This window comes from Engystomops pustulosus, chromosome 7 (assembly GCF_040894005.1).
Source record: "Engystomops pustulosus chromosome 7, aEngPut4.maternal, whole genome shotgun sequence".
Taxonomy (NCBI): domain Eukaryota; kingdom Metazoa; phylum Chordata; class Amphibia; order Anura; family Leptodactylidae; genus Engystomops; species Engystomops pustulosus.
Genome location: NC_092417.1, coordinates 24141029 through 24201976, shown reverse-complemented (window position 1 = coordinate 24201976; position 60948 = coordinate 24141029). Strand labels below are relative to the sequence as shown.

The 60948-nt window shown below is 43.5% G+C and overlaps 4 protein-coding genes across 5 annotated transcripts; all 4 read left to right on the top strand.

Annotated features, from left to right (window-relative positions):
• The first annotated feature begins 942 nt into the window (after positions 1-942).
• On the top strand, positions 943-54595 carry LOC140069439 (female protein-like). 2 transcript variants are annotated; one of them, XM_072115140.1, is made up of 4 exons: positions 943-1136; positions 3145-3200; positions 47348-47403; positions 53983-54595. In XM_072115140.1, exons 2-4 carry the CDS (start codon positions 3184-3186, stop codon positions 54573-54575), a joined length of 666 nt encoding a protein of 221 aa, XP_071971241.1. In that variant the 5' UTR covers positions 943-1136; positions 3145-3183; the 3' UTR covers positions 54576-54595. The 2 variants fall into 2 exon arrangements, with proteins under 2 accessions (XP_071971241.1, XP_071971240.1); XM_072115139.1 differs by lacking the exons at positions 47348-47403; positions 53983-54595 and adding an exon at positions 6540-7608 and having other exon boundaries at positions 1056-1136.
• Positions 10444-17933, top strand: LOC140069436 (C-reactive protein-like). The gene is made up of 3 exons (XM_072115137.1): positions 10444-10476; positions 14601-14656; positions 16847-17933. Exons 2-3 carry the CDS (start codon positions 14602-14604, stop codon positions 17461-17463), a joined length of 672 nt encoding a protein of 223 aa, XP_071971238.1. The 5' UTR covers positions 10444-10476; position 14601; the 3' UTR covers positions 17464-17933.
• LOC140068704 (C-reactive protein-like) lies at positions 22052-27500 on the top strand. The gene is made up of 3 exons (XM_072114098.1): positions 22052-22084; positions 24136-24191; positions 26414-27500. Exons 2-3 carry the CDS (start codon positions 24137-24139, stop codon positions 27028-27030), a joined length of 672 nt encoding a protein of 223 aa, XP_071970199.1. The 5' UTR covers positions 22052-22084; position 24136; the 3' UTR covers positions 27031-27500.
• On the top strand, positions 31619-37058 carry LOC140069438 (C-reactive protein-like). Its single transcript, XM_072115138.1, has 3 exons — positions 31619-31651; positions 33703-33758; positions 35972-37058. Exons 2-3 carry the CDS (start codon positions 33704-33706, stop codon positions 36586-36588), a joined length of 672 nt encoding a protein of 223 aa, XP_071971239.1. The 5' UTR covers positions 31619-31651; position 33703; the 3' UTR covers positions 36589-37058.
• Positions 54596-60948: the final 6353 nt, after the last annotated feature.

The following is a 60948-nucleotide window of genomic DNA, read 5'->3' as shown; positions in this document are numbered from 1 at the left end:
AGAAATTTCTTGCTATAGTGTCCATGTAGGTTTCTGTCTTATGTGTCTTAGGCTGCAGGGAAGTTTTTGTGTGTTAAAGCCAGGACTGGCTTTTTGTGGAAGCTGGAATAAAGGGGCCCTGGGGCTGGACCGGGAATAGAGAGGGCAGGTTTCCCAATCCCTGCTCCATCTTGGGCTTTTGGATGCATAAACAGGTCTAGACCGTGGGCTGCATGTGAGAGCTGAGACCACAAAGTCTGGGACTGCAAACACAACTGTGAGTTTCGCCTCCCCAGTGCCTGGTAGGGAGGCACCAGCTCTACTCAGGATTGACTGCTGTTTAGTTAGAGCTCGGACAAGCAGGTTTTGTCTTTGTGCCGAAGAAAGACTGTGTTTTTTTTAAATAAAGCCCAGCCCAGTCCTGTTTTTGGAAACTTTTTTTTATGTCTATGTCCTTGCCTTGATCTGTTAAGCCCCATTCACCTCCCTCTACCAACACTAATCCTCCACATTGTATAAAGAAGGACATTTCTGGAGCAACCTCTAGACACTGGCATGGAAACAGTGACCTTCCATGAATACGCCCATTAATGTAGTTACTTTGTGGGGTCAATTCCTTTGTAAAGAGACTCTTATGTAGATTTTCAGAGCCATTTTGCCATATTGTTAATCACAGGCCCCACCCATTTATATATAAGCCATACCCTTTCACTATAAGCCCCTCCCTGTGATATAAAAATATGAAAAAAAATAAAAATTACAACTGCTTACTCAGGAACAATTTAGACATTTCAAATTAAACACTTTCTGATTCTGATTGGTTTCCGCCCAGATAAAACCATTGCTGTGATTATGATATACCACTACTAATGTTTTTCTTAACCTTGACCAGTCATCTCCTGAATTACCACAATATATATCATTGGAAGATTCCACCGCTGGATATCCAGGTCAGGCGACTTGATGAGCTCTCCAGGAAATGACTAGAAATTCTGTAGATTTAAAAATAGGTCGACATCGGAAAACATCCGGAGGGGCGTGGTCTAAGGAGCCGGAGGGTTGGGTGTCTCAAGAATAAATATACAAGGTATAAGTACAGTTTAGAAATTACACACCAGAGGAGGAACTGCGGACTAATCCATCAGGGCTGAATCCAAGTAAGTGATTACATTTCCTATAGTCCCCAATGACTCCATGTACTGTATGCTTGATGAACTCTATGGGGTCGGGGTCTTGGGAGCACAGATTGAGTAGATTCTAGTACTTTCTATTAAGATGTGTTAAAATAGAAAAAAGTAAAGTGTACAAATTTCGGTTGTCCTTGGAAGCACCATTCTTGAAGGCCTATTAGGAGTTCCTTATACAAGTTCCCAGTCCCTCCTCCCCCAATCCAGTCCTACAATTACGCTGCATTCACACTGCCGTATGGGGAACGTATATATGGCCGACGTATATACTGCATATATACATCCTCCATGGCCGGCATGGCACCGTACCGTTCTGTACCACGTGAGAACATAGGACATGTTCTATCTTTTCCCGGAATGTGGCGCCGTGCGCTGTATAGTTCTATGGAGAGGGGCGGCGGTGAGCAACATGCTACAGTACAGAAGGCACACGTCAGTGCTGACTGAGAAGAGGTCCGAAAAATGCCCCCAACTCTCCTTTAAGATCACTACCATCCCCCATCCTAAGCCCCCAGGAGTGTGCTCATGAGAGTGATGCTGGTGACTATGGGGGTTTGGAGTATGAGTGATGGTGGTGACTATGGGGATTTGGAGTATGAGTGATGGTGGTGACTATGGGGGTTTGGAGTATGAGTGATGCTGGTGACTATGGGGATTTGGAGTATGAGTGATGCTGGTGACTATGGGGATTTGGAGTATGAGTGATGCTGGTGACTATGGGGATTTGGAGTATGAGTGATGGTGGTGACTATGGGGATTTGGAGTATGAGTGATGCTGGTGACTATGGGGAATTGGAGTATGAGTGATGGTGGTGACTATGGGGGTTTGGAGTATGAGTGATGCTGGTGACTATGGGGATTTGGAGTATGAGTGATGGTGGTGACTATGGGGATTTGGAGTATGAGTGATGGGGGTGACTATGGGGGTTTGGAGTATGAGTGATGCTGGTGACTATGGGGGTTTGGAGTATGAGTGATGCTGGTGACTATGGGGATTTGGAGTATGAGTGATGCTGGTGACTATGGGGATTTGGAGTATGAGTGATGCTGGTGACTATGGGGATTTGGAGTATGAGTGATGCTGGTGACTATGGGGGTTTGGAGTATGAGTGATGCTGGTGACTATGGGGATTTGGAGTATGAGTGATGCTGGTGACTATGGGGGTTTGGAGTATGAGTGATGCTGGTGACTATGGGGAATTGGAGGATGAGTGATGGTGGTGACTATGGGGATTTGGAGTATAAGTGATGCTGGTGAGTATGGGGATTTGGATTAGGAGTGATGCTGGTGACTATGGGGATTTGGAGTATGAGTGATGCTGGTGACTATGGGGGTTTGGAGTATGAGTGATGGTGGTGACTATGGGGATTTGGAGTATGAGTGATGGTGGTGACTATGGGGATTTGGAGTATGAGTGATGGGGGTGACTATGGGGGTTTGGAGTATGAGTGATGCTGGTGACTATGGGGGTTTGGAGTATGAGTGATGCTGGTGACTATGGGGATTTGGAGTATGAGTGATGCTGGTGACTATGGGGGTTTGGAGTATGAGTGATGGTGGTGACTATGGGGGTTTGGAGTATGAGTGATGCTGGTGACTATGGGGGTTTGGAGTATGAGTGATGCTGGTGACTATGGGGATTTGGAGTATGAGTGATGCTGGTGACTATGGGGAATTGGAGTATGAGTGATGCTGGTGACTATGGGGAATTGGACTATGAGTGATGCTGGTGACTATGGGGAATTGGAGTATGAGTGATGGTGGTGACTATGGGGAATTGGAGTATGAGTGATGCTGGTGACTATGGGGAATTGGAGTATGAGTGATGCTGGTGACTATGGGGAATTGGAGTATGAGTGATGCTGGTGACTATGGGGGTTTGGAGTATGAGTGATGCTGGTGACTATGGGGGTTTGGAGTATGAGTGATGCTGGTGATGTATAGAAATCTCTATTGTCTTATCTTTGTTCTGTACAGGATGAAGATCCCGGCTCTGCTCCTTATGGTCATCACTGGATGTTGTGCCAAAGAGAGTAAGTGTCTCACTACACTGTAATATCTATCTATATATCTGTCTATCTTTCTATCTATCTATCTATCTATCTATCTATCTATCTATCTATCTATCTATCTATCTTCTATCTATCTATCTCATATCTATCTATCTATCTATCTATCTATCTATCTCATATCTATCTATCTATCTATCTATCTATCTATCTATCTCCTATCTATCTATCTATCTATCTATCTATCTATCTATCTATCTCATATCTATCTATCTATCTATCTATCTTCTATCTATCTATCTATCTATCTATCTATCTATCTATCTATCTATCTATCATCTGTCTATCTATCTATCTATCTATCTATCTATCTGTCTCATATCTATCTTCTATCTATCTATCTCATATCTATCTATCTATCTGTCTATCTATCTATCTATCTATCTCATATCTATCTATCTATCTATCTATCTATCTATCTATCTGTCTCATATCTATCTATCTATATATCTATCTCATATCTATCTATCTATCTATATATCTATCTATCTGTCTATCTATCTATCTATCTATCTCATATCTATCTATCTATCTATCTATCTATCTATCTCATATCTATCTATCTATCTATCTATCATCTATCTATCTATCTCATATCTATCTATCTATCTATCTATCCATCTGTCTATCTATTTATCTGATATATAGGCAGGGGAATAACTAGGAAAGGCAAAGCCATATAGCAGGCTTCAGAATGCCCCCCCACCACCACCTTAAGTAAAATATACATATTTGTATGCTTACACATGAGTTACAAACACACACAGTATATACACTATAAAAAGGAGTATAAAAACCCCTGACCGGAGCTCCCAATGATTCCAATACGGCTGTTGTTCAAAATTCCTTCAAAGATCTTCAATTATATTCTACTGATGAGGAAAGTTTGGCAACAAGATGTCGGTCACTATTCAGAACGCCCTTAAGGTGCAGTTTTCTCCTTAAACTCACTCAACCGTGTGGTAGCAAAAACTAAAAGAGAAAGTAGGCACCAAATCGCATAGTACGTTCTTAAAATCTTCAGCCCCGGAAGAAGCTGAGAACGGCGAAACCCAGGGTCGGGCGAGTGAGTGGAGCTGGCGTCCCGTTTTGTATACTGTTTTATGCGCATTTTAAACATACTCTTGTGAGTATAACTTTTAGGAATAAAATCCAAGGCTTTAAGAACGTACTATGCGATTTGGTGCCTACTTTCTCTTTTAGTTTTTGCTACCACACGGTTGAGTGAGTTTAAGGAGAAAACTGCACCTTAAGGATGTTCTGAATAGTGACCGACATCTTGTTGCCAAACTTTCCTCATCGGTAGAATATAATTGAAGATCTTTGAAGGAATTTTGAACAACAGCCGTATTGGAATCATTGGGAGCTCCGGTCAGGGGTTTTTATACTCCTTTTTTTATTGTTTAAAGTGGGACTTGTTGGATCGGTCTCGGACTGTGGTGTTAGCTCCTGTGGTATGGAAGTGTGCTGCACTGTGTTTTTATAATTTTTACAGTATATACACGCCATGTATACATACATACAGCATATACACACATACATCACATACACAGACATACAGCATATACACCAAATACACATCACATACACACACATACATGCAATATCATATACAAACATACAGCATATACACCAAATACATATCACATACACACACATACATGCAATATCATATACAAACATACAGCATATACACACCCAATCCCTCAGATGCTGGGGCCCCCTGACACTGTGGGCTCCTTAGCAGTTGTTATGGCTGCTGCCCCTTTAGTTATGTCCGTGTACATGGGTTTCTATTAGTCTACCTATTGTCTATCTATCTATCTATCCATCTCATATCTATCTATCTATCTATCTATCTATCTATCTATCTATCTATTTCCTATCTATCTATCTATCTATCTATCTATCTATCTATCTATCTATCTATCTCATAGCTATCTATCTATCTATCTATCTATCTATCTATCTATCTATCTCATATCTATCTCATATCTATCTCATATCTATCTATCTATCTCATATCTATCTCCTATCTATCTATCTATCTATCTATCTATCTATCTATCTATCTCATATCTATCTATCTATCTATTTCCTATCTATCTATCTATCTATCTATCTATAAAAAATTACAACAAATAATGTGTGTATAGCCAAAAAGTATACAACAACATGTTATTATTAGATTTAGACACAACATGCAATCATTAAAAACCATAAAAAGGTGCAAAAAAGCACCACAAATCATGTGGACTCCATACCCTATCAGTGTGTCCACATATTGCCTGACATACACAACGATATATATATATACGGGACACACCTCCTGTATATAGATAACAATCGTAATGCTGTAAGACACTTCCACCTAAATCCAAAGATGCAAATATCGCAGTCAAAAATCATGAAACCATCAGGGGATAGGTGAGGAGGCAGGAGGGAACCCCAGTGTATGAGGCTGTGGCATCCCACGCGTTTCGTCACCTATAGTGGACTTCATCAGGATTTTTTTTTAATCTGTCTCCTATCTATACATCTATTGTGCAGTAGGAATATGTTACCCACAGCTGAGCACTAGTCCGTTAGCTCTTTTATCAGGAATGCAGTTTTTCACTCCCTAATGAACATTTGTTGCATCCATTTATCATCACACAAGTCTTATTCTGTGAGTGCGGTGGTCATGTAGGGTTTGGGTATGTTCACACTGAGGTTTTTACATGCAGAAAAAAAAAAGTCGCTGGGGCTCATTTACTAAGGGTCCACGGACCATGATTCCATGATTTGTGCCGAATTGCCCTGGGGTTTATGGCGCACACGATCGGATTGTGGCGCATCGGCTTTGGCATGCACACGACAGAAATCCGGGGGGGGGGGGGGGGGGGGGGGCGTTGCCGTCGGACAACCCAACGGATTCGGAAAAACAGCGGAATTTAAAAAAGGATTTGTGTTGCAAGATTACGCACTCACATGCACCAGGAAGAAGCAGGTGACCTCCGGCGGACCTTGGCGCAGCAGCAACACCTGCAGGAAGTGAATCCTCATCGGACAACGCCCCACGGGATTGCGACTGGACCGGGTAAGTAAATCTGCCCGACTGAATTTGCCTTCACCATCGACTTGACACATGAAGCGCTTCTCCCTTTCCCTTTCCTTCCTTCTGTTATAATAATAATAGAAACCCCCACAGATATAATGTTCCCATGGTGCCCCATGTACAGGATTCCAACGTGGTTCCAACTTAGAGAAGTATTACCCCCATTTGTGCCCCAACACATCCATTCTTCTTTCATTGTCGTGTAGATCTGCAAGGTGCATCTTTCCTGTTTTCGAAAAACAGGGGCACATCAAAAGTGGTATTGAAGCCCACCATCACCAAACCGCTGGGGAATATGACCGTCTGTTTGGAGACCTACACGGACTATGTCCATAAAGACTCCCTCTTCAAACTGGTTAAAGATTCCAGGCCCCAGTTCCACCTTTACCAAACCCAAGGTTATTACTCCATTGATATCGACAAAGATCATGTCTACTACAAGAACAGCGATGAGACCATGACGTGGAAACACATCTGTGTGTCCTGGAAATCCAGCACCGGGGTCATCCATTTCATGGTCAATGGGATTCTCTACCCAAGGAGGGTCTTAAAACCAGGTTTCCTCATAGACTCAGATGTTTCTGCAGTCCTTGGGCAGAACATTGCCTCTGCTGTTACTGGTTTCTCTGTAGGAGAACCTTCTTTTATGGGGGAAATTAAAAAAGTTAACATGGATGATGGGGCACTTCCCCCCGAGGAGATGGAATCAATGTACATTAGTAAATGGAAAAGAATGAGAGCAAACGTCCTTAACTGGGAGTCTGTGGACTATGAGGTGTATGGAGATGTCTTCTTGTATAAACCATGGATTAATGCATAGTGGATATATCTAAATGGCTGACAAAAATGTTAACTATAGACTCCTGACCCCAACAAGGCAAGTTAAGGTGCTTTTCTTTGGTTTTCTTACATCTCATGGGAACTGTTCACCTCCACGTCAACTCTTTGGAACCTTTCTTAGGCTGGATTCACACAAACGTATGCCCCTGGGGCCGTACATACGTCCCGATATGGTCGTGTGAATTCGGCCTTACTCTTTCCAGCACAGTTTGGATATTTTCTGTAGGCCAGGGGTATAACTACGAGAGGCTAGGACGCATAGGGGGTCATTTACTAAGGGCCTGATCCACGTTTTCCCGACGTGTTATCCAAATATTTCTGATTTGCGCCGATTTTCCCTGAATTGCCCCGGGATTTTGGCACACGCGATCGGATTGTGGCGCATCAGCGCTGGCATGCACGCGACGGAAATCGGGGAAACCGCCGCATTTAAAAAAAAAAGTGTCGCTGGACACGCTCTTACCTTCACCCAGGACCTCAGCGGACTTCAGCGCAGCAGCGACACCTGGTGGACGTCGGAGGAACTGCCTTAGTGAATCGCAAGAAGACCTGAATCCACCGCAGAGAACGCGCTGCTGGATCTCGAATGGACCGGGTAAGTAAATCTGCCCCAATGATTTTCATACATTTTTGTATACTCCTACGCATGTGAGCAACAATCACACACAACATATACACACCATATGTACATACTTGCAACACATAAACATAGTAACATATACACAGGCATACAGCTTATACACATGACATATACACACACATACAGAATATACACACATACCACAGGCACATAGAGACATACAGCATATACACACATACAGCATATACACTCCAGATGTTGAGGCCCCCTGACACTGTGGGCCCCATAGTAGCTGCTATGGCTGCTACCCCTGTAGTTGAGCCTCAGTAGGCCCTAACATTCCGGAGAAGTCAGTATTGTTAGTTTTAACACAAATTGACTAGAATCTCTACTGTCAAGTGGGTTTGGGTTTTCTCTTTTAGCCCAGGACCAACCACCAAGCAGAAAAGACCCTACTAAGAATATTGGGTTTTTAAATATTGACACTGATTGCTTGCCATTGGTCGTGATGGTGGGGGGAGGGGTTTAAGAAATATTCCCAGGTGAAGGAAAGTAAAATGGTAAAAAGTTCCCTTTAAAGGGTCGAAATTTAATAAATGAAGGGGGGAGTGAAGACAAGTGTCCATGTGTAACTGGAGACGGCAGAGGAGAGAGCTGGACATGTCAGATGAAGGGGGTGTTACCCCAAAACGTCACAGGATGGGTTTGACATTACCTTACACCATCTACAGATGAGTGGAGCATGTCTTACCAGGATCACCAAACTGTGCCGGAAACAGTAGAGCGATGTCTCGTATGGGATGCAAAGAGCTGGAGTTGGTGGAGGTGAGAAGTCCCCATGAGATGTCACCACATGTGAGTTGTTGGCAGTTTTCAGCTGTACTAGTAGCTATATATGATCAAGTAACTTATATATCCAACCAGCTGTGGAATACCATTAACTGCTATCACCTATGGACTTGACGGATAATATGCCAAATTATATGTTTAACACCATGTGAACGGTGTCATACTATTACTCAGAGATTTATGCACTTATGTCTTACTTATGTACTTATACTGAAGATACTAAAAAACTATAGAAACTCACAATACATACGTGTGCGCTGAATTCATTTGAAGTCCGTTTAAAGGGTCGCACATTGACCGCTCAGATAAACAGAGTGAACGGGAGCAGGTGAGTATAAGCAGGTTATTTTTTTTAGAGCCATAAACAGGGAGTCCCCGGGTTAGATACAAGATCGGTTCTGTAGGCTTGTTCTTAAGTTGAATTTGTATGTAAGTCAGAACCGTATACTTTATAATTGTAGCCCCAGTCAAAATTTTTTGAGTCTCTGTGACAATTGGATTTTTGAAAATGTTCGGTTGTCATAAGAACCAGGATTATCAATAAATCTACATTACAGACACATTTGGTAATTGTTACAGCTGTTTATTGTAGCCCAGGGTAAAAGTACAGTAAATTAAGAAAATCGAGAAGTCCGTTTGTAACTAGGGGTCGTCTGTAAGTCGGGTGTTCTTAAGTAGGGGACCGCCTGTATAAACATTTTCATTTGTGATACATTCATTTAAACATATGAGTGCTCACTCGATGATTGAGAGCAAGATGTAGAGGCTAGTGATTATGGGGGGCTGTCTCAGGGATTTATGTCCATGTTCGAAGTGGAGGTCCAGACTTTGATAATGCGTCCTGCATGTGGATTGTAGTATTGTAGATGAAGGACTGGGGGATTGTCCTCACCCTGCTGTGCTGTGCGATTTTTGCATTGAGTTGCTCCATAACCCCTCCCCTCTGAAGGACTACTGTAGTCATGACACAGGGATGGAAACTGAATCTCCCAGACTGCCCTCCAGCAATTAATTACTTTGTGTAGTCAAATCCTTCTGACAGATTCCTTCTTTAGTTGGCTTACTTTGTACCAAGACTCTTCCACCCATTTCTGGTAGAATTATGGCTAATTGTTAGTCATAAGCCACTCCCCTGTAAGGTTGAGCCCCATCCTTTTACTATGAAAGGGCCCTGCCCTAATACTATGAGCCCCGCCCTTACACGATAAGCCCTGCCCTTTGACGGCAAACCATAAAAAAGGAAGTAAAACTACCTATAAATGTAATGCAAAATTTATAAAGAGGGGTTTAGGGGCAAACTGAATTCGGGTGCGTTTAATTAAGTAAATCTCCCAATGTCTTTGATAGAAAATTGTGTTTTATGTAAAGGGGTGGCCAATAAAGAAAATATTTTACACCAGAAGAGAGAGGGTTAACATCATTAGCTAAAGATAAAAAAGCAATTCTTGCTTTGGAGGACCTTACACAAAGACAATTTATACATTTAAAAGGGAACAGTGTAATGCCTTTTCTCTCCTGCGGGGGAGCTGTAGAGGAATAGAACACCTCCTGGTGCTGATGGGTGTCTCCCTAGATAACAGCCATGACTGTACACCCTGATCGTTTACTATTAAAGCTTTTCCACAATCTATGTATGGACGACTCTACCAGCGGACGTCCAGGTCAGGCTACGTCACAATTGTTTTCCAGGAAATGTCTAGAAATTGTGTAGTTTTAAAAATGGCTAGGAAATCAAAAAACATCTGAAGGGGTGTGGCCTAAGGGGTCATGGGGTCGGGTGTTGCAAGAATGTATATAAAAGGTATAAGAACAACTCATCTATTACACAAACCTCATTACACACTGGAGGAGGAACTGCAGAGGCCTGAACACAAGTAAGTAAAAACTTTATATATATAAAAGATAGATAAAACATCATGAACTTCATGGGGATTGGGGTCCTGGCAGCCCGGATTCCTGAGGGCTTTTTAAGAGAGAGGGTCCTGTACAAGTTCACAGTTTGCCCCCTTTTCCCCACCCCAAACCCAGTCCTATAGTCACCCTGTTTCCTGTCATGAAATCCAAATAAATGCCTTCCACCCTCCATTATGATCACTACCGTACCCCATCCAGAGCCCCCAGGAGTGTGTACTTATGAGTGATGCTGGTGATTATGGGGGTTTGGAGTATGAGTGATGCTGGTGACTATGGGGGTTTGGAGTATGAGTGATGCTGGTGACTATGGGGGTTTGGAGTATGAGTGATGCTGGTGACTATGGGGGTTTGGAGTATGAGTGATGCTGGTGACTATGGGGGTTTGGAGTATGAGTGATGCTGGTGACTATGGGGGTTTGGAGTATGAGTGATGCTGGTGACTATGGGGGTTTGGAGTATGAGTGATGCTGGTGACTATGGGGGTTTGGAGTATGAGTGATGCTGGTGACTATGGGGGTTTGGAGTATGAGTGATGCTGGTGACTATGGGGGTTTGGAGTATGAGTGATGCTGGTGACTATGGGGGTTTGGAGTATGAGTGATGCTGGTGACTATGGGGGTTTGGAGTATGAGTGATGCTGGTGACTATGGGGGTTTGGAGTATGAGTGATGCTGGTGACTATGGGGGTTTGGAGTATGAGTGATGCTGGTGACTATGGGGGTTTGGAGTATGAGTGATGCTGGTGACTATGGGGGTTTGGAGTATGAGTGATGCTGGTGACTATGGGGGTTTGGAGTATGAGTGATGCTGGTGACTATGGGGGTTTGGAGTATGAGTGATGCTGGTGACTATGGGGATTTGGAGTATGAGTGATGCTGGTGACTATGGGGGTTTGGAGTATGGGTGATGCTGGTGACTATGATGATTTGGAGTATGAGTGATGCTGGTGACTATGGGGGTCTGGAGTATGAGTGATTCTGGTGATTATTGGGGTTTGGAGTATGAGTGATGCTGCTGACTATGAGGATTTGGAGTATGAGTGATGGTGGTGACTACGGGGATTTGGAGTATGAGTGATGCTGGTGACTATGGGGATTTGGAGTCTGAGTGATGCTGGCGACTATGGAGGTTTGGAGTATGAGTGATGCTGGTGACTATGGGGGTTTGGAGTATGAGTGATGCTGGTGACTATGGGGATTTGGAGTATGAGTGATGGTGGTGACTATGGGGATCTGGAGGATGAGTGATGGTGGTGACTATGGGGGCTTGGAGTATGAGTGATGCTGGTGACTATGGGGGTTTGGAGTATGAGTGATGCTGGTGACTATGGGGGTTTGGAGTATGAGTGATGGTGGTGACTATGGGGGTTTGGAGTATGAGTGATGGTGGTGACTATGGGGGCTTGGAGTATGAGTGATGCTGGTGACTATGGGGGTTTGGAGTATGAGTGATGCTGGTGACTATGGGGGTTTGGAGTATGAGTGATGCTGGTAACTATGGGGGTTTGGAGTATGAGTGATGCTGGTGACTATGTGGATTTGGAGAATGAGTGATGCTGGTGACTATGGGGGCTTGGAGTATGAGTGATGCTGGTGACTATGGGGGTTTGGAGGATGAGTGATGCTGGTGCCTATGGGAAATTGGAGTATGAGTGATGCTGGTGACTATGGGGATCTGGAGGATGAGTGATGCTGGTGAGTATGGGGAATTGGAGTATGAGTGATGCTGGTGACTATGGGGATTTGGAGTATGAGTGATGGAGGTGACTATGGGGTTTTGGAGTATGAGTGATGGAGGTGACTATGGGTATTTGGAGTATGAGTGATGGAGATGACTATGGGGATTTGGAGTATGATTGATGCTGGTGACTATGGGGAATTGGAGTATGAGTGATGGTGGTGACTATGGGGATTTGGAGTATGAGTGATGCTGGTGATTATGGGAATTTGGAGTATGAGTGATGCTGGTGACTATGGGGATTTGGAGTATGAGTGATGCTGGTGATTATGGGAATTTGGAGTATGAGTGATGCTGGTGACTATGGGAATTTGGAGTATGAGTGATGCTGGTGACTATGGGAATTTGGAGTATGATTGATGCTGGTGACTATGGGGGCTTGGAGTATGAGTGATGCTGGTGACTATGGGGGCTTGGAGTATGAGTGATGCTGGTGACTATGGGGATTTGGAGTATGAGTGATGCTGGTGACTATGGGGGTCTGGAGTATGAGTGATGCTGGTGACTATGGGGGCTTGGAGTATGAGTGATGCTGGTGAGTATGGGGGCTTGGAGTATGAGTGATGCTGGTGACTATGGGGGCTTGGAGTAAGAGTGATGCTGGTGACTATGGGGGCTTGGAGTATGAGTGATGCTGGCGACTATGGGGGTTTGGAGTATGAGTGATGCTGGTGACTATGGGGGTTTGGAGTAGGAGTGATGGTGGTGACTATGGGGGTTTGGAGTATGAGTGATGGTGGTGACTATGGGGATTTGGAGTAGGAGTGATGGTGGTGACTATGGGGGTTTGGAGTATGAGTGATGGTGGTGACTATGGGGGTTTGGAGTATGAGTGATGGTGGTGACTATGGGGATTTGGAGTATGAGTGATGGTGGTGACTATGGGGAATTGGAGTATGAGTGATGGTGGTGACTATGGGGAATTGGAGTATGAGTGATGGTGGTGACTATGGGGAATTGGAGTATGAGTGATGGTGGTGACTATGGGGAATTGGAGTATGAGTGATGCTGGTGACTATGGGGATTTGGAGTATGAGTGATGGTGGTGACTATGGGGATTTGGATTAGGAGTGATGCTGGTGACTATGGGGATTTGGAGTATGAGTGATGCTGGTGACTATGAGGATTTGGAGTATGAGTGATGCTGGTGACTATGAGGATTTGGAGTATGAGTGATGCTGGTGACTATGGGGATTTGGAATATGAGTGATGCTGGTGACTATGGGGATTTGGAGTATGAGTGATGGGGGTGACTATGGGGGTTTGGAGTATGAGTGATGCTGGTGACTATGGGGATTTGGAGTATGAGTGATGCTGGTGACTATGGGGGTTTGGAGTATGAGTGATGGTGGTGACTATGGGGAATTGGAGTATGAGTGATGCTGGTGACTATGGGGAATTGGAGTATGAGTGATGCTGGTGACTATGGGGAATTGGAGTATGAGTGATGCTGGTGACTATGGGGATTTGGAGTATGAGTGATAGTGTTGACTATGGGGATTTGGAGTATGAGTGATGCTGGTGACTATGGGGGTTTGGAGTATGAGTGATGGTGGTGACTATGGGGAATTGGAGTATGAGTGATGCTGGTGACTATGGGGAATTGGAGTATGAGTGATGCTGGTGACTATGGGGAATTGGAGTATGAGTGATGCTGGTGACTATGGGGATTTGGAGTATGAGTGATGCTGGTGACTATGGGGGTTTGGAGTATGAGTGATGGTGGTGACTATGGGGAATTGGAGTATGAGTGATGGTGGTGACTATGGGGAATTGGAGTATGAGTGATGGTGGTGACTATGGGGAATTGGAGTATGAGTGATGCTGGTGACTATGGGGATTTGGAGTATGAGTGATGGTGGTGACTATGGGGATTTGGAGTATGAGTGATGCTGGTGACTATGGGGGTTTGGAGTATGAGTGATGGTGGTGACTATGGGGAATTGGAGTATGAGTGATGGTGGTGACTATGGGGATTTGGAGTATGAGTGATGCTGGTGACTATGGGGAATTGGAGTATGAGTGATGCTGGTGACTATGGGGGCTTGGAGTATGAGTGATGGTGGTGACTATGGGGAATTGGAGTATGAGTGATGGTGGTGACTATGGGGAATTGGAGTATGAGTGATGGTGGTGACTATGGTGAATTGGAGTATGAGTGATGCTGGTGACTATGGGGAATTGGAGAATGAGTGATGCTGGTGAGTATGGGGATTTGGAGTATGAGTGATGGTGGTGACTATGGGGATTTGGAGTATGAGTGATGGTAGTGACTATGGGGGTTTGGAGTATGAGTGATGCTGGTGATGTATAGAAATCTATATTGTCTTATCTTTGTTCTGTACAGGATGAAGATCCCGGCTCTGCTCCTTATGGTCATCACTGGATGTTGTGCCAAAGAGAGTGAGTTACTGACTACACTGCAATATCTATCTATATATCTATCTATCTATCTATCTATCTATCTATCTATCTATCTATCTATCTATCTATCTATCTCATATCTATCTATCTATCTATCTCATATCTATCTATCTATCTATCTATCTATCTATCTACCTCATATCTATCTATCTATCTATCTATCTATCTATCTATCTCATATCTATCTATCTCATATCTATCTATCTATCTATCTATCTATCTATCTATCTATCGATCTATCTATCTATCTATCTATCTCATATCTATCTATCTATCTATCTATCTATCTATCTATCTATCTATCTATCTCATATCTATCTATCTATCTATCTATCTATCTCATATCTATCTATCTATCTATCTATTATTTATCTATCTATCTATCTATTCGTCTGTCTATCTATTTATCTGATACATAGGCAGGGACATAACTAGGAAAGGCAAAGCCATATAGCAGGCTTCAGAATGCCCCCCCCCCACCTTAAGTAAAATATACATATTTGTATGCTTACACATGAGTTACAAACACACACAGTATATACACGCCATGTATACATACATACAGCATATACACACATACATTACATACACAGACATACAGCATATACACCAAATACACATCACATACATGCAATATCATATACAAACATACAGCATATACACACCCAATACCTCAGATGCTGGGGCCCCCTGACACTGTGGGCCCCTTAGCAGTTGTTATGGCTGCTGCCCCTTTAGTTATGTCCTTGTACATGGGTTTCTATTAGTCTACCTATTGTCTATCTATCTATCTATCTATCTATCTATGTATCTATCTATCTATCTATCTATCTATCTATCTATCTATCTCCTATCTATCTATCTATCTATCTATCTATCTATCTATCTGTCTATCTATTTCCTATCTATCTATCTATCTATCTATCTATCTATCTATCTATCTATCTCATATCTATCTATCTATCTATCTATCTATCTATCTATCTATCTATCTATCTATAATAAATTACAACAAATAATGTGTGTATAGCCAAAAAGTATACGACAACATGTTATTATTAGATTTAGACACAACATGCAATCATTAAAAACCATAAAAAGGTGCAAAAAAGCACCACAAATCATGTGGACTCCATACCCTATCAGTGTGTCCACATATTGCCTGACATACACAACAATATATATATATACGGGACACACCTCCTGTATATAGATAACAATCGTAATGCTGTAAGACACTTCCACCTAAATCCAAAGATGCAAATATCGCAGTCAAAAATCATGAAACCATCAGGGGATAGGTGAGGACGCAGGAGGGAACCCCAGTGTAAGAGGCTGTGGCATCCCACGCGTTTCGTCACCTATAGTGGACTTCATCAGGATTTTTTTTTAATCTGTCTCCTATCTATACATCTATTGTGCAGTAGGAATATGTTACCCACAGCTGAGCACTAGTCCGTTAGCTCTTTTATCAGGAATGCAGTTTTTCACTCCCTAATGAACATTTATTGCATCCATTTATCATCACACAAGTCTTATTCTGTGAGTGCGGTGGTCATGTAGGGTTTGGGTATGTTCACACTGAGGTTTTTACATGCAGAAAAAAAAAGTCGCTGGGGCTCATTTACTAAGGGTCCACGGACCATGATTCCATGATTTGTGCCGAATTGCCCCGGGTTTATGGCGCACACGATCGGATTGTGGCGCATCGGCGCCGGCTTGCACACGACAGAAATCGGGGGTGCGTTGCCGTCGGACAACCCAACAGATTCAGAAAAACAGCAGAATTTAAAAAAGGATTTGTGTTGAAAGATTACGCACTCACATGCACCAGGAAGAAGCAGGTGACCTCCGGCGGACCTCGGCGCAGCAGCAACACATGCAGGAAGTCGGGCGCACGATGTTAGTGAATCGCGCCGGACAATGTACCGCGGGTTCGCGACAGGACCGGGTGAGTAAATCTGCCCCACTGAATTTGCCTTCACCATCGACTTGACACATGAAGCGCTTCTCCCTTTCCTTCTTTCTGTTATAATAATAATAGAGACCCCCACAGATATAATGTTCCCATGGTGCCCCATGTACAGGATTCCAACGTGGTTCCAACTTAGAGAAGTATTACCCCCATTTGTGCCCCAACACATCCATTCTTCTTTCATTGTCTTGTAGATCTGCAAGGTGCATCTTTCCTGTTTTCGAAAAACAGTGACACATCAAAAGTGGTATTGAAGCCCACCGTCACCAAACCACTGGGGAATATGACCGTCTGTTTGGAGACCTACACGGACTATGTCCATAAAGACTCCCTCTTCAAACTGGTTAAAGATTCCAAGCCCCAGTTCCACCTTTTCCAAACCCAAGGTTATTACTCCATTGATATCGACAAAGATCAGGTCTACTACAAGAACAGCGATGAGACCATGACGTGGAAACACATCTGTGTGTCCTGGAAATCCAGCACCGGGGTCATCCATTTCATGGTCAATGGGATTCTCTACCCAAGGAGGGTCTTAAAAGCAGGTTTCTTCATAGACTCAGATGTTTCTGCAGTCCTTGGGGAGAACATTGTCTCTGCTGTTCCTGGTTTCTCTGTAGGAGAACCTTCTTTTGTGGGGGAAATTAGAAAGGTTAACATGTGGGATCGGGCACTTCCCCCCGAGGAGATGGAATCAATGTACATTACTAAATGGAAAAGAATGAGAGCAAATATCATTAACTGGGAGTCTGTGGACTATGAGGTGTATGGAGATGTCTTCTTGTATAAACCATGGATTAAACCATTGTAGATATATCTGAATGGCTGACAAAAATGTAAACTATAGACTCCTGACCCCAACAAGGAAAGTTAAGGTGCTTTTCTTTGGTTTTCTTACATCTCATGGGAACTGTTCACCTCCACGTCAACTCTTTGGAACCTTTCTTAGGCTGGATTCACACAAACGTATGCCCCTGGGGCCGTACATACGTCCCGATATGGTCGTGTGAATTCGGCCTTACTCTTTCCAGCACAGTTTGGATATTTTCTGTAGGCCAGGGGTATAACTACGAGAGGCTAGGACGCATAGGGGGTCATTTACTAAGGGCCTGATCCACGTTTTCCCGACGTGTTATCCAAATATTTCTGATTTGCGCCGATTTTCCCTGAATTGCCCCGGGATTTTGGCACACGCGATCGGATTGTGGCGCATCAGCGCTGGCATGCACGAGACGGAAATCGGGGGTGTGGCCGAACGAAAACCCGACGTATTCGGAGAAACCGCCGCATTTAAAAAAAAAAAAAGTGTCGCTGGACACGCGCTTACCTTCACCCAGGAATGGATCGTGAACTCCGGGGGACCTCAGCGGACTTCAGCGCAGCAGCGACACCTGGTGGACGTCGGAGGAACTGCCTTAGTGAATCGCCAGAAGACCTGAATCCACCGCAGAGAACACGCTGCTGAATCTCGAATGGACCAGGTAAGTAAATCTGCCCCAATGATTTTCATACATTTTTGTATACTCCTACTCATGTGAGCAACAATCACACACAACATATACACACCATATGCATACCTCCCAACATTTGGGAAAAGGAAAGAGGGACAAAATGGCGGCACGCTACGCGTGCCGCGGCGATCCCCCTAAGCCACACCCCCAATCACGCCCCAAATTTTAGCCATATTAAAAATAATAAAAATCATAATTAAAAAAAAAAAAAAAATTATCCTTATTGGGATTTGAACCCAGAACCTGCAGTGTCCATGTACAATAATAACACTGCGCCTCAACCCACTGAGCTATAACCTCAGTGATTAACAAGTGGAGAATTTTGGTAACTAAGAACTATATACTGCCTTGGTATATAGGGAGGGATCTTCTCAGATTATTGTAATTATTGAGACTATTATTATTATTATTATTATTATTATTATTATTATTGAGATGATTATTATTATTTTTACCATTATTAATAATCATCTCCATAATAATAAAATTTATAATAATAATAATAATAATAGTCTCAATAATTACAATAATAATCTCTGAGAAGATCCCTCTCTATATATCAGGGCATTAGTCTGTGTCACAGTGTAACACTGGCAGATAACATGTCTTAGTTACCAGAAATCCTCAGCTCTGTATCACTGGGCTTATAGCTCAGTTAGTTAAGGCTCCTGTCTATGGTGCACAGGGTCCCAGGTTCGAATCTCAGCCTGGCCAAAACTTTATGCAATTTAATTATATAAAGAGCTTGTGTCTGGGGAAGACCTGGAGACCATATATGGACAGATAGAGATCTGAGCTGATGACGTGGTCCCTGCTCTCCGCTAAGCCGACACTTCTCTGAAAAGGATTCCCTCCCGATGTCTGCTCTGGGGAACCCTAGGAGATGCAGTGACCATATATGGACAGATGCTGATCTGAAGCTGATGACGTGGTCCCTGCTCTCTCCACTAAGCCGACACTTCTCTGAAAAGGATTCCCTCCCGATGTCTGCTCTGGGGAACCCTAGGAGATGCAGTGACCATATATGGACAGATGGTGATCTGAAGCTGATGACGTGGTCCCTGCTCTGCGCTAAGCCTGACACTTCTCTGAAAAGGATTCCCTGCCCGATGTCTGTAGAAGCCATTCTGTACTGTGAGTTCAGACTTTCAAAGTATTTACTATGCGGACACAGCGCCGGGACACAGCGGGACCTGGGGGGGAAATCCGTGACAATATCATAGCTGCCCGTGACGCGGGGCAGGGGTACGAAAAACGGGAAAGTCCCGTCAAAATCGGGACGGTTGGGAGCTATGCATATGTACATACTTGCAACGCATAAACATAGTAACATATACACAGGCATACAGCTTATACACATGACATATACACACACATACAGAATATACACACATACCACAGGCACATACAGACATACAGCATATACACACATACAGCATATACATTCCAGATGTTGAGGCCCCCTGACACTGTGGGCCCCATAGTAGCTACTATGGCTGCTACCCCTGTAGCTAAGCCTCAGTAGGCCCTAACATTCCGGAGAAGTCAGTATTGTTAGTTTTAAAACAAATTGACTAGAATCTCTACTGTCAAGTGGGTTTGGGTTTCTCTTTTAGCCCTGGATCAACCACCTAGCAGAAAAGACCCTACTAAGAATATTGGGTTTTTAAATATTGACACTGATTGCTTGCCATTGGTCGTGATGGTGGGGGGAGGGGTTTAAGAAATATTCCCAGGTGAAGGAAAGTAAAATGGTAAAAAGTTCCCTTTAAAGGGTCGAAATTTAATAAATGAAGGGGGGAGTGAAGACAATTGTCCAAGATGTAACTCTTCATGTGTAACTGGAGACGGCAGAGGAGAGAGCTGGACATGTCAGATGAAGGGGGTCTTACCCCAAATGTCACAGGATGGGTTTCATATTGCTTAATACCATCTACAGATGAGTGGAGCATGTCTTACCAGGATCACCAAACTGTGCCGGAAACAGTAGAGCGACGTCTCGTATGGGATGCAAAGAGCTGGAGTTGGTGAAGGTGAGAAGTCCCCATGAGATGTCACCACATGGGAATAGTTGGCAGTTTTCAGCAGAACAAGTAGCTATATAAGGCCATGTAACTTATATATCCAACCAGCTGTGGAATACCATTAACTGCTATCACCTATGGACTTGCCGGATAATATGCCAAATTATATGTTTAACACCATGTGAACTGTGTCATACTATTACTTACAGATTTATGCACTTATGTCTTACTTATGTACTTATACTGAAGATACTAAAAAACTATAGAAACTCACAATACATACGTGTGCGCTGAATTCATGTGAAGTCCGTTTAAAGGGTCGCACATTGACCGCTCAGATAAACAGAGTGAACGGGAGCAGGTGAGTATAAGCAGGTTATTTTTTTAGAGCCATAAACAGGGAGTCCCTGGGTTAGATACAAGATCGGTTCTGTAGGCTTGTTCTTAAGTTGAATTTGTATGTAAGTCAGAACCGTATACTTTATAATTGTAGCCCCAATCAAAATTTTTTGAGTCTCTGTGACAATTGGATTTTTGAAAATGTTCGCTTGTCATAAGAACCAGGATTATCAATAAAGCTTAATTACAGACACATTTGGTAATTGTTACAGCTGTTTATTGTAGCCCAGGGTAAAAGTACAGTAAATTATGAAAATCGAGAAGTCCGTTTGTAACTAGGGGTCGTCTGTAAGTCGGGTGTTCTTAAGTAGGGGACCGCCTGTATAAACATTTTCATTTGTGATACATTCATTTAAACATATGAGTGCTCACTCGATGATTGAGAGCAAGATGTAGAGGCTAGTGATTATGGGGGGCTGTCTCAGGGACCTACGTCAATGTTCGAAGTGGAGGTCCGCAATTTGATAGTGCGTCCTGCATGTGGATTGTAGTATTGTAGATGAAGTACTGGGGGATTGTCCTCACCCTGCTGTGCTGTGCAATTTTTGCATTGAGTTGCTCCATAACCCCTCCCCTCTGAAGGACTACTGTAGTCATGACACAGGCATGGAAACAGTGAATCTCTCAGACTGCCCTCCGACAATTTAATTACTTTGTGTAGTAAAGATTCCTTCACTGGTTGTCTTATTTTGTACCAAGACTCTCCCACACATTTCTGGTAGAATTCAGGCTCATTGTTAGTCATAAGCCCCTCCCCTGTAGGGTTGAGCCCCATCCTTTTACTATGAAAGGGCCCCGCCCTAATACTATGAGCCCCGCCCTTACACGATAAGCCCTGCCCTTTGACGGCAAACCATAAAAAAGGGAGTAAAACTTCCTATAAATGTAATGCAAAGTTTATAAACAGGGGTTTAGGGATAAACAGAATTTGGGTGGGTTTAACTAAGTAAATCTCCCTATGTCTTTGATAGAAAATTGTGTTTTATGTAAAGGGGTGGCCAATAAAGAAAATATTTTACACCAGAAGAGAGAGGGTTAACATCATTAGCTAAAGATAAAAAAGCAATTCTTGCTTTGGAGGACCTTACACAAAGACAATTTATACATTTAAAAGGGAACAGTGTAATGCCTTTTCTCTCCTGCGGGGGAGCTGTAGAGGAATAGAACACCTCCTGGTGCTGATGGGTGTCTCCCTAGATAACAGCCATGACTGTACACCCTGATCGTTTACTATTAAAGCTTTTCCACAATCTATGTATGGACGACTCTACCAGCGGACATCCAGGTCAGGCAACATCACAATTGTTTTCCAGGAAATGTCTAGAAATTGTGTAGTTTTAAAAATGGCTAGGAAATCAAAAAACATCTGAAGGGGTGTGGCCTAAGGGGTCATGGGGTCGGGTGTTGCAAGAATGTATATAAAAGGTATAAGAACAACTCATCTATTACACAAACCTCATTACACACTGGAGGAGGAACTGCAGAGGCCTGAACACAAGTAAGTAAAAACTTTATATATATAAAAGATAGATAAAACATCATGAACTTCATGGGGATTGGGGTCCTGGCAGCCCGGATTCCTGAGGGCTTTTTAAGAGAGAGGGTCCTGTACAAGTTCACAGTTTGCCCCCTTTTCCCCACCCCAAACCCAGTCCTATAGTCACCCTGTTTCCTGTCATGAAATCCAAATAAATGCCTTCCACCCTCCATTATGATCACTACCGTACCCCATCCAGAGCCCCCAGGAGTGTGTACTTATGAGTGATGCTGGTGATTATGGGGGTTTGGAGTATGAGTGATGCTGGTGACTATGGGGGTTTGGAGTATGAGTGATGCTGGTGACTATGGGGGTTTGGAGTATGAGTGATGCTGGTGACTATGGGGGTTTGGAGTATGAGTGATGCTGGTGACTATGGGGGTTTGGAGTATGAGTGATGCTGGTGACTATGGGGGTTTGGAGTATGAGTGATGCTGGTGACTATGGGGGTTTGGAGTATGAGTGATGCTGGTGACTATGGGGGTTTGGAGTATGAGTGATGCTGGTGACTATGGGGGTTTGGAGTATGGGTGATGCTGGTGACTATGATGATTTGGAGTATGAGTGATGCTGGTGACTATGGGGGTCTGGAGTATGAGTGATTCTGGTGATTATTGGGGTTTGGAGTATGAGTGATGCTGCTGACTATGAGGATTTGGAGTATGAGTGATGGTGGTGACTACGGGGATTTGGAGTATGAGTGATGCTGGTGACTATGGGGATTTGGAGTCTGAGTGATGCTGGCGACTATGGAGGTTTGGAGTATGAGTGATGCTGGTGACTATGGGGGTTTGGAGTATGAGTGATGCTGGTGACTATGGGGATTTGGAGTATGAGTGATGGTGGTGACTATGGGGATCTGGAGGATGAGTGATGGTGGTGACTATGGGGGCTTGGAGTATGAGTGATGCTGGTGACTATGGGGGTTTGGAGTATGAGTGATGCTGGTGACTATGGGGGTTTGGAGTATGAGTGATGGTGGTGACTATGGGGGTTTGGAGTATGAGTGATGGTGGTGACTATGGGGGCTTGGAGTATGAGTGATGCTGGTGACTATGGGGGTTTGGAGTATGAGTGATGCTGGTGACTATGGGGGTTTGGAGTATGAGTGATGCTGGTAACTATGGGGGTTTGGAGTATGAGTGATGCTGGTGACTATGTGGATTTGGAGAATGAGTGATGCTGGTGACTATGGGGGCTTGGAGTATGAGTGATGCTGGTGACTATGGGGGTTTGGAGGATGAGTGATGCTGGTGCCTATGGGAAATTGGAGTATGAGTGATGCTGGTGACTATGGGGATCTGGAGGATGAGTGATGCTGGTGAGTATGGGGAATTGGAGTATGAGTGATGCTGGTGACTATGGGGATTTGGAGTATGAGTGATGGAGGTGACTATGGGGTTTTGGAGTATGAGTGATGGAGGTGACTATGGGTATTTGGAGTATGAGTGATGGAGATGACTATGGGGATTTGGAGTATGATTGATGCTGGTGACTATGGGGAATTGGAGTATGAGGGGATGGGGGTGACTATGGGGGTTTGGAGTATGAGTGATGCTGGTGACTATGTGGATTTGGAGAATGAGTGATGCTGGTGACTATGGGGGCTTGGAGTATGAGTGATGCTGGTGACTATGGGGGTTTGGAGGATGAGTGATGCTGGTGCCTATGGGAAATTGGAGTATGAGTGATGCTGGTGACTATGGGGATCTGGAGGATGAGTGATGCTGGTGAGTATGGGGAATTGGAGTATGAGTGATGCTGGTGACTATGGGGATTTGGAGTATGAGTGATGGAGGTGACTATGGGGTTTTGGAGTATGAGTGATGGAGGTGACTATGGGTATTTGGAGTATGAGTGATGGAGATGACTATGGGGATTTGGAGTATGATTGATGCTGGTGACTATGGGGAATTGGAGTATGAGTGATGGTGGTGACTATGGGGATTTGGAGTATGAGTGATGCTGGTGATGTATAGAAATCTATATTGTCTTATCTTTGTTCTGTACAGGATGAAGATCCCGGCTCTGCTCCTTATGGTCATCACTGGATGTTGTGCCAAAGAGAGTGAGTTACTGACTACACTGCAATATCTATCTATATATCTATCTATCTATCTATCTATCTATCTATCTATCTATCTATCTATCTATCTCATATCTATCTATCTATCTATCTCATATCTATCTATCTATCTATCTATCTATCTATCTATCTATCTATCTACCTCATATCTATCTATCTATCTATCTATCTATCTATCTCATATCTATCTATCTCATATCTATCTATCTATCTATCTATCTATCTATCTATCGATCTATCTATCTATCTATCTATCTCATATCTATCTATCTATCTATTATCTATCTATCTCATATCTATCTATCTATCTATCTATCTATCGATCTATCTATCTATCTATCTATCTCATATCTATCTATCTATCTATCTATCTCATATCTATCTATCTATCTATCTATCTATCTCATATCTATCTATCTATCTATCTATTATTTATCTATCTATCTATCTATCTATTCGTCTGTCTATCTATTTATCTGATACATAGGCAGGGACATAACTAGGAAAGGCAAAGCCATATAGCAGGCTTCAGAATGCCCCCCCCCCACCTTAAGTAAAATATACATATTTGTATGCTTACACATTTGTTACAAACACACACAGTATATACACGCCATGTATACATACATACAGCATATACACAGACATACAGCATATACACCAAATACACATCACATACATGCAATATCATATACAAACATACAGCATATACACACCCAATACCTCAGATGCTGGGGCCCCCTGACACTGTGGGCTCCTTAGCAGTTGTTATGGCTGCTGCCCCTTTAGTTATGTCCTTGTACATGGGTTTCTATTAGTCTACCTATTGTCTATCTATCTATCTATCTATCTATCTATCTATCTATCTATGTATCTATCTATCTATCTATCTATCTATCTATCTATCTCCTATCTATCTATCTATCTATCTATCTATCTGTCTATCTATTTCCTATCTATCTATCTATCTATCTATCTATCTATCTATCTATCTATCTATCTCATATCTATCTATCTATCTATCTATCTATCTATAATAAATTACAACAAATAATGTGTGTATAGCCAAAAAGTATACGACAACATGTTATTATTAGATTTAGACACAACATGCAATCATTAAAAACCATAAAAAGGTGCAAAAAAGCACCACAAATCATGTGGACTCCATACCCTATCAGTGTGTCCACATATTGCCTGACATACACAACAATATATATATATACGGGACACACCTCCTGTATATAGATAACAATCGTAATGCTGTAAGACACTTCCACCTAAATCCAAAGATGCAAATATCGCAGTAAAAAATCATGAAACCATCAGGGGATAGGTGAGGAGGCAGGAGGGAACCCCAGTGTAAGAGGCTGTGGCATCCCACGCGTTTCGTCACCTATAGTGGACTTCATCAGGATTTTTTTTTAATCTGTCTCCTATCTATACATCTATTGTGCAGTAGGAATATGTTACCCACAGCTGAGCACTAGTCCGTTAGCTCTTTTATCAGGAATGCAGTTTTTCACTCCCTAATGAACATTTATTGCATCCATTTATCATCACACAAGTCTTATTCTGTGAGTGCGGTGGTCATGTAGGGTTTGGGTATGTTCACACTGAGGTTTTTACATGCAGAAAAAAAAAGTCGCTGGGGCTCATTTACTAAGGGTCCACGGACCATGATTCCATGATTTGTGCCGAATTGCCCCGGGTTTATGGCGCACACGATCGGATTGTGGCGCATCGGCGCCGGCTTGCACACGACAGAAATCGGGGGTGCGTTGCCGTCGGACAACCCAACAGATTCAGAAAAACAGCAGAATTTAAAAAAGGATTTGTGTTGAAAGATTACGCACTCACATGCACCAGGAAGAAGCAGGTGACCTCCGGCGGACCTCGGCGCAGCAGCAACACATGCAGGAAGTCGGGCGCACGATGTTAGTGAATCGCGCCGGACAATGTACCGCGGGTTCGCGACAGGACCGGGTGAGTAAATCTGCCCCACTGAATTTGCCTTCACCATCGACTTGACACATGAAGCGCTTCTCCCTTTCCTTCTTTCTGTTATAATAATAATAGAGACCCCCACAGATATAATGTTCCCATGGTGCCCCATGTACAGGATTCCAACGTGGTTCCAACTTAGAGAAGTATTACCCCCATTTGTGCCCCAACACATCCATTCTTCTTTCATTGTCTTGTAGATCTGCAAGGTGCATCTTTCCTGTTTTCGAAAAACAGTGACACATCAAAAGTGGTATTGAAGCCCACCGTCACCAAACCACTGGGGAATATGACCGTCTGTTTGGAGACCTACACGGACTATGTCCATAAAGACTCCCTCTTCAAACTGGTTAAAGATTCCAAGCCCCAGTTCCACCTTTTCCAAACCCAAGGTTATTACTCCATTGATATCGACAAAGATCAGGTCTACTACAAGAACAGCGATGAGACCATGACGTGGAAACACATCTGTGTGTCCTGGAAATCCAGCACCGGGGTCATCCATTTCATGGTCAATGGGATTCTCTACCCAAGGAGGGTCTTAAAAGCAGGTTTCTTCATAGACTCAGATGTTTCTGCAGTCCTTGGGGAGAACATTGTCTCTGCTGTTCCTGGTTTCTCTGTAGGAGAACCTTCTTTTGTGGGGGAAATTAGAAAGGTTAACATGTGGGATCGGGCACTTCCCCCCGAGGAGATGGAATCAATGTACATTACTAAATGGAAAAGAATGAGAGCAAATATCATTAACTGGGAGTCTGTGGACTATGAGGTGTATGGAGATGTCTTCTTGTATAAACCATGGATTAAACCATTGTAGATATATCTGAATGGCTGACAAAAATGTAAACTATAGACTCCTGACCCCAACAAGGAAAGTTAAGGTGCTTTTCTTTGGTTTTCTTACATCTCATGGGAACTGTTCACCTCCACGTCAACTCTTTGGAACCTTTCTTAGGCTGGATTCACACAAACGTATGCCCCTGGGGCCGTACATACGTCCCGATATGGTCGTGTGAATTCGGCCTTACTCTTTCCAGCACAGTTTGGATATTTTCTGTAGGCCAGGGGTATAACTACGAGAGGCTAGGACGCATAGGGGGTCATTTACTAAGGGCCTGATCCACGTTTTCCCGACGTGTTATCCAAATATTTCTGATTTGCGCCGATTTTCCCTGAATTGCCCCGGGATTTTGGCACACGCGATCGGATTGTGGCGCATCAGCGCTGGCATGCACGAGACGGAAATCGGGGGTGTGGCCGAACGAAAACCCGACGTATTCGGAGAAACCGCCGCATTTAAAAAAAAAAAAAGTGTCGCTGGACACGCGCTTACCTTCACCCAGGAATGGATCGTGAACTCCGGGGGACCTCAGCGGACTTCAGCGCAGCAGCGACACCTGGTGGACGTCGGAGGAACTGCCTTAGTGAATCGCCAGAAGACCTGAATCCACCGCAGAGAACACGCTGCTGAATCTCGAATGGACCAGGTAAGTAAATCTGCCCCAATGATTTTCATACATTTTTGTATACTCCTACTCATGTGAGCAACAATCACACACAACATATACACACCATATGCATACCTCCCAACATTTGGGAAAAGGAAAGAGGGACAAAATGGCGGCACGCTACGCGTGCCGCGGCGATCCCCCTAAGCCACACCCCCAATCACGCCCCAAATTTTAGCCATATTAAAAATAATAAAAATCATAATTAAAAAAAAAAAAAAAATTATCCTTATTGGGATTTGAACCCAGAACCTGCAGTGTCCATGTACAATAATAACACTGCGCCTCAACCCACTGAGCTATAACCTCAGTGATTAACAAGTGGAGAATTTTGGTAACTAAGAACTATATACTGCCTTGGTATATAGGGAGGGATCTTCTCAGATTATTGTAATTATTGAGACTATTATTATTATTATTATTATTATTATTATTATTATTGAGATGATTATTATTATTTTTACCATTATTAATAATCATCTCCATAATAATAAAATTTATAATAATAATAATAATAATAGTCTCAATAATTACAATAATAATCTCTGAGAAGATCCCTCTCTATATATCAGGGCATTAGTCTGTGTCACAGTGTAACACTGGCAGATAACATGTCTTAGTTACCAGAAATCCTCAGCTCTGTATCACTGGGCTTATAGCTCAGTTAGTTAAGGCTCCTGTCTATGGTGCACAGGGTCCCAGGTTCGAATCTCAGCCTGGCCAAAACTTTATGCAATTTAATTATATAAAGAGCTTGTGTCTGGGGAAGACCTGGAGACCATATATGGACAGATAGAGATCTGAGCTGATGACGTGGTCCCTGCTCTCCGCTAAGCCGACACTTCTCTGAAAAGGATTCCCTCCCGATGTCTGCTCTGGGGAACCCTAGGAGATGCAGTGACCATATATGGACAGATGCTGATCTGAAGCTGATGACGTGGTCCCTGCTCTCTCCACTAAGCCGACACTTCTCTGAAAAGGATTCCCTCCCGATGTCTGCTCTGGGGAACCCTAGGAGATGCAGTGACCATATATGGACAGATGGTGATCTGAAGCTGATGACGTGGTCCCTGCTCTGCGCTAAGCCTGACACTTCTCTGAAAAGGATTCCCTGCCCGATGTCTGTAGAAGCCATTCTGTACTGTGAGTTCAGACTTTCAAAGTATTTACTATGCGGACACAGCGCCGGGACACAGCGGGACCTGGGGGGGAAATCCGTGACAATATCATAGCTGCCCGTGACGCGGGGCAGGGGTACGAAAAACGGGAAAGTCCCGTCAAAATCGGGACGGTTGGGAGCTATGCATATGTACATACTTGCAACGCATAAACATAGTAACATATACACAGGCATACAGCTTATACACATGACATATACACACACATACAGAATATACACACATACCACAGGCACATACAGACATACAGCATATACACACATACAGCATATACATTCCAGATGTTGAGGCCCCCTGACACTGTGGGCCCCATAGTAGCTACTATGGCTGCTACCCCTGTAGCTAAGCCTCAGTAGGCCCTAACATTCCGGAGAAGTCAGTATTGTTAGTTTTAAAACAAATTGACTAGAATCTCTACTGTCAAGTGGGTTTGGGTTTCTCTTTTAGCCCTGGATCAACCACCTAGCAGAAAAGACCCTACTAAGAATATTGGGTTTTTAAATATTGACACTGATTGCTTGCCATTGGTCGTGATGGTGGGGGGAGGGGTTTAAGAAATATTCCCAGGTGAAGGAAAGTAAAATGGTAAAAAGTTCCCTTTAAAGGGTCGAAATTTAATAAATGAAGGGGGGAGTGAAGACAATTGTCCAAGATGTAACTCTTCATGTGTAACTGGAGACGGCAGAGGAGAGAGCTGGACATGTCAGATGAAGGGGGTCTTACCCCAAATGTCACAGGATGGGTTTCATATTGCTTAATACCATCTACAGATGAGTGGAGCATGTCTTACCAGGATCACCAAACTGTGCCGGAAACAGTAGAGCGACGTCTCGTATGGGATGCAAAGAGCTGGAGTTGGTGAAGGTGAGAAGTCCCCATGAGATGTCACCACATGGGAATAGTTGGCAGTTTTCAGCAGAACAAGTAGCTATATAAGGCCATGTAACTTATATATCCAACCAGCTGTGGAATACCATTAACTGCTATCACCTATGGACTTGCCGGATAATATGCCAAATTATATGTTTAACACCATGTGAACTGTGTCATACTATTACTTACAGATTTATGCACTTATGTCTTACTTATGTACTTATACTGAAGATACTAAAAAACTATAGAAACTCACAATACATACGTGTGCGCTGAATTCATGTGAAGTCCGTTTAAAGGGTCGCACATTGACCGCTCAGATAAACAGAGTGAACGGGAGCAGGTGAGTATAAGCAGGTTATTTTTTTAGAGCCATAAACAGGGAGTCCCTGGGTTAGATACAAGATCGGTTCTGTAGGCTTGTTCTTAAGTTGAATTTGTATGTAAGTCAGAACCGTATACTTTATAATTGTAGCCCCAATCAAAATTTTTTGAGTCTCTGTGACAATTGGATTTTTGAAAATGTTCGCTTGTCATAAGAACCAGGATTATCAATAAAGCTTAATTACAGACACATTTGGTAATTGTTACAGCTGTTTATTGTAGCCCAGGGTAAAAGTACAGTAAATTATGAAAATCGAGAAGTCCGTTTGTAACTAGGGGTCGTCTGTAAGTCGGGTGTTCTTAAGTAGGGGACCGCCTGTATAAACATTTTCATTTGTGATACATTCATTTAAACATATGAGTGCTCACTCGATGATTGAGAGCAAGATGTAGAGGCTAGTGATTATGGGGGGCTGTCTCAGGGACCTACGTCAATGTTCGAAGTGGAGGTCCGCAATTTGATAGTGCGTCCTGCATGTGGATTGTAGTATTGTAGATGAAGTACTGGGGGATTGTCCTCACCCTGCTGTGCTGTGCAATTTTTGCATTGAGTTGCTCCATAACCCCTCCCCTCTGAAGGACTACTGTAGTCATGACACAGGCATGGAAACAGTGAATCTCTCAGACTGCCCTCCGACAATTTAATTACTTTGTGTAGTAAAGATTCCTTCACTGGTTGTCTTATTTTGTACCAAGACTCTCCCACACATTTCTGGTAGAATTCAGGCTCATTGTTAGTCATAAGCCCCTCCCCTGTAGGGTTGAGCCCCATCCTTTTACTATGAAAGGGCCCCGCCCTAATACTATGAGCCCCGCCCTTACACGATAAGCCCTGCCCTTTGACGGCAAACCATAAAAAAGGGAGTAAAACTTCCTATAAATGTAATGCAAAGTTTATAAACAGGGGTTTAGGGATAAACAGAATTTGGGTGGGTTTAACTAAGTAAATCTCCCTATGTCTTTGATAGAAAATTGTGTTTTATGTAAAGGGGTGGCCAATAAAGAAAATATTTTACACCAGAAGAGAGAGGGTTAACATCATTAGCTAAAGATAAAAAAGCAATTCTTGCTTTGGAGGACCTTACACAAAGACAATTTATACATTTAAAAGGGAACAGTGTAATGCCTTTTCTCTCCTGCGGGGGAGCTGTAGAGGAATAGAACACCTCCTGGTGCTGATGGGTGTCTCCCTAGATAACAGCCATGACTGTACACCCTGATCGTTTACTATTAAAGCTTTTCCACAATCTATGTATGGACGACTCTACCAGCGGACATCCAGGTCAGGCAACATCACAATTGTTTTCCAGGAAATGTCTAGAAATTGTGTAGTTTTAAAAATGGCTAGGAAATCAAAAAACATCTGAAGGGGTGTGGCCTAAGGGGTCATGGGGTCGGGTGTTGCAAGAATGTATATAAAAGGTATAAGAACAACTCATCTATTACACAAACCTCATTACACACTGGAGGAGGAACTGCAGAGGCCTGAACACAAGTAAGTAAAAACTTTATATATATAAAAGATAGATAAAACATCATGAACTTCATGGGGATTGGGGTCCTGGCAGCCCGGATTCCTGAGGGCTTTTTAAGAGAGAGGGTCCTGTACAAGTTCACAGTTTGCCCCCTTTTCCCCACCCCAAACCCAGTCCTATAGTCACCCTGTTTCCTGTCATGAAATCCAAATAAATGCCTTCCACCCTCCATTATGATCACTACCGTACCCCATCCAGAGCCCCCAGGAGTGTGTACTTATGAGTGATGCTGGTGATTATGGGGGTTTGGAGTATGAGTGATGCTGGTGACTATGGGGGTTTGGAGTATGAGTGATGCTGGTGACTATGGGGGTTTGGAGTATGAGTGATGCTGGTGACTATGGGGGTTTGGAGTATGAGTGATGCTGGTGACTATGGGGGTTTGGAGTATGAGTGATGCTGGTGACTATGGGGGTTTGGAGTATGAGTGATGCTGGTGACTATGGGGGTTTGGAGTATGAGTGATGCTGGTGACTATGGGGGTTTGGAGTATGAGTGATGCTGGTGACTATGGGGGTTTGGAGTATGGGTGATGCTGGTGACTATGATGATTTGGAGTATGAGTGATGCTGGTGACTATGGGGGTCTGGAGTATGAGTGATTCTGGTGATTATTGGGGTTTGGAGTATGAGTGATGCTGCTGACTATGAGGATTTGGAGTATGAGTGATGGTGGTGACTACGGGGATTTGGAGTATGAGTGATGCTGGTGACTATGGGGATTTGGAGTCTGAGTGATGCTGGCGACTATGGAGGTTTGGAGTATGAGTGATGCTGGTGACTATGGGGGTTTGGAGTATGAGTGATGCTGGTGACTATGGGGATTTGGAGTATGAGTGATGGTGGTGACTATGGGGATCTGGAGGATGAGTGATGGTGGTGACTATGGGGGCTTGGAGTATGAGTGATGCTGGTGACTATGGGGGTTTGGAGTATGAGTGATGCTGGTGACTATGGGGGTTTGGAGTATGAGTGATGGTGGTGACTATGGGGGTTTGGAGTATGAGTGATGGTGGTGACTATGGGGGCTTGGAGTATGAGTGATGCTGGTGACTATGGGGGTTTGGAGTATGAGTGATGCTGGTGACTATGGGGGTTTGGAGTATGAGTGATGCTGGTAACTATGGGGGTTTGGAGTATGAGTGATGCTGGTGACTATGTGGATTTGGAGAATGAGTGATGCTGGTGACTATGGGGGCTTGGAGTATGAGTGATGCTGGTGACTATGGGGGTTTGGAGGATGAGTGATGCTGGTGCCTATGGGAAATTGGAGTATGAGTGATGCTGGTGACTATGGGGATCTGGAGGATGAGTGATGCTGGTGAGTATGGGGAATTGGAGTATGAGTGATGCTGGTGACTATGGGGATTTGGAGTATGAGTGATGGAGGTGACTATGGGGTTTTGGAGTATGAGTGATGGAGGTGACTATGGGTATTTGGAGTATGAGTGATGGAGATGACTATGGGGATTTGGAGTATGATTGATGCTGGTGACTATGGGGAATTGGAGTATGAGGGGATGGGGGTGACTATGGGGGTTTGGAGTATGAGTGATGCTGGTGACTATGTGGATTTGGAGAATGAGTGATGCTGGTGACTATGGGGGCTTGGAGTATGAGTGATGCTGGTGACTATGGGGGTTTGGAGGATGAGTGATGCTGGTGCCTATGGGAAATTGGAGTATGAGTGATGCTGGTGACTATGGGGATCTGGAGGATGAGTGATGCTGGTGAGTATGGGGAATTGGAGTATGAGTGATGCTGGTGACTATGGGGATTTGGAGTATGAGTGATGGAGGTGACTATGGGGTTTTGGAGTATGAGTGATGGAGGTGACTATGGGTATTTGGAGTATGAGTGATGGAGATGACTATGGGGATTTGGAGTATGATTGATGCTGGTGACTATGGGGAATTGGAGTATGAGTGATGGTGGTGACTATGGGGATTTGGAGTATGAGTGATGCTGGTGATGTATAGAAATCTATATTGTCTTATCTTTGTTCTGTACAGGATGAAGATCCCGGCTCTGCTCCTTATGGTCATCACTGGATGTTGTGCCAAAGAGAGTGAGTTACTGACTACACTGCAATATCTATCTATATATCTATCTATCTATCTATCTATCTATCTATCTATCTATCTATCTATCTATCTCATATCTATCTATCTATCTATCTCATATCTATCTATCTATCTATCTATCTATCTATCTATCTATCTATCTATCTATCTATCTATCTCATATCTATCTATCTCATATCTATCTATCTATCTATCTATCTATCGATCTATCTATCTATCTATCTATCTCATATCTATCTATCTATCTATTATCTATCTATCTCATATCTATCTATCTATCTATCTATCTATCGATCTATCTATCTATCTATCTATCTCATATCTATCTATCTATCTATCTATCTCATATCTATCTATCTATCTATCTATCTATCTCATATCTATCTATCTATCTATCTATCTATCTATCTATCTATCTATTATTTATCTATCTATCTATCTATCTATTCGTCTGTCTATCTATTTATCTGATACATAGGCAGGGACATAACTAGGAAAGGCAAAGCCATATAGCAGGCTTCAGAATGCCCCCCCCCCACCTTAAGTAAAATATACATATTTGTATGCTTACACATTTGTTACAAACACACACAGTATATACACGCCATGTATACATACATACAGCATATACACAGACATACAGCATATACACCAAATACACATCACATACATGCAATATCATATACAAACATACAGCATATACACACCCAATACCTCAGATGCTGGGGCCCCCTGACACTGTGGGCTCCTTAGCAGTTGTTATGGCTGCTGCCCCTTTAGTTATGTCCTTGTACATGGGTTTCTATTAGTCTACCTATTGTCTATCTATCTATCTATCTATCTATCTATCTATCTATCTATCTATGTATCTATCTATCTATCTATCTATCTATCTCCTATCTATCTATCTATCTATCTATCTATCTGTCTATCTATTTCCTATCTATCTATCTATCTATCTATCTATCTATCTATCTATCTATCTATCTATCTCATATCTATCTATCTATCTATCTATCTATAATAAATTACAACAAATAATGTGTGTATAGCCAAAAAGTATACGACAACATGTTATTATTAGATTTAGACACAACATGCAATCATTAAAAACCATAAAAAGGTGCAAAAAAGCACCACAAATCATGTGGACTCCATACCCTATCAGTGTGTCCACATATTGCCTGACATACACAACAATATATATATATACGGGACACACCTCCTGTATATAGATAACAATCGTAATGCTGTAAGACACTTCCACCTAAATCCAAAGATGCAAATATCGCAGTAAAAAATCATGAAACCATCAGGGGATAGGTGAGGAGGCAGGAGGGAACCCCAGTGTAAGAGGCTGTGGCATCCCACGCGTTTCGTCACCTATAGTGGACTTCATCAGGATTTTTTTTTAATCTGTCTCCTATCTATACATCTATTGTGCAGTAGGAATATGTTACCCACAGCTGAGCACTAGTCCGTTAGCTCTTTTATCAGGAATGCAGTTTTTCACTCCCTAATGAACATTTATTGCATCCATTTATCATCACACAAGTCTTATTCTGTGAGTGCGGTGGTCATGTAGGGTTTGGGTATGTTCACACTGAGGTTTTTACATGCAGAAAAAAAAAGTCGCTGGGGCTCATTTACTAAGGGTCCACGGACCATGATTCCATGATTTGTGCCGAATTGCCCCGGGTTTATGGCGCACACGATCGGATTGTGGCGCATCGGCGCCGGCTTGCACACGACAGAAATCGGGGGTGCGTTGCCGTCGGACAACCCAACAGATTCAGAAAAACAGCAGAATTTAAAAAAGGATTTGTGTTGAAAGATTACGCACTCACATGCACCAGGAAGAAGCAGGTGACCTCCGGCGGACCTCGGCGCAGCAGCAACACATGCAGGAAGTCGGGCGCACGATGTTAGTGAATCGCGCCGGACAATGTACCGCGGGTTCGCGACAGGACCGGGTGAGTAAATCTGCCCCACTGAATTTGCCTTCACCATCGACTTGACACATGAAGCGCTTCTCCCTTTCCCTTTCCTTCTTTCTGTTATAATAATAATAGAGACCCCCACAGATATAATGTTCCCATGGTGCCCCATGTACAGGATTCCAACGTGGTTCCAACTTAGAGAAGTATTACCCCCATTTGTGCCCCAACACATCCATTCTTCTTTCATTGTCTTGTAGATCTGCAAGGTGCATCTTTCCTGTTTTCGAAAAACAGTGACACATCAAAAGTGGTATTGAAGCCCACCATCACCAAACCGCTGGGGAATATGACCGTCTGTTTGGAGACCTACACGGACTATGTCCATAAAGACTCCCTCTTCAAACTGGTTAAAGATTCCAAGCCCCAGTTCCACCTTTTCCAAACCCAAGGTTATTACTACATTGGTATCGACAAAGATCATGTCTACTACAAGAACAGCGATGAGACCATGACGTGGAAACACATCTGTGTGTCCTGGAAATCCAGCACCGGGGTCATCCATTTCATGGTCAATGGGATTCTCTACCCAAGGAGGGTCTTAAAAGCAGGTTTCTTCATAGACTCAGATGTTTCTGCAGTCCTTGGGGAGAACATTGTCTCTGCTGTTCCTGGTTTCTCTGTAGGAGAACCTTCTTTTGTGGGGGAAATTAGAAAGGTTAACATGTGGGATCGGGCACTTCCCCCCGAGGAGATGGAATCAATGTACATTACTAAATGGAAAAGAATGAGAGCAAATATCATTAACTGGGAGTCTGTGGACTATGAGGTGTATGGAGATGTCTTCTTGTATAAACCATGGATTAAACCATTGTAGATATATCTGAATGGCTGACAAAAATGTAAACTATAGACTCCTGACCCCAACAAGGAAAGTTAAGGTGCTTTTCTTTGGTTTTCTTACATCTCATGGGAACTGTTCACCTCCACGTCAACTCTTTGGAACTTTTCTTAGGCTGGATTCACACAAACGTATGCCCCTGGGGCCGTACATACGTCCCGATATGGTCGTGTGAATTCGGCCTTACTCTTTCCAGCACAGTTTGGATATTTTCTGTAGGCCAGGGGTATAACTACGAGAGGCTAGGACGCATAGGGGGTCATTTACTAAGGGCCCGATCCACGTTTTCCCGACGTGTTATCCAAATATTTCTGATTTGCGCCGATTTTCCCTGAATTGCCCCGGGATTTTGGCACACGCGATCGGATTGTGGCGCATCAGCGCTGGCATGCACGAGACGGAAATCGGGGGTGTGGCCGAACGAAAACCCGACGTATTCGGAGAAACCGCCGCATTTAAAAAAAAAAAAAGTGTCGCTGGACACGCGCTTACCTTCACCCAGGAATGGATCGTGAACTCCGGGGGACCTCAGCGGACTTCAGCGCAGCAGCGACACCTGGTGGACGTCGGAGGAACTGCCTTAGTGAATCGCCAGAAGACCTGAATCCACCGCAGAGAACACGCTGCTGAATCTCGAATGGACCAGGTAAGTAAATCTGCCCCAATGATTTTCATACATTTTTGTATACTCCTACTCATGTGAGCAACAATCACACACAACATATACACACCATATGCATACCTCCCAACATTTGGGAAAAGGAAAGAGGGACAAAATGGCGGCACGCTACGCGTGCCGCGGCGATCCCCCTAAGGCACACCCCCAATCACGCCCCAAATTTTAGCCATATTAAAAATAATAAAAATCATAATTTAAAAAAAAAAAAAAATTATCCTAATTGGGATTTGAACCCAGAACCTGCAGTGTCCATGTACAATAATAACACTGCGCCTCAACCCACTGAGCTATAACCTCAGTGATTAACAAGTGGAGAATTTTGGTAACTAAGAACTATATACTGCCTTGGTATATAGGGAGGGATCTTCTCAGATTATTGTAATTATTGAGACTATTATTATTATTATTATTATTATTATTATTATTATTGAGATGATTATTATTATTTTTACCATTATTAATAATCATCTCCATAATAATAAAATTTATAATAATAATAATAATAATAATAGTCTCAATAATTACAATAATAATCTCTGAGAAGATCCCTCTCTATATATCAGGGCATTAGTCTGTGTCACAGTGTAACACTGGCAGATAACATGTCTTAGTTACCAGAAATCCTCAGCTCTGTATCACTGGGCTTATAGCTCAGTTAGTTAAGGCTCCTGTCTATGGTGCACAGGGTCCCAGGTTCGAATCTCAGCCTGGCCAAAACTTTATGCAATTTAATTATATAAAGAGCTTGTGTCTGGGGAAGACCTGGAGACCATATATGGACAGATAGAGATCTGAGCTGATGACGTGGTCCCTGCTCTCCGCTAAGCCGACACTTCTCTGAAAAGGATTCCCTCCCGATGTCTGCTCTGGGGAACCCTAGGAGATGCAGTGACCATATATGGACAGATGCTGATCTGAAGCTGATGACGTGGTCCCTGCTCTCTCCACTAAGCCGACACTTCTCTGAAAAGGATTCCCTCCCGATGTCTGCTCTGGGGAACCCTAGGAGATGCAGTGACCATATATGGACAGATGGTGATCTGAAGCTGATGACGTGGTCCCTGCTCTGCGCTAAGCCCGACACTTCTCTGAAAAGGATTCCCTGCCCGATGTCTGCTCTGGGGAACCCTAGGAGATGCAGTGACCATATATGGACAGATGGTGATCTGAAGCTGATGACGTGGTCCCTGCTCTGCGCTAAGCCCGACACTTCTCTGAAAAGGATTCCCTCCCGATGTCTGTAGAAGCCATTCTGTACTGTGAGTTCAGACTTTCAAAGTATTTACTATGCGGACACAGCGCCGGGACACAGCGGGACCTGGGGGGGAAATCCGTGACAATATCATAGCTGCCCGTGACGCGGGGCAGGGGTACGAAAAACGGGAAAGTCCCGTCAAAATCGGGACGGTTGGGAGCTATGCATATGTACATACTTGCAACGCATAAACATAGTAACATATACACAGGCATACAGCTTATACACATGACATATACACACACATACAGAATATACACACATACCACAGGCACATACAGACATACAGCATATACACACATACAGCATATACACTCCAGATGTTGAGGCCCCCTGACACTGTGGGCCCCATAGTAGCTACTATGGCTGCTACCCCTGTAGCTAAGCCTCAGTAGGCCCTAACATTCCGGAGAAGTCAGTATTGTTAGTTTTAAAACAAATTGACTAGAATCTCTACTGTCAAGTGGGTTTGGGTTTCTCTTTTAGCCCAGGATCAACCACCTAGCAGAAAAGACCCTACTAAGAATATTGGGTTTTTAAATATTGACACTGATTGCTTGCCATTGGTCGTGATGGTGGGGGGAGGGGTTTAAGAAATATTCCCAGGTGAAGGAAAGTAAAATGGTAAAAAGTTCCCTTTAAAGGGTCGAAATTTAATAAATGAAGGGGGGAGTGAAGACAATTGTCCAAGATGTAACTCTTCATGTGTAACTGGAGACGGCAGAGGAGAGAGCTGGACATGTCAGATGAAGGGGGTCTTACCCCAAATGTCACAGGATGGGTTTCATATTGCTTAATACCATCTACAGATGAGTGGAGCATGTCTTACCAGGATCACCAAACTGTGCCGGAAACAGTAGAGCGACGTCTCGTATGGGATGCAAAGAGCTGGAGTTGGTGAAGGTGAGAAGTCCCCATGAGATGTCACCACATGGGAATAGTTGGCAGTTTTCAGCAGAACAAGTAGCTATATAAGGCCATGTAACTTATATATCCAACCAGCTGTGGAATACCATTAACTGCTATCACCTATGGACTTGCCGGATAATATGCCAAATTATATGTTTAACACCATGTGAACTGTGTCATACTATTACTTACAGATTTATGCACTTATGTCTTACTTATGTACTTATACTGAAGATACTAAAAAACTATAGAAACTCACAATACATACGTGTGCGCTGAATTCATGTGAAGTCCGTTTAAAGGGTCGCACATTGACCGCTCAGATAAACAGAGTGAACGGGAGCAGGTGAGTATAAGCAGGTTATTTTTTTAGAGCCATAAACAGGGAGTCCCTGGGTTAGATACAAGATCGGTTCTGTAGGCTTGTTCTTAAGTTGAATTTGTATGTAAGTCAGAACCGTATACTTTATAATTGTAGCCCCAGTCAAAATTTTTTGAGTCTCTGTGACAATTGGATTTTTGAAAATGTTCGGTTGTCATAAGAACCAGGATTATCAATAAATCTACATTACAGACACATTTGGTAATTGTTACAGCTGTTTATTGTAGCCCAGGGTAAAAGTACAGTAAATTAAGAAAATCGAGAAGTCCTTTTGTAACTAGGGGTCGTCTGTAAGTCGGGTGTTCTTAAGTAGGGGACCGCCTGTATAAACATTTTCATTTGTGATACATTCATTTAAACATATGAGTGCTCACTCGATGATTGAGAGCAAGATGTAGAGGCTAGTGATTATGGGGGGCTGTCTCAGGGATTTATGTCCATGTTCGAAGTGGAGGTCCAGACTTTGATAATGCGTCCTGCATGTGGATTGTAGTATTGTAGATGAAGGACTGGGGGATTGTCCTCACCCTGCTGTGCTGTGCGATTTTTGCATTGAGTTGCTCCATAACCCCTCCCCTCTGAAGGACTACTGTAGTCATGACACAGGGATGGAAACTGAATCTCCCAGACTGCCCTCCAGCAATTAATTACTTTGTGTAGTCAAATCCTTCTGACAGATTCCTTCTTTAGTTGTCTTATTTTGTACCAAGACTCTCCCACACATTTCTGGTAGAATTATGGCTAATTGTTAGTCATAAGCCCCTCCCCTGTAGGGTTGAGCCCCATCCTTTTACTATGAAAGGGCCCTGCCCTAATACTATGAGCCCCGCCCTTACACGATAAGCCCTGCCCTTTGACGGCAAACCATAAAAAAGGAAGTAAAACTACCTATAAATGTAATGCAAAATTTATAAACAGGGGTTTAGGGGCAAACTGAATTCGGGTGCGTTTAATTAAGTAAATCTCCCAATGTCTTTGATAGAAAATTGTGTTTTATGTAAAGGGGTGGCCAATAAAGAAAATATTTTACACCAGAAGAGAGAGGGTTAACATCATTAGCTAAAGATAAAAAAGCAATTCTTGCTTTGGAGGACCTTACACAAAGACAATTTATACATTTAAAAGGGAACAGTGTAATGCCTTTTCTCTCCTGCGGGGGAGCTGTAGAGGAATAGAACACCTCCTGGTGCTGATGGGTGTCTCCCTAGATAACAGCCATGACTGTACACCCTGATCGTTTACTATTAAAGCTTTTCCACAATCTATGTATGGACGACTCTACCAGCGGACATCCAGGTCAGGCTACGTCACAATTGTTTTCCAGGAAATGTCTAGAAATTGTGTAGTTTTAAAAATGGCTAGGAAATCAAAAAACATCTGAAGGGGTGTGGCCTAAGAAGTCATGGGGTCGGGTGTTTCAAGAATGTATATAAAAGGTATAAGAACAACTCATCTATTACACAAACCTGGGGGTTTGGAGTATGAGTGATGCTGGTGACTATGGGGAATTGGAGGATGAGTGATGGTGGTGACTATGGGGAATTGGAGTATGAGTGATGCTGGTGACTATGGGGGTTTGGAGTATGAGTGATGCTGGTGACTATGGGGAATTGGAGTATGAGTGATGCTGGTGACTATGGGGGTTTGGAGTATGAGTGATGCTGGTGACTATGGGGGTTTGGAGTATGAGTGATGCTGGTGACTATGGGGGTTTGGAGTATGAGTGATGCTGGTGACTATGGGGGTTTGGAGTATGAGTGATGCTGGTGACTATGGGGATTTGGAGTATGAGTGATGCTGGTGACTATGGGGATTTGGAGTATGAGTGATGGTGGTGACTATGGGGATTTGGAGTATGAGTGATGCTGGTGACTATGGGGATTTGGAGTATGAGTGATGCTGGTGACTATGGGGAATTGGAGGATGAGTGATGGTGGTGACTGGGGAATTGGAGTATGAGTGATGGTGGTGACTATGGGGAATTGGAGTATGAGTGATGCTGGTGACTATGGGGGTTTGGAGTATGAGTGATGCTGGTGACTATGGGGGTTTGGAGTATGAGTGATGGTGGTGACTATGGGGATTTGGAGTATGAGTGATGCTGGTGACTATGGGGAATTGGAGTATGAGTGATGCTGGTGACTATGGGGGTTTGGAGTATGAGTGATGCTGGTGACTATGGGGGTTTGGAGTATGAGTGATGCTGGTGACTATGGGGGTTTGGAGTATGAGTGATGCTGGTGACTATGGGGGTTTGGAGTATGAGTGATGCTGGTGACTATGGGGGTTTGGAGTATGAGTGATGCTGGTGACTATGGGGATTTGGAGTATGAGTGATGCTGGTGACTATGGGGATTTGGAGTATGAGTGATGGTGGTGACTATGGGGATTTGGAGTATGAGTGATGCTGGTGACTATGGGGATTTGGAGTATGAGTGATGCTGGTGACTATGGGGGTTTGGAGTATGAGTGATGCTGGTGACTATGGGGATTTGGAGTATGAGTGATGGTGGTGACTATGGGGATTTGGAGTATGAGTGATGCTGGTGACTATGGGGGTTTGGAGTATGAGTGATGCTGGTGACTATGGGGGCTTGGAGTATGAGTGATGCTGGTGACTATGGGGAATTGGAGTATGAGTGATGCTGGTGACTATGGGGAATTGGAGTATGAGTGATGCTGGTGACTATGGGGGTTTGGAGTATGAGTGATGCTGGTGACTATGGGGAATTGGAGTATGAGTGATGCTGGTGACTATGGGGGTTTGGAGTATGAGTGATGATGGTGACTATGGGGATTTGGAGTGTGAGTGATGCTGGTGACTATGGGGGTTTGGAGTATGAGTGATGCTGGTGACTATGGGGGTTTGGAGTATGAGTGATGCTTGTGACTATGGGGATTTGGAGTATGAGTGATGCTGGTGACTATGGGGGTTTGGAGTATGAGTGATGCTGGTGACTATGGGGAATTGGAGTATGAGTGATGCTGGTGACTATGGGGGTTTGGAGTATGAGAAATGATGGTGACTATGGGGATTTGGAGTATGAGTGATGCTGGTGACTATGGGGGTTTGGAGTATGAGTGATGCTGGTGACTATGGGGGTTTGGAGTATGAGTGATGCTTGTGACTATGGGGATTTGGAGTATGAGTGATGCTGGTGACTATGGGGATTTGGAGTATGAGTGATGCTGGTGACTATGGGGGTTTGGAGTATGAGTGATGATGGTGACTATGGGGAATTGGAGTATGAGTGATGCTGGTGACTATGGGGATTTGGAGTATGTGTGATGGTGGTGACTATGGGGATTTGGAGTATGAGTGATGCTGGTGACTATGGGGATTTGGAGTATGAGTGATGCTGGTGACTGGGGATTTGGAGTATGAGTGATGCTGGTGACTATGGGGATTTGGAGTATGAGTGATGCTGGTGACTATGGGGGTTTGGAGTATGAGTGATGCTGGTGACTATGGGGGTTTGGAGTATGAGTGATGCTGGTGACTATGGGGGTTTGGAGTATGAGTGATGCTGGTGACTATGGGGATTTGGAGTATGAGTGATGCTGGTGACTATATGGATTTGGAGTATGAGTGATGCTGGTGACTGGGGATTTGGAGTATCAGTGATGCTGGTGACTATGGGGAATTGGAGTATGAGTGATGCTGGTGACTATGGGGAATTGGAGTATGAGTGATGGTGGTGACTATGGGGATTTGGAGTATGAGTGATGGTGGTGACTATGGGGATTTGGAGTATGAGTGATGCTGGTGACTATGGGGATTTGGAGTATGAGTGATGGTGGTGACTATGGGGATTTGGAGAATGAGTGATGGTGGTGACTATGGGGATTTGGAGTATGAGTGATGGTGGTGACTATGGGGATTTGGAGTATGAGTGATGGTGGTGACTATGGGGATTTGGAGTATGAGTGATGCTGGTGACTATGGGGGTTTGGAGTATGAGTGATGCTGGTGACTATGGGGGCTTGGAGTATGAGTGATGGTGGTGACTATGGGGAATGGGAGTATGAGTGATGCTGGTGACTATGGGGATTTGGAGTATGAGTGATGGTGGTGACTATGGGGATTTGGAGTATGAGTGATGGGGGTGACTATGGGGGTTTGGAGTATGAGTGATGCTGGTGACTATGGGGATTTGGAGTATGAGTGATGCTGGTGACTATGGGGATTTGGAGTATGAGTGATGCTGGTGACTATGGGGGTTTGGAGTATGAGTGATGCTGGTGACTATGGGGGTTTGGAGTATGAGTGATGCTGGTGACTATGGGGGTTTGGAGTATGAGTGATGCTGGTGACTATGGGGATTTGGAGTATGAGTGATGCTGGTGACTATGGGGAATTGGAGTATGAGTGATGCTGGTGACTATGGGGGTTTGGAGTATGAGTGATGCTGGTGACTATGGGGGTTTGGAGTATGAGTGATGCTGGTGACTATGGGGGTTTGGAGTATGAGTGATGCTGGTGACTATGGGGGTTTGGAGTATGAGTGATGCTGGTGACTATGGGGGTTTGGAGTATGAGTGATGCTGGTGACTATGGGGATTTGGAGTATGAGTGATGCTGGTGACTATGGGGATTTGGAGTATGAGTGATGGTGGTGACTATGGGGATTTGGAGTATGAGTGATGCTGGTGACTATGGGGATTTGGAGTATGAGTGATGCTGGTGACTATGGGGAATTGGAGGATGAGTGATGGTGGTGACTGGGGAATTGGAGTATGAGTGATGGTGGTGACTATGGGGAATTGGAGTATGAGTGATGCTGGTGACTATGGGGGTTTGGAGTATGAGTGATGCTGGTGACTATGGGGGTTTGGAGTATGAGTGATGGTGGTGACTATGGGGATTTGGAGTATGAGTGATGCTGGTGACTATGGGGAATTGGAGTATGAGTGATGCTGGTGACTATGGGGGTTTGGAGTATGAGTGATGCTGGTGACTATGGGGGTTTGGAGTATGAGTGATGCTGGTGACTATGGGGGTTTGGAGTATGAGTGATGCTGGTGACTATGGGGGTTTGGAGTATGAGTGATGCTGGTGACTATGGGGGTTTGGAGTATGAGTGATGCTGGTGACTATGGGGATTTGGAGTATGAGTGATGCTGGTGACTATGGGGATTTGGAGTATGAGTGATGGTGGTGACTATGGGGATTTGGAGTATGAGTGATGCTGGTGACTATGGGGATTTGGAGTATGAGTGATGCTGGTGACTATGGGGGTTTGGAGTATGAGTGATGCTGGTGACTATGGGGATTTGGAGTATGAGTGATGGTGGTGACTATGGGGATTTGGAGTATGAGTGATGCTGGTGACTATGGGGGTTTGGAGTATGAGTGATGCTGGTGACTATGGGGGCTTGGAGTATGAGTGATGCTGGTGACTATGGGGAATTGGAGTATGAGTGATGCTGGTGACTATGGGGAATTGGAGTATGAGTGATGCTGGTGACTATGGGGGTTTGGAGTATGAGTGATGCTGGTGACTATGGGGAATTGGAGTATGAGTGATGCTGGTGACTATGGGGGTTTGGAGTATGAGTGATGATGGTGACTATGGGGATTTGGAGTGTGAGTGATGCTGGTGACTATGGGGGTTTGGAGTATGAGTGATGCTGGTGACTATGGGGGTTTGGAGTATGAGTGATGCTTGTGACTATGGGGATTTGGAGTATGAGTGATGCTGGTGACTATGGGGGTTTGGAGTATGAGTGATGCTGGTGACTATGGGGAATTGGAGTATGAGTGATGCTGGTGACTATGGGGGTTTGGAGTATGAGAAATGATGGTGACTATGGGGATTTGGAGTATGAGTGATGCTGGTGACTATGGGGGTTTGGAGTATGAGTGATGCTGGTGACTATGGGGGTTTGGAGTATGAGTGATGCTTGTGACTATGGGGATTTGGAGTATGAGTGATGCTGGTGACTATGGGGATTTGGAGTATGAGTGATGCTGGTGACTATGGGGGTTTGGAGTATGAGTGATGATGGTGACTATGGGGAATTGGAGTATGAGTGATGCTGGTGACTATGGGGATTTGGAGTATGTGTGATGGTGGTGACTATGGGGATTTGGAGTATGAGTGATGCTGGTGACTATGGGGATTTGGAGTATGAGTGATGCTGGTGACTGGGGATTTGGAGTATGAGTGATGCTGGTGACTATGGGGATTTGGAGTATGAGTGATGCTGGTGACTATGGGGGTTTGGAGTATGAGTGATGCTGGTGACTATGGGGGTTTGGAGTATGAGTGATGCTGGTGACTATGGGGGTTTGGAGTATGAGTGATGCTGGTGACTATGGGGATTTGGAGTATGAGTGATGCTGGTGACTATATGGATTTGGAGTATGAGTGATGCTGGTGACTGGGGATTTGGAGTATCAGTGATGCTGGTGACTATGGGGAATTGGAGTATGAGTGATGCTGGTGACTATGGGGAATTGGAGTATGAGTGATGGTGGTGACTATGGGGATTTGGAGTATGAGTGATGGTGGTGACTATGGGGATTTGGAGTATGAGTGATGCTGGTGACTATGGGGATTTGGAGTATGAGTGATGGTGGTGACTATGGGGATTTGGAGAATGAGTGATGGTGGTGACTATGGGGATTTGGAGTATGAGTGATGGTGGTGACTATGGGGATTTGGAGTATGAGTGATGGTGGTGACTATGGGGATTTGGAGTATGAGTGATGCTGGTGACTATGGGGGTTTGGAGTATGAGTGATGCTGGTGACTATGGGGGCTTGGAGTATGAGTGATGGTGGTGACTATGGGGAATGGGAGTATGAGTGATGCTGGTGACTATGGGGATTTGGAGTATGAGTGATGGTGGTGACTATGGGGATTTGGAGTATGAGTGATGGGGGTGACTATGGGGGTTTGGAGTATGAGTGATGCTGGTGACTATGGGGATTTGGAGTATGAGTGATGCTGGTGACTATGGGGATTTGGAGTATGAGTGATGCTGGTGACTATGGGGGTTTGGAGTATGAGTGATGCTGGTGACTATGGGGGTTTGGAGTATGAGTGATGCTGGTGACTATGGGGGTTTGGAGTATGAGTGATGCTGGTGACTATGGGGATTTGGAGTATGAGTGATGCTGGTGACTATGGGGATTTGGAGTATGAGTGATGCTGGTGACTATGGGGGTTTGGAGTATGAGTGATGCTGGTGACTATGGGGGTTTGGAGTATGAGTGATGCTGGTGACTATGGGGGTTTGGAGTATGAGTGATGCTGGTGACTATGGGGGTTTGGAGTATGAGTGATGCTGGTGACTATGGGGATTTGGAGTATGAGTGATGCTGGTGACTATGGGGGTTTGGAGTATGATTGATGCTGGTGACTATGGGGAATTGGAGTATGAGTGATGCTGGTGACTATGGGGAATTGGACTATGAGTGATGCTGGTGACTATGGGGATTTGGAGTATGAGTGATGCTGGTGATGTATAGAAATCTCTATTGTCTTATCTTTGTTCTGTACAGGATGAAGATCCCAGCTCTGCTCCTTATGGTCATCACTGGATGTTGTGCCAAAGAGAGTAAGTGTCTCACTACACTGTAATATCTATCTATATATCCGTCTGTCTATCTATCTATCTATCTATCTATCTATCTATCTATCTATCTATCTATCTATGTATCTATCTATCTGTCTCATATCTATCTATCTATCTATCTATCTATCTCCTATCTATCTATCTATCTATCTGTCTCATATCTATCTATCTATCTATCTATCTATCTATCTATTATCTATCTATCTATCTCATATCTATCTATCTCATGTCTTTGTATCTCCTATCTATTATCTATCTATCTATCTATCTATCTATCTATCTATCTATCTATCTATCTATATATCTATCTCAAATCTATCTATCTATCTCATGTCTTTGTATCTCCTATCTATTATCTATCATCTATCTATTATCTATCATGTGATGGGCCAGATGTATCACTTTTTCTATTGTTTTTGCACGTTTTCATAGTGTCGCCTGTTTTGCGACTAAACAACAAATATCCGAGCAGCAACAATAACCAGCTTTCCCTCATTTGTCCTACCAATCCAGATGTTTTGCTACACCTAATAATATTTCATCATTAGCAACTTGTTCATTTAAGCGCAATTTAGGTACAAAAACACTCCCGCATTAAGGTGGCGTAAACTGAGAAGCAGCAGCAGAGCTCAGCAGTAACAGACACTGCAGACACTAAAGACACCACAGACACCACAGACACTACAGACTCTGCAGACATTACAGACATCACAGACACTACAGACACTACACACACTATAGACACCACAGACACTGCAGACACTACAGAGACTGCACACAGTACAGACACTGCAGATACTACAGACAATACAGACATTACAGACACTGCAGATAATACAGACACTGTAGATACTACAGACACTACACACACTACAGATACTACAGACATTACAGACACTGCACACACTACAGACACTGGAGACACTACAGACATTACACACACTACAGACACTGCAGACACCACAGACACTGCAGACACTGCAGACACTACAGACTACACCACTATACACACTGCAGATACCACAGACACTACACACACTGCAGGCACTACACACACTACAGACACCACAGACACTACAGACACTACAAACACTACACACGCTAAAGACATTGCCGACACTAAAAACATCACAGACACTGCAGACACTTCAGACATTACAGACACTGCACACACTACAGACACTGGAAACACTACAGACACTACACAAACTACACACATTACACACACTACAGACACCACAGATTCTGCAGACAGTACAGACACTACACACACTACAGACACTGCACACACTACATGCACTGCAGATACTACCCACACTGAACACACTACAGACACTACACAAACTGCACACACTACAGACACTGCATATACTACAGACACTACACACACTACAGACACTGAAAATACTACAGACACTGCAGACACTACAGACATTACAGACACTGCACACACTACAGACACTGGAGACACTACAGACACTACACAAACTACACACATTACAGACACCACAGACACTGCAGACAGTCCAGACACTACACACACTACAGACACTACACACACTACAGACACTGCACACACTACAGACACTGCACACACTACATACACTGCAGATACTACCCACACTGAACACACTACAGACACTACACAAACTGCACACACTACAGACACTGCAGATACTACAGACACTACAGACACTATAGACACTACACACACCACACACACTACAGACACTGCATATACAACAGACACTACACACACTGCAGACACTGAAAATACTACAGACACTGCAGACACTACAGACATTACAGACACTAGAGACACTGCAGACATTACAGACACTATGGGGCACATTTACTTACCCGGCCCATTCGCGATCCAGCGGCGCATTCTCTGCACAGGATTCGGGTCCGGCCGGGATTTGTGAAGGTAGTTCCTCCGCCGTCCACCAGGTGGCGCTGCTGCGCTGAAAATCATCTCAACGCGCCGGAATGCACCACCTCGGACCAGGTGAAGGTAAGCGCTTCCCGAGCGACACTTTTTCGGTTTTTAAATGCGGCGGTTTTTCCGAATACGTCAGGTTTTCGTTCGGCCACGCCCCCCAATTTCGGCCGGCGCCGATGCGCCACAATCCGATCGCGTGCGCCAAAAACCCGGGGCAATTCAGGTACAATCGGCGCAAATCGGAAATATTCGGGTAACACGTCGGGAAAACGCGAATCGGGCCCTTAGTAAATGACCCCCTATGTGAACTTTTTCGGCTAAGTATGTATTTGTGTCTTTTTTTGAGACTTTTTTGAGACTTTCCAAAGGTAAGCAGTGCATGGATTTTAACCACTTACACCTTTTTTACACCACAGACACTACACACACTACACACACTGCAGACACCACAACGCTGCAGACACTACAGACACTATACACACTACACACACTGCAGACACCACAGACACTACACACACTGCAGACACCACAGACACTACACACACTGCAGACACTCACAAACTCCAGACACCGCAGACACTACAGATACTACAGACACTACACACACTGCAGACACCACAAACACTACACACACTGCAGACACTCACAAACTCCAGACACCGCAGACACTACAGACACTGCGGACACTACACACACTACAGACACTGCAGACACTGCAGACACCACCGACACTAAAGACACTACAGACACCACAGTCACTACAGACACTACAGACACTGTAGAGACTACAGACACTGCACACACTACAGACACTGCAGACACTACACAAATTGAACACACTACAGACACTACACACACTGCACACACTACAGACACTGCAGATACTACAGACACTACAGACACGACAGATACTACAGACACTACAGATATTACAGACACTGCAGATGCTACAGACACTAAACACACTACAGGCACTACAGACACTACACACACTACACACACTGCAGACACTACAGACATTACAGACACTGGAGACACTACAGACATTACACACACTACAGACACTTCAGACACTACAGACACTACAGACACCACAGACACTACGCACACTGCAGACACTACGCACACTACAGACACTGCAGACACTACAGACATTGCAGACACTACACACACTACAGACACTACAGATACTACAGACACCACAGACACTGCAGACATTACAGACACTATGTGAACTTTTTCGGCTAAGTATGTATTTTTGTCTTTTTTGAGATTTTTTTGAGACTTTCCAAAGGTAAGCAGTGCATGGATTTTAACCACTTACGTCTTTTTTACACACAGACACTACACACACTACAGACACTGCAGACACTACAGACACTGCAGACACTACAGACACTACATACAATGCACACACTACATACACTGCACACACTACAGACACTGCAGATACTACAGACACTACAGACAACACAGACATTACAGACACTGCAGATACTACAGACACTAAACAAACTAAAGACACTACACACACTACACGCACTACTGACACTGCAGACACTACAGACATTACACACACTACAGTCACTACACACACTACAGACAATACACACACCACAGTCACTACAGACACTGCAAACACTACAGACACTACAGACATCACAGACACCACCGAAACTACAGACACCACAGACACTGCAGACACTACAGACACCACAGAAACTACAGACACTGTAGACACTACAGACACTACACACACTACAGACACTGCGCACACTACAGACACTGCACACACTGCAGATACTACCCACACTGAACACACTACAGACACTACACAAACTGCACACACTACAGACACTGCAGATACTACAGACACTACAGACACTGAAAATACTACAGACACTGCAGACACTACAGACATTACAGACACTGCATACACTACAGACACTGGAGACACTACAGACACTACACAAACTACACACATTACACACACTACAGACACCACAGACACTGCAGACAGTACAGACACTACAGACACTGCACACACTACAGACACTGAGAATTCTGCATGGAAACTGCACATTGATGCAGATTTTCACTCTCCCATAGACTTTAATGGGGAAATTTATTTTTTTTTTTTTGTAACTCCATGGGCCACATGTATCACTCGTTTTTTCTGTTGTTTTTGCGCCTTTTCATTCAGGCGGACCGTTTTTGCGCCATTTTTGCGACTAAATGCCAAACTAGTCGCGCAGCAAAAATAACCAGCTTTCCCTCATCTATCTTACCAATCCAGATGTTTTGCTGCACCTAATCACTTGCAACGTTTTCGTTTAGGCGCAAAAACGGGCGCAAAAACACTCTAGCCCGAAGGTGGCGTTAACTGAGAAGAAAACACTGAGCCCCTGTGCAGAACAGCTCATTTCTAGCAGCAAAGCTCAGCCAGACACTGCAGACACTAGAACATATAATACAGACATGAGATACTCTGCAGACACTACATACACTACAGACAGGAGCTGTAGACTCTATTTACAGTTCATCACCTTCTATTTACAAAACATTCTGCAGAATCCTGAGCTCAAAGCAAGAGACGTAGTGTAGTAGTTGCACCTAAATTCTGCCGCACTGTTTTGCCAGAATTATCACCAACTGTGATAAGGCAATTTCCTGCCTCTTATTAATCACTTTACTTTAAAACAGTTTAGGCGCAATTTTGGCGCAGTTTAGGCGCAATGTTAGATTCAGGCACTTACATGTGATCCTGCTACAAGCTCCTCTCTGCTTCTCCCACAGCCAAGAATGAAGATAACACTCACAGCAGCACCCAGGTGTGTGACACCCTGCACCCAGTGACCTCCTCAGCAGCACCCAGGTGTGTGACACCCAGCACCCAGTGACCTCCTCAGCAGGGGCTTCTCCTGGAGGGGATCCCCCAGTGCTGGTCTCCTGCTGCACCCCTGTAATTCTGCACAGCATCCCCCTCAGACACACTGGTGATACTGTGCAGAATTACATGGGTTACACTTGTCTGTAGTATCTGCAAAGTTCTGCAAACTTCTCTTGCTCTGAGCTGAGGATTCTGCAGAATGTTTTATAAATAGAAGGTGATGAACTATAAATAGAGTCTGCGGCTCCTGTCTGTAATGTATCTAATGTCTGTATTATCTGTTCTAGTGTCTGCAGTGTATGTAATGTCTGTATGATCTGTTCCAGTGTCTGGCTGAGCTTTGCTGCTTGAAATGAGCTGTTCTGCAAAGGGGCTCAGTGCTTTCTTCTCAGTTTACGCCACCTTCGTGCTGGAGTGTTTTTGCGCCCACTTTGCGCCTAAATGAAAAAGTTGCAAGTGATGAATATCATTAGGCGCATCAAAACATCTGGATTGGTAAGATAGATGAGGGAAAGGTGGTTATTTTTGCTACGCGGCTAGTTTGGCGTTTAATTGCAAAAATGGTGCATAAACAGTGCGCCAGTATGAAAAGGCGCAAAAATAACAGAAAAAACAAGTGATGCATGTGGCCTTTTAGGTGCAAAAAAACAACGCAAAATAGAAACACTCAAGATAAATATGGCTCTGTTTACAGTTCATGACCTTCTATTTACAAGCAAACGGAGTGAAGCGAGGGGAATTTACATTGGATGTATTTTCTTGAAGCCGTTTGAATTGAAATATAAACCCCTTAATCCGTTAATTTACAGGAAATGTAATTTCTGATTGGAATAGTTTCTTTCCTTTCCTTGTAACCCAGTCCACAATGATGACTGAACAAAAGTTATGTCTGCAGAGTTTACTTACCACTGTCTCTTTTTTTACTTTAACCCAGTAATGAGAAAAATAAAATCTAAAACAGTCCCCCTGTTACTTAAGTGTAGTATATAAAGCCCCCCCACACACACACACAATGCCCCTTAGTGTCCCCTCATAATATAGGGGAGCATTTACTTACCCAGCCGCTGGAGTTCACGAAGTACGGAGTGTCCGTCGATAATGCCCTGTGCCGCGATTCACTAAGATCGTGAGCCCGATATCCTGCATGTGTCGCTTCCCCGTTCAGGTCCGCTGGAGTTCACCTTCTTCCTGGTTCTAGTAAGTGCATGACTTGCGACACAATTTGAATCTTAAACCCCGCGCTCAGTCCGAATCTGTCGGATCGTCCGATGGCACGCCCCACGATTTCTGTCGCATAAAAGCAGCACAGCTGCGCCAAAATCCGATCACGTGCGACACAACACCGTGATAAATACCTGTCTTAGCTGCGCATATCCCAAAAACTGTGAACAGTCTGACGAAAGTGCGATCCGCGACCCTTAGTAAATAAGCCCCATAATGTCCTCATAATGCCCATGCACTGGATGCCCACTTGGTTCCCCATTACAGCAGTAACTTCCACATTTTTGCCCACACAAAGTATTGACACCCTTTATTGCCCACAAAAGCGTTTAATAACCCCCCACAGAGTACTGACGCTGTCTTAATAATTCCCAGATAAAGCCACTTTACAGTAAAAATGCACTCTTAGTGCCCTCTCCGGCAGGTGCGTTCTTTCCTTGTTTTTGCATTTCAGGATCCTGAGGTCTGGGTTCTCCTGCATTCCCTGTTTTTTTTCTTTCTCTTGTAGATCTGCAAGGTGCATCTTTTCTATTTTCTACAACCAGTGACACATCAAAAGTGGTATTGAAGCCCACCATCACCAAACCACTGGAGAATATGACCGTCTGCTTGGAGACCTACACAGACAAAGTGGAGAAATCTTCCCTCTTCAAACTAGTTAATGGTTCCAGGTCCCAGTTCAATCTTGTTCAATTGAACGGTTATTACTCCATTGCTATCGATCAGAGTGTGCTTTACTACAAGGGCAGCGATGAGACCATGACGTGGAAACACATCTGTGTGTCCTGGAAATCCAGCACCGGGGTCATTCATTTCATGGTCAATGGGATTCTTTTCCCCAGGAAAGTATTAAGACCAGGTTTTCTGATAGACCCACTTGTTTCTGCAGTCCTTGGGCAGAAGATGGACTCTGGTTATTCTCATGGAGGAACTTCTTTTGTGGGGGAAATTAGAAAGGTTAACATGTGGGATCGGGCACTTCCCCCCGAGGAGATGGAATCAATGTACATTACTAAATGGAAAAGAATGAGAGCAAATATCATTAACTGGGAGTCTGTGGACTATGAGGTGTATGGAGATGTCTTCTTGTATAAGCCATAGATTAATGCATAGCAGATATATCTAAATGGCTGAAAAAACCTCTGCGTTTTGATCTCTGACCCCAACAAGACAAGTTAAGGTGATTTTCTTTGCTTTGCTGACATCTCATGGGAACTCTCCACCTCCACATCAACTCTTTGCACCCGTCATTAGGCATTGCTATTTTGGAAAACAGTAGAGCCATGCTCACCATTCCTAAGAAGACATCATTGTTAGGCTACATTCACACGAACATATTGGAGACGTATATACTGCAGACTATATACTGTATGGCGTATATATGTCCCCATACACTGCAATGGCCTCACGGCGCCGTACGGTGCAGCACACATGCGGCACCGTATCATTCCGTAGCCGATAGAAAGATAAGACATGTCCTATGCTTACTCCTTTAGTCCAGGATCAACCATCTAGCAGAAAAGACCCTACTTAGCATATTGGGTTTCAAAACTATTGACACCGATTGCCCTAGGTCAGTGATGGCGAACCTTTAAGCAGCCGAGTGCCCAAAAAGCAACCCATACCCCCTTTATTTATCGCGAGGTGCCAACCAAAATTAAAGCAGTACCTTACTGCTCCCTGTTCTTCAACAATCATATTGGCCTCCTGAGGACAGCAACACAGTAGAAAGATGGAAAATTTACATAATTTTAGCTTCTTTCCAGTGTCCCTCTGCACACAGAGAATCTTGGGGCCAGCAGGAGGTCCTCCAAAGATAATTCGGCCCTGTCTACTCATTCTCCCTCTTCCTACAGTCCCAAGTAGTGAAGTAAGTATCAAAATATGACTGAAAGCAGCATCTTTTAAGTTGCTTGGAACTGCAGATGGATTCTATGATTCCTGTCTGGTGTGCTGGGGTGATGGTGCCCACAGAAAGGGCTCTGAGTGCCGCCTCTGGCACCTGTGCCATAGGTTCGCCACCACTGCCATAGGTGGTGGAGGGTTGAAAAAAATTCCAAGTTGGAGTAAAGGGATGTAGTGAATGGTTCCCTTCAAAGGGTCAAAAATTTCACAAAAGATGGGTCTAGTAAAAACATGTTTCCAATATGTAACTCCTAATGTCTGACGAAGGGGGTGTTACCCGCAACATCACAGTACGAGTTTGATTGGCAACACACCTACAACTGAGTAGAGAGCGTCTTCCCTTGGTCACCAAACTGTGCCAGAAACAGTAGAGCGACATCTTATAAAAGATGCAAAGAGCTGGAGTTGGTGGAGGTGAGAAGTCCCCATGAGATGTCACCACATGTGAGTTGTTGGCAGTTTTCAGCAGAACAAGTAGCTATATAAGGACAAGTAACTTATATATTCAACCAGCTGTGAAATACCTTAAACTGTTATCGCATATGGACTTGCCGGATAATATGCCAAATTATATGTTCAACCTCTAAACTCATTGGCTATAACGCCATGTGAACTGTGTCATAATATTACGTACAGATTTATGTACTTATACTGAACATACTAAAATGAAACTACACGTCAACTATTAATTTACATGTGCAGTGAATTAATTTGAAGTCCGTTTAAAGGGTCGCACATTGACCGCTCAGATAAGGAGGGGCGCAGTGTTGCCTTTTTTAAGTTTTTATAAAGAATGCCTATTCCTTCTACAAAAAAAGTGTCTTTTATCACCGGAGGTCGTCTTGAATTGGCGAACAAAAGACAGAAATCGTGATTCTAATCTACCATTAATTCTACCTGTGTCACATTTCTGGTAATTATCCCGTACCCAGTGATGTGGGATAATTTAAAAAACCTGTAATGTCCCTTTTAAGGTGTTGTTTTTTTGCATAATGTAATCCTATAATATAATCTTATATTACATCCTTGTCATTGTCTGAGGTTCAGTGTGCCCGGAAGGAATTACATCTACTCATTGGCCGTTTCTGTGAGCAAACCACACATCAGAGTTGTTGAAGCCTCTGCACCTGCTCAGAAGACAGGACCTGGTTGGACCTGCTCCTGGTTCTGCATCTCCTCCGCAGCCAGGCCTGATGGCTTCGATCTGTGATGGTTGTGTAAGGGAGGGTCTCTGGCTTAGAACAGTATGACTGGAATGAGATTTGAGAAACAGGAACCCCAATAGATGACAGAAAACCCAGGATTACTGATTAGGGTGGAACATTTATATTTCTTCATGGCGCCCAATCTCAATAATAGGCTGTGGCCTGTGTAAGCGCACAGAGGCCGCAGGCAGAGAGTTTTTAAAGTTTTTAAATAAACTCTTTGGGCCATATTTAACTGCGCCATGTCAGTGGCTTATTGCTAGCACTTGCGATTATTTTGCCCTCACCACCACCTTCCAGTGGGGCGTGAAGTGGGCGTGAGGGGGGCATAACAGCTATGACTTCAAGGGACTCTTAACCCGTTCACGACCTGTGACGTAATGGCACGTCACGGGTCAGCCGCGGGTGCATGGAGAGGGCTCACGCGCTGAGCCCTCTCCATAGCCGGTAAGTCTTTACTGCATATTGCAGCAAAGGCTTACCGGTAACACCCGCGATCGGTGCCAGTACCGATCGCGGGTGTTTACCCGCTGATCGCCGCCGGCAAAGCTGACGTCATCGGGGAGCGGCGATACGTTGCCATGGTAGCCTTGGGTCTCACTGTGTTTAATCCCGTAACGGAAAATCGTGACCAAAGTCGAAAATGGTACTTTTTTGTCATTTTTAAAAAAAATTTAAAATTCTATAAAAAGTGATCACAAGGTCACATTGTAAACATCATCAAAATCCGGAAAAAACGACACCACCCACAGCTCTGTACACCAAAGTATAAAAAAGTTATTAGCCCCAAAATGGCAAAATCCCCCCCAAAATTTTTGTACATGAGGTTTTTATTTTTTTAAATGTATGATAACATTATAAAACCTATATAAATTTGGTATCCCCGTAATCATACCGACCCAAAGAATAAAGTAGACATTTCATTTGGGGTGCATACTGTAATCCGTAAGATCCAAGCCCACAAGAAAACGGCACAAATGCGTTTTTCCTGCTTCTCAGTACACGGCATGGAATAATAAATACCATCTCTATGAAGTGCAATTTGTTACGCAGAAAACAAGTAGTCACACAGCTCTGGACATGGAAAAATAAAAAAGTTATGGATTTTTGATCATGGGGAGTGTAAAATGAAAATGAAAAAACAAAAAAGGGCAAGGTCCTGAAAGGGTTAAAGTTTTTCCACAATGTAATTGGGTTGAGTTTCTCTGAAATTCCTGCAGATTTATCATAGGCTGATTCCCATTTTTTGGTTGTAGCTTAGTGACTTTTTGGGTGCTTTGGGGTATTTAAGCAATTTTTTTAAACCTTTTTCTAGCATTGGGTTGGAGTTGGCCATGTAGCAGTTTCCTAGTTTTCACCTAATTTGTCTTTGTATTTCTCCTGCTTCCTGATGTTTGCGCCTGATCTAACAATGATTTGCCGATTCCTCCCGAGTACCGATCCCCCATATGTGGTGGTAACCTGCTGTATGGGCGCACGGCCGGGCAAAGAAGGGAAGGAGGCGCCATCCAGAGCAGATCTGCTATGTCACATTGTACAGGCTATAATTTGTTCCTTTTTCTAATGTGGACATATAGGGGCTTATTTTTTTGCCACATGAGATGCATTTTTCTGGTACGTAATTTGGGGGCATCTATAGCTAATTGAAAAGATTTTATTAACTCTTTGTTGGTGTAGAAAATGAAAATAATCAGATTTTTTTTGGCCGTTCCCCATACCATAAAACTAATATATTATTTGTATTCTTTGGGTCGCCACAATTACGGAGATTCCTCATTTATATAGATTTTTTTTTCCAAATTTTACTCAATAAAAACTAATTTGGAGAAAATCTTGTTATTTATTGCATCACTATCTTTTCAAATGCATAACTTTTTTATTTTTCGGCTCACAAATCTGGTTAAGGGCTTATTTTTTGCGAGAAGCGTTGTTCTTTTTAATAGTCTTATGTTGGAGCGCGTAACACTTTTTAAACCCCTTTTTAGAGAATTTTTTATAGGGTATTAAATAGAAATGATCTTTTTTCGGAACTTTTTGGTAATTTTTTTTTTACGGGGTTCACCGTAATGATTAATGATTCCGTTTTATTATGCAGATTGCTACGGAAGCAGCTATACCAAATATGTTGGGTTTGTGTATTTTATTCAATGTTACTGAATAAAAATAATTTTTAGAAAATCTTGTTCATTTTAGCATCACCATCTTTTCAGATGCAGAACTTTTTTTATTTTTCGACAGACAAAGGGCTTACTTTTTGCGAGAAGACTTTTTCGTTTTAGAGGTCTTAGAAGGGTTTTTTCCCGGCGTTTACCGTGCATGTCCAATTACAATTCCGTTTTATTATACAGATTATTACGGACCTGACGATACCAAATATGTGTTTTTTTTTGTATATTTGTGTTTTTTGTACTTTTTTAATTGTTTGTGTGTGACATTTTAGAGCCTTATATATATATATATATATATATATATATATTTTTTATTTATTTTAATGTTTTAAACTTATTTTTTTTTACTTCATTTACTTATACAAACTTGCTCTGATTGCTGGTTCAAGTCCAATACACTGCTCTACAATACTAATGTATTGTAGAGCAGTGTAAACTGCCTGGCGGTGCTCACGCAAGCTCAGACAATTTACAGTCAGACCTGGAAGGGGTCTGACTGCAGAAGAGATCGGGGGCCCTGGGGCACTTGGCAGACCTCGGGGCTGCCCGAAAGAAGATCGGCAATCCCGTCCAATCCCTACAGGGAAGACCCTTACACGCTGCCGTCATGCTTGTGTTTGTTAACATTCTCGATTGGAGCCGACTTTGATTGTGAGTGTCAGAGCAAGGTGTCAACTGTAATATACAGCTGACACCCACTGCTTCTGATACCAGCTCCGCTCGTGAGCCGGTGCCAGAAGCAGGACGTAATAGAATGTCCCGGTGCTGGAAGGGGTTAATACTTTGTAACTATTATGTCACAATGATGTTTTGATACACAATCATGGTTCCCTCTAAACATATAACTCTCCTCAATTAGCGTGTATTCACCAGCATATTATATATGTTAATTAATTGGCTGTGTTTTTATAGCAATTATATATATGCCAGAAGAGGGGACATTTTTCTAAATTCACAAGGTTGCTATCTAATCTCTATACACTATAGCCCCCCAACATGTTTCGCCAATACAGTGGCGTCCTCAGGGGTGCTGGGGTTAAGTGCCCTGAGGACACCACTGTATATAGGAGCTCAAGGGCTTGATTTGTTATTAAAAAAAATGTTATATCTTAAACCAAATTTATGTAAATGAGCCTGAGGGGCTCCAGGCTCCATTGACACCTCAAGCTCATTTGCATAATTTTTAAAACCTTTTTTTCTGTAAAAACAAGGGCAGAAGAAGCTGAAAAACAGCAGATCCTGCCAGAGGGAGCACACACCAGTATGTCAGTGTGCTTGGTTTACAATCCCTCATCCTTGTGGTAAATGTCCTTTAAGACCCTACGCCACTACAAACTATATCTACTCCATACATTAATCCTCAAAGTGTGTAGATTTTTCACATTTACATATAAGTGATTTATAGAGTTTATAAAGCTGAACACCAGGGTACTTTTATGAAAGATGACAATCGGGTGTTTCATTGTCAAAAAGAGTTTAATGTTTAAGTGTATGAACCTGAAGTGCTTTGGGGGGCGTTACCTGAGCCCCTCCAGGTACCAACTACACGTTCCTCATAGCACTTTTAACCAGCCCACTTCTTCCTGGCAGGTGGGGGTGGGGAAAGAAGGGACAGCGGATGAGTTAGAAGGGCTACAGGGCCATTAGCCAGAGCCCTTCAGGTAAATTTACATGACCATTAAATTCTTTTTTACAATAAAAACATGGGTGTTATCTTACATAAAGTGGGTGTATTTGGGCAAAATGAAGGTTAAGTTTTCTTCTTTAAGGTCACCGCTCCTAGAAGTGTCTTTCTGGATCATTGCTGCTCTGAGGGATCAGAATCTTCATCATCTACGACCCCCGCATTCTTCTTTTTGAAGACGTCTGGATTAAAAAAAAACTCTTGTGTTGATTCTTCTCTTTCTTTCTTGGCTGTTTCTTTGGCACTTTTATTAGATGTCTTGTGGCTTTTCTTTTTGGGCGAGAAACTAGAAGGACATTACTACATTGCCAATTTATACCATACAAGGCGGTAGCCTCCAAGTCTCAGGTCCATTTTTCCTTTTGGTTTTGTCAAGCTTCAAATTTCAGTTTTTCTTGTTAGTGGTCATACATTTCTAAACATCCTGCTGAGACAAACAACTTTTAATAGATTCCCCATTTTCAGTGATTTTGGCAGTAATTCCGATAACTTCCTGCTGTAAAAAGTCTATG

What these genes read in the sequence shown, in the direction of transcription:
- LOC140068704 (XM_072114098.1), top strand. Translation starts at nt 24,137, where the DNA reads ATGAAGATCCCGGCTCTGCTCCTTATGGTCATCACTGGATGTTGTGCC. An exon ending in TGGATGTTGTGCCAAAGAGA is followed by an intron (nt 24,192 to 26,413) that starts GTGAGTTACTGA and finishes ATTGTCTTGTAG; the next exon opens with ATCTGCAAGGTGCATCTTTC.
- LOC140069438 (XM_072115138.1), top strand. Translation starts at nt 33,704, where the DNA reads ATGAAGATCCCGGCTCTGCTCCTTATGGTCATCACTGGATGTTGTGCC. An exon ending in TGGATGTTGTGCCAAAGAGA is followed by an intron (nt 33,759 to 35,971) that starts GTGAGTTACTGA and finishes ATTGTCTTGTAG; the next exon opens with ATCTGCAAGGTGCATCTTTC.
- LOC140069439 (XM_072115139.1), top strand. Translation starts at nt 3,146, where the DNA reads ATGAAGATCCCGGCTCTGCTCCTTATGGTCATCACTGGATGTTGTGCC. An exon ending in TGGATGTTGTGCCAAAGAGA is followed by an intron (nt 3,201 to 6,539) that starts GTAAGTGTCTCA and finishes ATTGTCGTGTAG; the next exon opens with ATCTGCAAGGTGCATCTTTC.
- LOC140069436 (XM_072115137.1), top strand. Translation starts at nt 14,602, where the DNA reads ATGAAGATCCCGGCTCTGCTCCTTATGGTCATCACTGGATGTTGTGCC. An exon ending in TGGATGTTGTGCCAAAGAGA is followed by an intron (nt 14,657 to 16,846) that starts GTGAGTTACTGA and finishes ATTGTCTTGTAG; the next exon opens with ATCTGCAAGGTGCATCTTTC.